The sequence below is a fragment of the Conger conger genome, chromosome 9, assembly GCF_963514075.1.
Source record: "Conger conger chromosome 9, fConCon1.1, whole genome shotgun sequence".
Lineage (NCBI taxonomy): Eukaryota > Metazoa > Chordata > Actinopteri > Anguilliformes > Congridae > Conger > Conger conger.
Genome location: NC_083768.1, coordinates 3,187,864 through 3,259,952, shown reverse-complemented (window position 1 = coordinate 3,259,952; position 72,089 = coordinate 3,187,864). Strand labels below are relative to the sequence as shown.

Genomic DNA, 72,089 nt, shown 5'->3' with positions numbered 1-72,089 from the left:
CATCAAACCTCGAAGTGGATTGGCTACAGCAGCAGGAGATTTAATAAGTCTAAAAGATAGGTCTAAGAAATACATAATAAATTGCTCACTGGTGTAGGCTATACAATAGTAATTATATTGTTGATGACGATACAGTCACTACCAACACCTGGAATTTATGAAATCTACTCAGTTTAACATCAAACTGTCTCCATCCTCTTGGTCTCAGGTGAATGTTTTTGGATTTGGAGCAGCCAAGGACGGAACCTGGCAGCATTACTGGGAGAAAAACAAATTTACACGTAGAAAGCCAACCGGATGGCATGCTGGAGACTATGAGTCCATGACCTTGAAGCTGCTGGCCTGTAAAAAAAGAAAAATCAAGTTGTTTGAAGGGAAATGAGGGGAACCATTGGCTGTGAAATAGGAAAATGTAATGCTTGAATTTGGTGGATGTTTCTAAGTGAAATGAAGCAACTCTGCCTTGACCTCAGGCATCCCCTCAAACCCAAGGGCCTTTTCTGTTCAGTCAATGTGAAAATGTTTGTACTTGGATTCTTGGATTTATCTTGCCCCCACCCCCACCCCCCACCAAGAGGTTTGCCACTGACAATGATACCCCCATTATTGTCAGTGGCAAACCTCTGCTGCCATCAACAATCCCCACGATGAACAAGTGATGAACAACATCCCACTGTACCCCCCATTCCCTGTCAATAATTTAGGACAACAATCACGGAACAACAATCGCCCCCCATTTCAACAATCTCTGAAATTAACAACAGCAGGACACTGGCATATGGCAGTTGCAGTCTACTGAATATCTGACTAACTCTGATTCACATACTGTGAATGGCCTGGCCTTGGATACAAGCATACAGTTGAAAGTCAGACTCAGCTAAAGGGCTGTCTTGTGTAGTCCATGGACATGTCTGCTGCTCTAAGCTATCTGTACTGTATGTACAATGATCCATTTACAAAAGCATTAGTACCATTACAAGACACCTCATTGCTGATTACACAGTATCATAATGATTTTTGTGTTTCATACATCAATTAATAATACATGTGACAACTTGCCCCAAACTGATATGTGTGCAAATTTGGGATATATCTCAAGGACAGCTTAACATAGCTATAGTATCATATTTTATTGTCCCCTACTCAGTACAAAAAAATACTTTTGAACATTTGTACCTAATACATTTTTATCACATAAAATGTGAAGTGCCATTTATTTATGTATTTTTAACTGTTTCAAAGGTGTTCATTTTGAGGAGTTTGACTTATCATGGGGTAATAGTGAGGAGCTTTAGTTATCATGGGGTAATTGTCAGAAGTTTGAGTTATCATGGGGTAATTGTGAGGAGTTTGAGTTATCGTGGGGTAATTGTGAGGAGTTTGAGTTATCATGGGGTAATTGTGAGGAGTTTGAGTTATCATGGGGTAATTGTGAGGAGTTTGAGTTATCATGGGGTAATTGTGAGGAGTTTTAGTTATCATGGGGTAATTGTGAGAAGTTTGAGTTATCATGGGGTAATTGTGAGGAGTTTGAGTTATTGTGGTGTAATGTTGAGGAGTTTGAGTTATCATGGGGTAATTGTGAGGAGTTTGAGTTATCATGGGGTAATTGTGAGGAGTTATTTGATATGAGGAAACAGACGTGAACAGCTAAAGGTCCATACAAAACTTTTTTATATCTCTTGTTCACCGGTGGTGCCATACGGGAATTAATGTGAATTTTCATGAAAGAAAATAGTCAGCCATTTTGTGAGAGGTACCAGAAGCTTTTTTTGTTGGACAGCACATTCCAAACTGTATTTTGTATTATAATTAAATAAAATAAAATTGTTGATGGATAGATGGACTGCAGTAAAATTTCATGTGATTGAGATTGAGATTGTGATTGTGATTTTAAATCCTGTGTTCCTAGCACTATAACGAGTGTTGGATGCAAGAATAAAGGGACAAAAGGCCAAAATCAAAAGTCAGTAGGCAACCAACGCACTTCATGCACTGGCTTGAGTTCTCTGTTCTCTAACCCTGAAATGCCACTGCAAACATGACCCAAACCTCCATTTGAAAAAAATAGTATTTCAATAGAAAATACACTGTAATTATTTCCAGAAATTAATTTGCAGTCGTGCACAATAAGAAGATACTATCAGTGTAATCTGAGTCTGTCTGCATTATTATCAAACATGTCTCTGTTTTTTCTTTCTTCATAATTGATTCAAGGAAATGTAGAAGTGGGTTATGGTTGTCAGGGTGTTTATGATTTATACATTTTCAATCAGTTTACAGTCTTCCCTTTTTGGACAATAATCTGATTAATAATAATCGAGGATGAACAGCAGGGAAGCAGGGAAATGGGGATGTTATGTCTGGATGGGTTTATTTTCAAAGAAAGCCAAAGGAACCATCAATCGTCTGTTGCCACCTGTTAAACATGGAGATGGACCTGGTGTGGATGGTAATCTCATGGATTGTTCCGCATGGTGATGTATCAGCCAAGGATTATAATGTCATTTTAGGGGGTAACCATGTGAGGCCTATATCACAAACACTGTTCCCTCACAATGATGTCCCCATTTTCCAATGGTGGTTTCCAAGGGTGGTTTCATGAACAGAAAAAACCTAATCCAGTGAGCAGCAGTTCTGCAGACAGAAACGGCTTGTTAACGAGAGATGTCAGAGGAGAGTGGCCAGACTGGTCAAAGCTGACAGGAAGGTCACAGTAATGCAAATAACCACACATTACAACAGTGATATACAGAAGAGCATCTATACACACAAAGGCGACTTTTGGAATGTGGATCTCCATCCTACTACTGTACTACAACACAATCTGTTTATGTTTTAACTGACATATTTTTTGTCATATTTTTTTTGAACATCCTTCTTATTTGCCTGAGGAATTCTTGTGTCCTGTGAGACTTTTCACATCCTGTTGCATGAACCAACTCACCTTCTGCAGAATAAAGAACTCTAACCCTGAATTGATAGTTTCTATCAAAAAAACTAAAAGCTAAAAAGCTCTGGGAAAGACCTCACTGGGCAGTTAGGAGCCAATCGTGCCTCCTCACTATCTAACTGACCATCACTGCCTTAGAGACATGCACAATTCTACAAAAGGATCAACAAAAAAGACAAACTGCTTCCTGTATTTTACAAGAGTTTCCCTCAGAAGTCATGGTTCTCCACTCAGGTTGTGAGTGGAATCCTGTGGTTTGTATGTGGGAGCTGTTTAACAATTGAGTTTCTTGGGCAATCCATCACATTATCTGCATGATAATCTGCACTGATGCTCCTAGGATTTCATTATGCATGTTTTAACAGTCAATACAACAGATTTTAAACAACAGAAATGTTGTTCACCTGCAACTTCATCACCAGTCATTTCATGCAGTTTTTAATTGTCCTTGTTAACTTGTATACATAAAAGCTGAATTGAAAATATCCATCCATCCATCCATTATCTTAACCCGCTTATCCTGAACAGGGTCGCTGGAGCCTATCCCAGCATACATTGGGCGAAAGGCAGGAATACACCCTGGACAGGTCGCCAGTCCATCGCAGGGCACACACACCATTCACTCACACACTCATACCTACAGGCAATTTACACTCTCCAATCAGCCTAACCTGCATGTCTTTGGACTGTGGGAGGAAACCGGAGTACCCGGAGGAAACCCACGCAAACACAGGGAGAACATGCAAACTCCGCACAGAGAGGCCCCGGCCGATGGGGATTCGAACCCAGGACCTCCTTGCTGTGAGGCGGCAGTGCTACCCACTGCACCATCCGTGCCGCTTGAATTGAAAATAGATAGAAATGTAGATATTTAGCCAAAAATCTTTTTCTTTATTATCATACGTCTTCTATTCTAAAAGAGCGTCTGCCAAATGCCATTAATGTAAATTAATAGTTACATTTACATACCTTAGATATGGTTTATTTGAGTGCTTTGCACTTTGTTACAGGAGCTATAGACTTCATAGCCCATCATTCATAGCACATCATCATTCAGATGCCTTGAGCCTCATAGCTGGAACAATCTGCAAACATACTGTACTGTGCAAAAGTCTTAGGCACCTGTTTAACATTCTGTACAGATAAGATTCTGACAGTAATATGTTTTTTTTTTACTTAATCTTTTGGATAATGAATATTTGGAAATCTCAAATGCGTTCTTTTATACGAACAAACACACACACACACACATACACACACATACACACACACACACAGAAAATTCAAACAAATATATAATAAAGTCTAGGGTGCCTAAGTCTTCTGCACTGTACTGTATCTTAACTCTTAAAGACCAACATGTCTTGGTCAAACATTATGCAGACGTTAATCAAGGTTCAACATCCGCCCCACATGATATTCCTCACTGGCCCCAATGATGATTCATAAATGTATGTTCATTCTTGCACATTTGTTCTGATATATTTTGTCATGTAATATCCAAACATCCAAAATTATTTATAACTGGATGAATTGAAGGTGGTTTACATGACAACATTTTTACACCGTATGTGATCGTACTTGTAATTATGATTTATAATGATATCATATAATATCATACTTAATGAGAAAGTGATGCTATGTGTGTTGTGGTGTTGTGTAAACTTTGTTTTAATTCTGTGTAAAATTCTATGTTCTGTTCTGCTGCTCAACTTGCTTGGTTCCTCTGGCAGAAGGAATATTAATCTGAACGGGGCTGTTCAGACATCACATTCCAATACATTCAGGGCTGTAGTGGTGAATAAAAAGGTGGGTAAGCCCTTGCTGTTTTCACAACACTCCATGAATTCTAATGACGTCAGTTCAAATACAGTAATATTAACAGACGAGTGAGTAAACCCAGACTTGCATTCATCTGGATGCAATTCCTTTATTGGTCAAACGTGCGTCCTCAAGATCTAAGTGTTCGTGGCACTTATGTAGCTAGCCTATATGCTGAATATTCCTATCTTAAAAACGGAGAGGAAAATTAAATATCCGTCAATTACCGCTTGTAACCACGCACTTGCCTTGTAATTAGTCGTAACCCTGGTCGCTGAATGTAACGCACAATGACTGCTTTTAAAAAGAAAAGTATTGCTCACTTTTTCAAAATACCTGATTCTAAGAATGAAAATCACAATTTAAATATATCATCATACAACTGAAACGGCTCGTGCACTGATGGATACGAGCACGTCCTCGGTGGCTGCTCACAATACGATCTTTGCTCGCAACAATGTCATGGATTTAGAGTAGAGACTTAAAACGGCGCTCAGAGAGCCAAACGAACGGCTCTTTGACGGAAGAGACAAGAGTCACTTCGTTCATTTGAAAGATTGGTTCAAAAATATTCGTTTGTTCGTTCGTGCCCATCACTAGTGCCCAGACGCGCAAAAGGGAATAGAAAGAGTAGCGTACTACATTGCAAGCAAAAATGCGTTAACGTTCCAGGAGAGGTGCGTAAACTCGTTTCTTACATAAAGAGATGGACAAACTGCGTTTGCGTGCGCTTACCTTCTACTACACCCCTGTTTAAATTACTTTTATCAGATTATTTCACCCAGAGCGATTTATAAGTTTGGTTGCTGTAACTTTGCATGGGAGAGTTTGGGGAATGAGGATTTCTGTTTCAATCGCACAAGTGAGTACCAGTCAAGCGTAGGCATCAGCTGTGTTATGATCAGAATAATTATTTGACGTGATGTTTAATACTGCTCTTTACTATGTAATGATTACAGTACGTCAAAAAGCATTGTACACATTGCTGATTATCCTAATGCCCTTGTCCTCTGGTAGAGATATGGCGCCCCCTACTGGGACAGGAGGGGAATGCCTGTGTGTGGAACAGCTGGTTTGAAACCTCATGCTCTTCCATCAAATGGGAAGTTACAGCAATGCAACTGATAGAATTGACCAAACTTTTATGAGTTGGTTTGAATAGGCCTATCCACCCTCAATCAGACCCCCAACTAAAGAATATAATTATTCATCAGCTGGAATAAAAGACCATTGGTTTTTTAGTAAAGCACATACCACACACACACACGCACACACACACACGCACGCACACACACACACACACACACACACACACACACTATTTGACAGATATTTTAAAGAAAATACTTTGGATTTTATTTGGCTCATGAGTTACTTTGGTCAGTGGGACACAGGCTACATTGTTTGCAATACTTTAGAACATTTGTATTAATCAAGTCAGAACCATGGACCAACATGGACGGTCATAGAATCAAATCAACTAGTCAACAAATCAATTAATGATAGTTGGGATGTTTACATAACTAAAGCTTAGGCCTATGCTACTCGTGTGTCAGTATCAGAGGAAAAGCACAACACAATACATTCACTAATTCACTGAATGCATTTTTTTACAATAAAATATGAATTAATGTATGAAAATCAGTTACTTTCTAAGCTTTTGTTTTAGCCTGTCATTATTATTTTAAAAAATAACAGTATATTTTTATTTATTACAGGTACTTATTCTTATTATGGATGTAACTCCTCCTCCAGTTGATGAAACTAAACGGACCTATTTGGTCGCTTCCTCTTTGTTAAGGGATATAATTTATACTTTCTATATCATAAGGTTTTTAAAAACAGCCCCCTGACTTAACATTAGTGGTACGCTGAGTTTACAGCAGAAACCCAGTCCAGTAATTGAATAAAGAAAAATGGCATGTCATTTGGCTGACGCTTTTATCCAAAGTGACTCACAGTTGATTAGACTAAGCAGGAGAAAATCGTCCCCTGGAGCAATGCAGGGTTAAGGGCCTTGCTCAAGGGCCCAGCGGCTGTGCGGATCTTATTGTGGCTGCACCGGGGATCAAACCACCAGACTTGTGGGTCCAATATAGGTACAATATACACAATATAGAAAATATAATGACACTATAAGAGTATACACTACACACACAATGGGCCTCATTTATCAAACGTGAGCTGAGCGAAATTGCCCCCAATTCCTTCAGAAATGCATTTACACAAATCGTACACAAATAATGTGGGATTCATCAAAGTTTTCGGATGTCAGTTCTTTACTAGGCGTGGTCTCAGCTGTTCACATTGTGTGCGGAAATGCAAGTGGAACCGTGAAGCTTGTTTTTTACATTTATTCATATTTCATTTTGACTATAATCATTCATATAACATTTAAAAAAACGCAACCTAAATGTGTTACATTTTTCTGTGTGTTTCTATATATATAGTATATTGTATGTGTTGCTTTGGCTGTAGTGCATACCCTGGTTATGGGTATGCACTTTGCACTTTGTTGTATGTTGCCCTGGATAAGAGTGTCAAATGCCATTAATGTAAAAAAATGCAATGGGACAAAGTGCACTCGTAGCACAGCTGTAGGAAGGCACCAGGAAGCAGAAGCAGAGCAGCCAATCAGGAGCCAGAAGGGGGATGTCTAGCTCCTCCTGGTGGGTCTTTAGCTGATACTTATGCCTTTGATTGACACATCTCCATCAACCCATATGGAGTCATAATATGGGTAATCCAGGCTATTCTTGAATTGCACAAACTCACAACAAGATTCCTGAATTGTGAAATGGTCCTTGTTGAAGGAAATGGCCACCTGGAGGAGAGAAGCAGAGATCATGGGTATTACTGTAGGTGACATTGATAAGGTAGGGAGCTGGGGTGAGAAGGCAGGACAGATAAGTTATCAAAGAATAAAGAGAATAATATTCTGTTCAAACATTCTGTTAAAATTTAAAATAATCAAGACTCAAACTAATTATATCTGATGGAATATGGGGTGCCAAATGTCAAATATAGCCCACATCTGGCATTTCCCTGATGGTTTAGGCTACCTACGAGTCTTTTTTCCTAAGAGTTAACAAACATACTGAATAAACATTTTAGTTCATATTTTCTCATTTAACTGACACAAATATGTGGTTTCAATTATATAACACGTTACTATCATATGTTTATCACAAATCTTGGTTAAAATGAACATTCCAAAATTTCCATGTCTGTTGCTCAGTACACCAGTGGTTTCTAACTTTTTCAGTTGTTGAACAAGCTATCCCCAATTAATTCCCCTCTTTTTTAAGCTTCAATATGGCTTACTTTTCTCCCAAAGACAGTGCTTGGCTTCATGTCGGTTTATTTTTTGTAACACAAATGCAGTCTTCACAGACAAAACCCAAGGCTAAAACCAAGGGTAGACATTCAGAACTATTTATTGTTTAACCAAACAAACTAACACGACACATCTGGACAACAAGAGACACCAGTCAGTCATAGGTTCCAATACTTTTGCTCACCTAAAAATTTGGTCTGAAAAAAAGGTGAGCTCATGGAGGGGTGGGGGGTTGCATTGTTTTGTTATTTAAATATCTTGGTACGTTCTGGTGTTCATGATGACATCGAATTTCATAGATGCTACAGGACCTGCAGAATATTAAAAAATAAAAATAAAAAAAAGACCTAATGCCAATTTAAAAAATGCTGAGGTGGTCGGGTGGTTGGTAGACATAAACTATTTCTTGTTTAACTTGTTTATCAACCTAACAGGGCACCTCTGGGCAACAGGAAACACCTGTCAGTCACATGTTCCAATACTTTTGCTCACCTAGAAATGAATTGTTTAACAAATCTAGATAAAAATACCAGGAAACAAAAGCTGAAATTCGGATCTGTCATCTCAGGTACATGTTTTGACCTCAAACTCGATTGTCTTCATTGTAAAGCAAAAATAAAGGAATTGACCCTGCTATGCCAATACTTTTGGAGGGGACATCATTGTGCATACCACTGAAATCAAAGTAGTTACCTAATAGTTACACACGTAGCAGTGTACTCACCCGGTAAATACTAGGTAATTAACAGGCTGTAATATAAAGCAACCCTCCTAATCATGTATTTGTGATCTTACTAAGGGCTGAATACCCTCATGCCCATTGACTGGCACATTGACTCACTACATGCAGACTATGGACGCCGTGAATACATACAGCAGTTTCGTGTTTCATTTGACGTTTTGCCTCTCGGCAAGAACGCCGCCGGCCGGGAAATAACGCTTGCGAGGCTCCGCCAGTAGGGGGCGGCCGCGTTACATCTCGGCCTGTAACAGGCAGCGACGTCATTTGTAGCAAGAATGCCCGGTGGTTCACGTTTTTGTTTTTCGCGCAACAACCACCCGTGGTGAATGGGCGCACTCCGCTCCACAGCGGTGAGGGGCGATGGACTTCACTTTCCAGGTGCAAGACAGAAAGCAAACGTGGTGGCGAGCGCAGAACCTCTTGGACTGTCCGCATTTCTGCACTGACGCAACGACGGAAATTACACCGGTGGTTTGTTTAAGCCCTGTACCTTAATTACACCGGCAACATTACTTGTTGACTGTGTCACCATCTAGATCTTTGAGTGCACTGGGTCAGTGAGCAATGTCCTCATCACACATGCCTATTATGTTGAAAAGAGCCGAACTGCGGAGGAGATGGAGAGATGAAAGGAGAAATGGCGATGGAAGGGTGGAGGGGAGGGGGAAGTGAGATGAAAGGGTGATGAAGAGGGAGGAAGAGTCTCTTCCACATCGCCGCTGGGCTGCCCGTCCTGCTGTTTTAAACTCATCCTTATTCTCTTTTTTGTTTGTTTGTTCAAATAATTATTTCTGTTCATACTGCATTATGAGAGAGAGGGAGAGAGGGAGAGAGGGAGAGAGGGAGAGAGAGCTAACTCCCCTCTTCTCTCAGCTAAGTAACACGCCACTGTGAGAGTATGTGCGTGAGTGTGAGTGTAAGGGTGTGAGCGTGTGTGTGTGTGTGTGTGAGTGTGTCTGTGAGTGTGTGTGAGTGTGTCTGTGAGTGTGTGTGAGCGTGTGTGTGCATGAGTGTGTGTGTGAGGGTGTGTGTATGTGTGTGTGTGTGTGTGTGTGTGTGAGTGTGTTAGTGTGTGTGCATGTTTGTGAGTGTATGTGTAAGGGTGTGTGTATGTGTGTGTGCGTGTGTGTGAGTGCGTCTGTGAGTGTGTGTGTAAGGGTGTGTGTGTGAGGGTGTGTGTATGAGTGTGTGTGTTAATGTGTGTGCATGTGTGTGAGTGTGTGTAAGGGTGTGTGTATGTGTGTGTTTGTGTATGTGTGTGTGTGTGTAAGGGTGTGTGGTGTGTGTGTGTGTGTGTGTGTGTGTGTGTGTGTGTGTGTGTGTGTGTGTGTGTGTGTGTGTGTGTGTGTGTGATACCCTCGGGGTATCACTGCTGTCTCTATCATTTAAGGACCAGCCGGTCAGTCAAGGCATTTCGCACAAAATAGAGCGGTTTTCCTGCTTTATCCAAGAACTACAAGATCAATACCAGTGTTGCAATCATGACGTACACCAAGTATTCGGCCCCAGGCCAGTCTTTTACTATTGCGTGCACAATACACACGCCCCGTGCAGACCTATAAATATTTTTGTACGGAGCATAAAATATCGTCTCAAATAACCACATACTTCACCCAGAACGAAATGATAACGCGTACAGTAGGCTACGTGTACTCGACAACGTCTTCACTAGTGTATATCGTAGACATTTCAAAATATCCCGGCAAATCATATTTGCTAACATGACAATGTTCGCTTATTCTTACCTGTTATTTCCCTACTTATGTTGACGAAACAGAAGGCGGCGAGTTCTTTTGAAGCCATCGCGGTGTTTCTCTCGTCTCTGTTATCAGGGGAAGCGAGCTCATTCCTGTCGCACTGGCATTCCGGCAGTAGAAACGTCGGCTCCAATGCTCATATACAAATCATATCACAGTGTGTGTGTGTGTGTGTGTGTGTGTGTGTGAGAGAGAGAGAGAGAGAGAGAGAGAGAGAGAGAGAGAGAGAGAGAGAGAGCGAGAGAGAGAGCGAGAGAGAGAGAGAGAGAGAGAGAGAGATGGGGTGGGCGGGGGTGTCGAGGGAGGGAGTGAGATAGAAAGAGAAGTGGCGATGCCAATGCACATCACAGAAAGAAAGAAAAAATCCCAGAGGCGCCACAGATAATAAAGTTAGTGCGCGTGATGCGCTGGCGCTCGAGCGACTGAAGAGCAGGCTCTTTAACGCTCTCGCCGCGCTTCAGCGGGCGTGTTGGTTGATCGAAAAACGGATATTTTCAAACCACGCTTTGCTCCCTAACTAGGACGCAAAGCGTGACGACTGTGACCGAGATATCACGAAGACAATTCGCTCGGTCCCTTCCAAAGCCTTGGGATTCTGATATATAGCCGATATACGTGCAAACTTGTAAGTGCACACACACACACACACACACACATACACACATACACACGCACACACGCACACACGCACGCACGCACGCACGCACGCACACACACACACACACACACACACACACACACACACTGTTACAGTATATTGCTTTGGAAATAGATTATTAGAAATAAAGCTGCTTTGTTTAAAGACTAGAAAAACTAAACACCTGTTTTGTTTTCAAATTATGTTAGAAATAGGGAATTTTACATTTCATGTTTAAGAATAAGTTTTTACTTTTCATGTTTAATTCAGGCCTATACACAAGTTACTGTGTGAATGTAAGAGTGTGGGTCTGATTAATGCTAATCTTCTGTTCCTGTTCTATCCATTCCCAGCTGGTGTTACAACTCACCCCAGTGGTGGGATAGGTTGTAACAGTGACACTCGTTGTAGATTATGTCAAAACCATCTCATGACTTTCAAGACAGTGATTTAAATATAGTATATTTGGAGTCTGTGGCGTATTCCACCAAAAATATTTTTACGTTTTTGCATGTGTGGAGATTACCTTTAGACGGCAAACGCCATCATGAAAAATATGTTGGTCCAATTTGATAACGATCGAATGACAAACTGCGCATTGTTATTTTAAACCGGCAAATGCTCGACGTCACCTTGGGACGCAGTCGGATTTCTTATTTCTTATTTTTCTTTGAGAAAATGTTTAATTATCTAAGGCGGGGCAGTCTCTTGTTCAGGCTAAACCGCTGCGGAAAACCATGCATTTTGTGACAGCTTTTGGATCCGTACCAGAACGTATGGCCTGCATACGGTGTAAACCTTCTCACGAATGTATGTTTCAGCATGGTTATGGACAAAGCCCATTCCTGGCCGGTCCCAACCAGCTCAGGTCCACGTCCTAACCGAAAGTTAAATTACATATACTTTTCTTTATTGTTTTGTTTATGGTTTGCTCGATTTCAATTCCTAAATAGTCCTGTTTTTTAGATCGTCGAGATAGTCTCCAATAATGCGTCCCGTTTTAAAGCGACATTTGGACCATTCTAATGCCACCGACAGTGGTGTCTGCGGTGTCATTTATCAATCCGGCTCATGCGATTCAAAAATCTTACTAACATGATTTTAGCTTATACAGGGCGGCCTGTAGCGTAGTGGTTAAGGTACATCAGCGAGACACGCAAGGTCGGTGGTCAGTGTAGCCGCAATTGAGAAAAGCCCTTTTGAGCAAGGAGGGTTGTCCCCTGCTTAGTCCAATCAATTATATAAATGTAAATGTAATATATCCTGCAAACAGGACAAAAACAGCGCAATTGGGTTAGAGTCGAGCATGACGAGATTATAAATTGAATCTGGAGTGCAAATTATTAGAGTCCTCTTTACCAAAGCCAGGACTCACAAATCCATAATAAAGTGGCGCTTGCTGCCCTCTTGTGGTGACGGTGGAGTCCTACATGTCAGCTGTACTTACCTCCATCAGTAGAACATGCAGAGTTTCACACAGGGCTGGTATTCATTGGTAGTCATGGGGATGGGCTGGTAACAGGATTCACAGATTTGTAATGGCTTCCTTGACTTGGGTTATCTTTTTTTTGACAAACACCCATATCAGACTCCAAAGGCAATCAAAAGCCTAGAATCAAGACAAAATACTGAAAGTTTTATTTAAACCTACAAGATACTGAAATGGCAGATCAGTTCATGGCCACAAGTCCACCCAGGCCAGCAGCCAGCAAAAGGCCCCACCCCATGGACTCCCAGGAGCTGGGATCCCTGGGAAAACTAAACCCACCTCTGGGAAAGACCTCACTGGACAATTAAGAGTCAATCGTGCCTCATCACCATTACACTGACCATCACTACCTTAAAGTCATGCAGAATTCTACAAAAGTATTAACAAAACAGACAAACTGCTTTCTGCATTATACAAGTTTCCCTCAGAAGTTATCCTTCTCCACTCAGGTTGATCAATGTGTTATCTCAGGCCATGGAATGGATTCCTGTGGTTTGTGTGTGGGAGCTGTTTACCAATGGACTTTCTGGCACTCCTTTGGAGAAGACATCTGTGAAATCACCTGCATGAGAATCTGCATTTTCCTACAAACTGGTTGAGCATGTTTCAACTTCAATATCACAGATGTTGTTCTCCTGCAAACTTCATCACCAGCCACTTCATTCTGTTTTGAATTGTCCTTGTGAACTGAATGGTCCATGTTGCCATCCTTTAGGTTTGTCTTATTGGTAGTAATTTGGTTCTACATGACATACCTTAGATATGGTTTACTGGAGTGCTTTGCACTTTGTTACAGGAGCTATATCCTTCTTAGCCCATCATTGTCTCTTATTGGAGGGGTCTGGGTGCATTCAGATGCATTGAAACTTATAGCTGGAAGAGATCTCCTTGGACAATCACATCACATTATCTGCATTGATGCTCCTAGGATTTAATTATGCATGTTTTAACTTGTCAATTCAAATGATTTTATACAAGAGAAACGTTGGAATCCTGTTTAACAATGGAGTGCTTGCCACTGCCTGTTTATTGCGTCATGGTGGCACGATAAAAACTATTCGCTTTGTTTTGAGAGTTGGACAACCGAGATGCCCTTGGGCAATCTGGCATTTCCTCTGCCTGGGAATCTGCACACTCAGGTTGACCAATGAGTTATCTCAGGCCAAAGAGTGGAATCCTGTGGTTTGTGTGTGGGAGCTGTTTAACAATTGACTTTCTGCCACTCCTTTGGAGAAGAGATCTCCTTGGGCAATCCATCACATTATCTGCATGGGAATCTGCATTGATGCTCCTAGGATTTCATTATGCATGTTTTAACCTGTGAATTCAAAGGACTTTATACAAGAGAAGCGTTGTTCACCTGCCAACTTCATCACCAGTCATTTCATGCAGTTTTGAATTGTCCTTGTTAACTTGTATACATAAAAGCTGAATTGAAAATATCAAAAAGTTTAAATAAGTTGCCATCCTTCAGGTTTGTCTTATTGGTAGTAGCCCAACAACATTGATTAAAATGTAGATATTTAGCCAAACATTTATTTATTCATTATCATACGTCTTCTATTCTTAATTAATAGTTCAATTTACATACCTTAGATATGGTTTACTGGAGTGTTTTGCACTTTGTTACAGGAGCTATATTCTTCGTAGCCCATCATTCATAGCACATCATCATTCAGATGCCTTGAGCCTCATAGCTGGAACAATCTGCAAACAGACAGTGCTGTGAAAAGGTCTTAGGCACCTGTATAACATTCTGTACAGATAAGATTCTGTAATAATTCAATGAAAGTTCAATGAAAGTTCCTAAATAAACGTACTATACATTTTACATTACATTTGAGTCATTTGGCAGAATAATTAAAAACTGAATCAAATCAATATTTTCTGTGACCACCCTTCGGCGTTAAAATTGCATCACTTCTCTGAGATAACCAACGCTGTCCTGCAGTTCTATAAGACAAGCAGCAGGGAGGTTGTTCCAAGCATGTTGGAGATCTTGCCACAGTTCTTCTACAGACTTTGGTTGGCTCCTTACTTCTGATCTCAGACAGCCTTGATCAAGTTTTTATGTAAAAAGTAGTCAATTTCTTCCAGTAATATGTTACTTTTTCTAATTAAATACAAAATTGTCCCATTAAATCTTTTGGAAAATGAATATTTGAAATCTCAAATTAGTTATTTTATACGAACACACACAAAAAAATAAGTATATATAAAATAAAGTCTAGGGTCTAGTTAAGATACAGTACTGTATCTTAACTCTGAAACACCAACATGTCTTGGTCAAACATTATGCAGACGTTAATTCAACATCCGCCCCACATTATGTTCCTCACTGGCCCCAATGATGTTCATTCTTGCACATTTGTTCTTATATACTTTGTCATGTAATATCCAAACATCAGAAATGATTTATAACTGGATGAATTTGAGGTGGTTACGTGACTAAATTTTTACACCGTATGTGATTGTACTTGTAATTATGATTTATAATTATATCATATAATATCATACTTAATGAGAAAGTGTGTGTTGTGTAAACTTTGTTTTAATTATGTGTAAAATGTTGTGTTCTGTTCTGCTGCTCAACTTGCTTGGTTCCTCGGGCAGAATGAATGTTAATCTGAACGGGGCTGTTCAGACATCACATTCAGGGCTGTAGTGGTGAATAAAAAGGTGGGCAAGCCCCAGCTCATCTTAGCTGTGGATTGCAGGCCGAGACAGCATGGGAGAAAAATGTAAAAAATGTTTGTTTGTGTTTTCGCAACAACAAATTAATTATTATTGTTATTATTAATAATAACAATAATAACAATAATAATAATATTAATAATAATAATAATAATAATAATACCATACACTGAAATAGCTCTTAAACTGCAATTCCCATCCTATGCACCCAGCGTTGTATCTATCTATGTACGGTGCTTTCCTTACAGAAACAGCACGGATAACATCAAGTCAAACATGACTTTGCCACGATTTTCTATCATGTTTATAATGCATTTGTGTTAAGCTTGAGCGTCTGTGTGAACTTGTGCATTTAGTCAAACACAGTAACTAAACTAACTAAATTAAGTTGTCATAGTATGTGTCACATGAGCTGAATTTGTGCCACTGTTCACTTAGGAGCAAGCAACATTTTTTTCAAATAATGGGTAGGTATGTTGATGTAGATCACCTGTCAAGACATCTGAAGTTGCCTCGTCATGTAGTGCAATTAGGATATGAGCGGGGGGGTAAACCCAGTAAACCCAGACTTGCATTCATCTGGATGCTATTCCTTTACTGGTCAAACGTGTGTCCTCAAGAACTAAGTGTTTGTGGCACTTATGTAGCTAGTGTAACACCTATGCTATGCAAAAGGTTAAGGAACAGCATAACTAGGCTCTAAAGGAGCAGTAAGTAAGATACCCAATAAAGAGACCACAACACGAGGGGTGAATTTGAACTGCCGGCTGGTTTTTATATTGAACTTATTGTCAAGAATTGGCATCAACATACAAACACACACAACACACAAATATTTCCCCAAAATAAAATAAAAAGTGTTCCCTATAAATCTTAAATTAGATTATTTTAATCCCTAGGGTTTCTCTATTTAAGTTCTCTCTATGAGAGTTTTATCTATGATTTTGAAATCCTAGATTAGGTTCAAATCTATTTAGGTTAAACCCTAATTTTGGGTTCAACAATATTTTAGAATTATTTTAATTATCAAGTTTTAGGCCTATTTTCAATCTAGAAGCGTTTGCTTTAATCCTAACGGTTATTTTTTTTCTAGACCACAATCCAGTTGACTATTTAAGAAAAAAAACAAAACACTCTTATCACTGTATTCACAATTCAGTAAGAAAAGAAAATACTTCGCAAGTTCCCATCACAAATCAACCTAAACTAAATCCAGTCTTTGTTTACTGGTATTCAATTGAATGTTCAAATCTGTCTCCATTGCAAACTGCAGAGAGAACATAAACTAAAATGTTCCACCTTTATTCGTCCAGCAGGTGTCTCCATTTCCCCACTATCCGTGGCTTCAGAAAACTAGAGCGAATGTTCCAACCTTAATTCTCCAGTAGCTGTTCCTGTTACCCACAGTTCTAGTTGGGGTGCTGAAGTCTCTATCAATGAAGTTCGATGAAGTCTTGATCCAATGGGTAATCCTATGGGTGGCCCTCATCTTGAATCCGTAGACTGCAGTAGTACAGCCGTCCAAATCGGTGTACAACAAGTGCTCAAATCTTCAAAAGCTTAGTAACTTTACTCTTTCACTAGCTAGCCAGCGCTGATATGAACAACGTAGCTAGCTAGCAAAGTAGCCAAGCTAGCTGCCTTGCTACGAGGTGGCTCAAAACCCCACAGCCGGTAAACCAGCTATACGATTCTAAACCTCCAAGACCGGCTATTTCTTGGCTGTAATATGTGAGATCTTAACTATAGCAACATTTTCAGCGTTAAACAACCACAATTAGCCGCAACACCAAAAACATCAATAACCGCAGGCCCGTCGTGTTCTCGAACCTATTTATAGTCTAGGTACTTATCTCTTTCAATATACTCGAAGTTAACAACTGTTCACCAACTCAAATCTCTTCTCTGCCGATATCTGCTTCTGTTTCAGATTTATTTCAGGTTTTTTTTCCCTGCAGTCACGTGACTTGGTCGGCATGGTAACCTCCCGATCACTGCCAACACGCGTACAGCTATAGACGAGTTTACGCGCCCAAACCTAGGGCGCTGCCATGTTTGTTTTTTGTGTGGGAGGTGGGTATTTAACTTCCGGTTGGATAGAGAATGTGTTGTTCATAGACCGGCCACAAAACGGCAAACGGTGAAGAAACCACCAAAAAGCGTCTTCGTTTGTTCCCATCACTTTGTTGATAAAAAGCCAACCAAAGAAAACCCATTCCCTGAACTGTGGTTGGGATACGACCGCCCTCCCCAGAGAAAGAGACGCAAACTGGAGCGAACCACCGGCTGCCAGATTGAGCTTGAATCAGACGTTAAATTAAATTGAGCTAGCTGGCTAGATTTGTGGTTAAGTCATGTTAGTCATGTTATTTTTGTGTTGAGCTAGCTGGCTAGATTTGTGGTTAAGTCATGTTAGTCATGTTATTTTTGTGTTGAGCTAGCTGGCTTGATTTGTGGCTAAGTCATGTTAGTCATGTTATTTTTGTGTTGAGCTAGCTGGCTAGATTTGTGGTTAAGTCATGTTAGTCATGTTATTTTTGTGTTGAGCTAGCTGGCTTGATTTGTGGCTAAGTCATGTTAGTCATGTTATTTTTGTGTTGAGCTAGCTGGCTTGATTTGTGGTTAAGTCATGTTAGTCATGTTATTTTTGTGTTGAGCTAGCTGGCTTGATTTGTGGCTAAGTCATGTTAGTCATGTTATTTTTGTGTTGAGCTAGCTGGCTAGATTTGTGGTTAAGTCATGTTAGTTTTGTCATGTTAGTTTTGTGTTGAGCTAGCTGGCTAGTTTGGTGGTTAAGTCATGTTAGTCATGTTAGTTTTGTAACGTTGCCTGGTTTAATGCTGGTTACCTAGACAGTAGCTTCAACAGAGATGTTGTCTCTACTATCGTTATCGTTGTGTGTGTGATGTGCGCACAATGTTTTGTACAATATGTGTGCCAATGTGTGTGCAGTGAGAGCATGACAAGACATTTGTGCAGTAGGCCTACAATCGGAGGTCGTTCAAGTAGTTCTATTGGGCTCCAGTAGAGCAGCTTTGCACGATTTATTGTTCAAAAAACTCCTTATTTATCCGATACTATATTATCTGTTTTCCGCCCCTTTGTACTATTTTCAGCAGCCTTGTCACTGCTGTGTAACTTCCTCCTCCCCCTTTGCCCCCCTCCACCGAGCTCACTCTGCTTTACTTGGTCACCTTCCGGCAGCACCCAGCGCAGCTGAGCAGAGGAGACGCTCAACTCCTCCCTAACTGAGCCCGGCTGCGCCGGCCGAAATAAGAGGTGTTTTGTAAGAAACTAACAAATAATAGAGAGATAATACACCATTTTAACCATCACTAAGCTACACATCTAATTGACATGTCACAAGTCTATCCATTTATGGTTTAAAGGGATAGTTATCTTTTCATTAAAGGTTTATATCTATTTATCCATTTCTGAGGCTAGTTAACCTAGGTTTGTTTACTTTGCTCGCAACAATGTCATGGATTTACAGTAGAGACTTAAAACGGCGCTCAGAGAGCCAAACGAACGGCTCTGACGGAAGAGACAAGACTCAGTTCGTTCATTTGAAAGATTAGTTCAAAAAGATTCGTTCGTTCGTTCGTGCCCATCACTAGTGGCCAGACGCGCAAAAGGGAATAGAAAGAGTAGCATACTACATTGCAAGCAAAATGCGTTAACGTTCCAGGAGAGGTGCGTAAACTCGTTTCTTAAATAAAGAGATTGACAAACTGCGTTTGCATGCGTTTACCCTCCACTATACCTCTGCTTACATTACTTTTATTAGATTGTTTCACCCAGAGCAACTTATAAGTTTGGTTGCTGTAACTTTGCATGGGAGAATGAGGATTACTGTGAGACGGGTGCGTGGGGGTTGGACCCAAAATGCACGACAATAGTAATATAAAGACCCCTCAGGGCTTTATTCGGGACGAATCCCAGGAACGTAGTCAACACAAGCAAAGTCCATACACGTAGATCCAGCCAAACAAATAGTAAACAAACAAAAAGCACGGTGCCGAGGGAAGAGGCAAACTCGTAGTCGGTAGACGTGCAGGGAGGTCCGGTAGCAGGAGAGCTGTCAGCGGGGCAGATGAACAGACAGACGGCAGGCAGAGGCGTAGTCGTGGGCGAAGCGGGAGTCGAAACCATGAAACAATCAGCGAAGCAAAAGTACAAAAACGGTAGGCGAGGACTTAGTCAAAAAACAAACGATGGTCACAAAACAGAAATCAATAATCACTGGTCGGTAAACAGGCTTGGATCGTAACGTGTAATCAATAGTGGTAAATGCTCAAGAGTTGCGTGGTAAACAGGCAGACAATTTCGCAGTGAACAGTAGCGCGACTGGGCTATAAATGCGGGTGTAGACAGGTGCAGACAATTAGTTAGAGCGTAGCTAGGAAATGGAAAACAGGTGCGATGGATGACAAGTTTAACAAGGAGATTAGTAATCGTTAGTAATAAACCTATCCTGCCCTAGCATTAGTAAATTAGAAAATGACATGCACGAGAAACGTAAGGTAACATGAACACATGATTAGTTTGTTAGTTTCTACCCAATCCTGATCTAGCGTTAGTAGTTTTAGTAAATAGACAAATGGAAACAATTAGGGAGTGAATGACAGAAAGAGAGAGAGAAAAGGCGGAACGTAAGGTTTGCGGAAAAACATGTAAAAGTGTATGCATAAACAACGACCAGTTAACGTAACAATAAACATGCATCAAAACATAACACAAAGCGAAACTAAGACGATAACCACTCAACATAACCAGGTAATATAATCGTACGAAAACATAACTAGACATGACAAGAAAATAAATCGTAACGAGACATAACTAAACAATATGACGAACCTAGACTAACATGATAATACATGATAAGACAATACAAGACTAAGACAAAATGAATAAACATAAAACATGGCGAGACAGACCTGAAACATGACAGGACCCCCCCCTTAACGACCGACTCCTGGCGGTCCTTGGAATTTATCAGGGTGGTCACGATGGAAGTCTCTGATGAGCGATTTGTCCGGAATGAGACTGGGAGCGACCCAGGAACGCTCCTCAGGGCCATAGCCCTCCCAGTCAACCAAGTATTGAACCCCACGGCCCCTCTTACGAATGTTCAAGAGTTTGTTAACAGTAAATGCAGGGTGGTTGTCAATAATGCGGGGGGGAGGTGGTGGGGGATCCGGGGGACATATAGGGTGTGAGGATACAGGCTTAATACAAGAGACATGGAATGTGGGGTGAATCTTAAGGGAAGCAGGGAGTGACAGTTTAACAGAGGAAGGGTTGATGATACTGTGGATCTTAAAGGGACCAATAAAGCGGGGTTGCAGTTTGTGGGAAGTGGCTTGGAGGGGAATGTCCTTAGTGGACAGCCAGATGGAGTCACCTGGTTTGTAGGCCGGAGCTGGAGTGCGGTGGCGATCAGCAAAACGCCGATTACGGTCTGCCATGCTTAGCAGCGCGGCCTTGGTACCCCTCCACACTTTGGCGCACCGTTTCATGTGGATGGCGAGGGAGGGAACAGCGATCTCGGCTTCTTGGTCAGGGAACAGTGGAGGTTGGTAGCCCAGGGAGACTTTCCGGTGGCGGCGCATGGAAGGGTGTTGTGCGCATACTCAACCCAGGTGAGCATCTTGCTCCATGAAGCCGGATTCTGGGCAGAGACACAACGTAGCGCGGCTCCCAAATCCTGGTTGGCCCTCTCGGTCTGCCCATTGGATTGAGGGTGGTAGCCGGATGAGAGGCTGGCTGTGGCACCGAGGGCCAGGCAGAAAGCTTTCCACACTTGAGAAATGAATTGTGGGCCCCAGTCGGATACAATGTCTGAGGGGATTCCATGGATGCGGAACACTTCCTTGATCAGTACATCCGCAGTCTCTTGGGCACTGGGTAACCCAGGCAGGGGGATGAAGTGGATCTGAATCTGAATCGGTCCACCACAGTGAGGATGGTGGTGTTACCTTCGGAAGGGGGAAGTCCGGTAACGAAGTCCACGCCGATGTGGCTCCAGGGTCGGCTGGGCACAGGCAGAGGTTGGATTAGACCAGCAGGGGCTTGGTGGGAGGCCTTGCTTCTGGCACAGGTGGTACATGCCTTGATGAAGCGCCTGGTGTCAGGGATCATGGAGCTCCACCAGAATCTCCTCTTCAGCACCGCCAAGGTGCGGGTAAAGCCGGGGTGGCAGGAAAGGAGGGATGAATGGGCCCATTGCAGCACCTGTGTCCGAGCGGCTGCGGGAACGTATAGGCGTAATCCGGGGTTGGGCCTAGGATCGGGTTCCTCCCGTAGAGCCCTCTGGATCACCGACTCGATCTTCCAGGTGACGGACCCCACGGTGCAGGAGGCCGGAAGGATGTTCTCAGGAACCTCACGCTCAGGACAGGTGTTAAATTGGCGAGAAAGGGCGTCAGGCTTGACGTTCTTAGAACCCGGGCGGTAGGTGAGTGAGAAGTTGAACCTCCCGAAGAACAGTGCCCATCTGGCCTGTCGGGAGTTCAGCCTCTTGGCCGTCTGGAGGTATGCCAGGTTCTTGTGGTCGGTCCAAACGATGAACGGCTTCTCGGACCCCTCCAGCCAATGTCTCCACTCCTCCAACGCCAGTTTGACTGCCAGCAGTTCGCGATTCCCGACATCATAATTCCTCTCCGCCGGGGACAGCTTCTTGGAGAAGAAAGCGCAGGGGTGTAGTCGGTTGTCTGCGGCCGCCACCTGAGAGAGCACAGCTCCCACCCCCGAGTCGGAAGCATCCGTCTCAACCACAAACTGGCGGGTGGGGTCGGGGTGAACCAGGATGGGAGCGGAAGAGAACAGTCTCTTGACCTTGGTGAAGGCCGTCTCAGCTTCGGGGCTCCACCGGAATGGCACCACAGGGGACGTGAGCTTGGTTAGAGGGGAGACCACTTGGCTATAGGATCGGATGAACCTTCGGTAGAAGTTGGCGAATCCCAAGAAGCGCTGGAGTTGCTTACGTGAGGTGGGTGTGGGCCAGTCGGTGACCGCCAGAATCTTCTTGGGATCCGCCCTGATCCGTCCCCTCTCAAGGATAAATCCAAGGAACTCAACTGTGTCAGAGTGGAAGACGCACTTCTCCGCCTTGATGAACAATCTGTTCTCTAGAAGTCTCTGTAGCACTTGCCTGACGTGGTTCTCATGATCCTCGGCATTATTGGAGTAAATTAAGATGTCATCCAGGTAGACAAACACATAGCGGCCCAACAAGTCCCGAAGAACGTCATTAACCAGGGCCTGGAAGACAGCAGGAGCATTGGTGAGGCCGAATGGCATGATCAGGTATTCAAAGTGTCCGAGAGAGGTGTTGAAGGCAGTCTTCCATTCATCGCCCTCACGGATACGGACCAGGTGGTAAGCGTTGCGGAGATCCAACTTGGTGAAGATGGTGGCCTCGTGAAGTGGGTGGAACGCGGAGTCCATCAGGGGCAGAGGATACTTGTTCCTCACCGTGATGTTGTTCAGCTCCCTGTAGTCGATGCACGGGCGTAGGGAGCCATCTTTCTTCTGAACGAAGAAGAATCCCGCACCGACGGGAGAGGAAGAAGGGCGAATTAGTCCATTAGCCAGGCAGTTACGGATGTATTTCTCCATTGCCTCCCTCTCTGGTCTGGAGACGTTGTATAGGCGACTTGAGGGAAGTGACGAACCAGGAAGGAGCTCGATGGCACAGTCGTAGGGTCGATGAGGCGGCAAAGACTGAGCTTGTGTCTTAGAGAACACTGTGCCTAGGTCATGGTAAGGAGAGGGGACCCTCTCCAGGGAGGGTTTGGGAGTCTGTGGTAGAGCTGGCACTCCCTCTGCTGGTGGTGGGGCGGAACGCAAGCAGGACAGATGGCACTTAGGATCCCATGCTTGCACTTGGTTAGAACTCCAGTTGATCGTGGGGTTGTGTTTCTGGAGCCAGGGTAATCCCAAGATGAGTTGGTCATTAGGGGACTGGATGACGCGGAACTGGATCATCTCCCAATGGTTCCCAGAAATGATCAGTTGTAAGGGAATAGTGATGTGCGTCATGCGGCAGAAAGTCCTTCCATCCAGTGACCGCGCGTTCTCAGGGTGGGGTAGAGGGAGGGTGGGGATGTTCAGTTCAGACACCAACACTTCGTCGATGAGGTTGGCGTCCGCTCCAGAATCCACCAACGCGTTAATCCGGGTTGTTCTGTCGGGCAGAATTAACAGAGCCGTGAGCGTGGGACGATGGTTGTCTCTGTCAGACCCCTCATTTCTGTCGACAGCTCTTACTTCCACAGGTCTCCTGGTCTTGAAGGAGCACCGAGCCTGGGTGTGACCCAGCCTCCCACAGTAGAAGCACAAATCGGTGGTTCTGCGGCGTGCTCGTTCCTCGGTAGAGATCCTCGTACCGGCCCGGGACAGGTCCATGGGTTCGGATCCCTCAGACTGCTGCTCCTCCAGTCGAGGACTTGGCCCCCTGCCTGGGGTAATGGTTGCCAGGAAGGATCGGTCTCTCCGACCGACGTTGTCTGGCACGGTTGTCCAGGCGGATCGTGGTGCGTACGAGCTGGTCAAACTGGGTGATGGGGTCCAGTCGCGTCAACTCGTCCTGGAGCGTCTCACTCAGGCTGGCCAGGAAGAGATTCGCCAACGCCGCATCGTTCCAGCTAGTAGCCGCCGCGAGGGTGCGGAAGTCAATGGAGTGGTCTGCCGCGGTCTTCCGTCCCTGGCGCAGAGCAATCAGTCTCTGGGATGGCTCCTGGTCGCTGGATGCGTGTTGGAAGACCTTCCGAATCTCATCGGCGAAGACTGGGTAAAGAGGAGGGAATGAATCCCCGGACCACACCGCCGTAGCCCAGTCCAACGCCCTCCCCTTGAGTAGCCCCATCACGTAGCCAATCCGACGGTCGTCCCTGTTGTAGGTCTGGGGCTGTTGCTTGAACACGAAGTCACATTGTAGAAGGAAAGCCTTGCACCTCTCAGGTTCTCCACCAAACCTCTCTGGAGGGGGTTGTTGTGGCTCTCGGAAGTGGCAGGTTCCTGTGGGGTTGAGCGCTGGGGATGTGGGTGGGTGGGAAGGCTCCTCCCGTGGTTGTGGCAGGACCGCGACGGCGAGCCTCTTCATCTCCGCACACAGTTCACGAATCTCCAGGTGAAGTTCGGAGATTCCTTGTGAATGCTGCCGGACGATGGCTCCTTGTTCCTGGAGGGCGTAGAACATGGCAGTAGAGTCAGCAGGGTCCATTGTGGCGAAATTGTTCTGAGACGGGTGCGTGGGGGTTGGACCCAAAATGCACGACTCAGAAACAATAGTAATATAAAGACCCCTCAGGGCTTTATTCGGGACGAATCCCAGGAGCGTAGTCAACACAAGCAAAGTCCATACACGTAGATCCAGCCAAACAAAAAGTAAACGAACAAAAAGCACGGTGCCGAGGGAAGAGGCAAACTCGTAGTCGGTAGACGTGCAGGAAGGTCCGGTAGCAGGAGAGCTGTCAGCGAGGCAGATGAACAGACGGACGGCAGGCAGAGGCGTAGCCGTGGGCGAAGCGGGAGTCGAAACTGTTTCAATCGCACAAGTGAGTACCAGTCAAAAGCGTATGCATCAGCTGTGTTATAGTCATAATAATTATTTGACATGATGTTTAATACTGCTCTTCACAATGTAATGATTACAGTACGTCAAAAAGCATTGTACACATTGCTGATTATCCTAATGCCCTTGTCCTCTGGTAGAGATATGGCGCCCCCTACTGAGACAGGAGTGGAATGCCTGTGTTTGAGAGCAGCTGGTTTGGTTTGGTTTGGTTTGGTTGGTCCTGAGTCCTTTATTATTTTTAATCTATATAAACGATATGGCCATGTCATGTACAAATCTCCTTCCAGTTCTGTTCGCGGATGACACAAATCTCATAGCTTCCCACGATGATTTTCACTCCCTGATCAGAATTGTTAATAATGAACTATCTATTGTAGCGCAATGGTTCCAACGAAACAAACAATGTGAAGAAGTGCAACTTCATGATCTTTCGTAACATAAATAAACACTACCCAAAAGGCCAAAATTCTCATAAATAATGCTGAAATCAATCTAGTCCAGCATACTAAATTCTTAGGCATCATTATTGATAGTGATCTCAAGTGGTCTAATCACATTGACCTAGTCACCAAAAGATCTTCAAGGATGCTGGGCATATTGAGGAAAGTTTGTCCCTTAGTTCACTCTTCAGCTCATCTTACTCTATATTATAGCTTCCTGTTCCCTTTCATTAATTACTGTAACATTATCTGGGCAGCGACCTATCCTACATATCTTAATAAACTACGTACAGTACAGAAGAAATACTTAAGGTTTATCTCCCACTCAAATAGATATGCACCATCCGCCCCCCTTTTTAAAAAATATAACATATTGCCGATTGAAAAAGTGAACACATACCAGATATGCATATTCATCCACAAATTCATGTATAGAAAACATGAACTTCCAGACACCCTTCAGAATCTATTTATTTCCACCTCCAATGTCCATTCACATCAAAAGAGACACAGCAACAATAATCTACTCCTATCGCGCTCACAAACATCAAGACACCAGTATAATCTTTCCTTTAGAGGCCCAAAGCTGTGGAGTGAACTAAGCCCTCAACAAAAGGAAACAAAAGCTGAAATTCAGATCTGTCATCTCAGGTACATGACCTCAAACTTGTCTTCATTGTAAAGCAAAAACAAAGGAATTGACCCTGCTATGCCAATTCCTGTCGCACTGGCATTCCGGCAGAAGAACCGTCAGCTCCAATGCTCATATACAAATCATATCACAGTGTGTGTGTGTGTGTGTGTGTGTGTGAGAGATACAAAGAGAAGTGGCGATGCCAATGCACATCACAGAAAGAAAGAAAAAATCCCAGAGGCGCCACAGATAATAAAGTTAGTGCGCGTGATGCGCTGGCGCTCGAGTGACTGAAGAGCAGGCTCTTTAACGCTCTCACCGCGCTTCAGCGGGCGTGATGGTTTATCTATATTTTCCCGTACGAAAAACTTAGATTTTTAAACCACGCTTTGCTCCCTAACTAGGATGCAAAGCGTGACAACTGTGACCGACATATCACTAAGAAAATTTGCTCGGTCCCTTCCAAAGTTTTGGGATTCTGATATCTAGCCTATATACATTCAAACTTGTACATGTACACACGCACACATATACACACACTCACACACACACACAAAAAAGTAATACATGCATGCGCACACACACACACACACACACACACACACACACACAAAAAAAGTAATTCATGCACACACACACACACACACACAGTTACAGTATATTGCTTTGGAAATAGATTATTAGAAATAAAGCAGTTTTAAGTTTAAAGACTAGAAAGACTAAAAACCTATTTTGTTTTCAAATGATGTTAGAAATAGGGCATTCATTTTACATTTCATGTTTAAGAACAAGTTTTTACTTTTCATGTTTAATTCAGGCCTATACACAAGTTACTGTGTGAATGTAAGAGTGTGGGTCTGATTCATGCTAATCTTCTGTTCCTGTTCCATCCATTCCCAGCTGGTGTTACGACTCACCCCAGTGGTGGAGTAGGCTGTAACAGTGGCACTCATTGTAGATTATGTCAAAACCATCTCATTACCTTCAAGACAGTGATTTAAATAAAGTATATTTGGAGTCTGTGGCGTTTTCCACCAAAAATATTTGGTGAAAAAATCATATACTTGTATGGTGCTAAAACGCAAATTTGTTAATTACTCAATGATGTTTTCAAAAGATCCTGCCACTCACGCAAGAAGTGAGCTGCTCAAATACAGCACATAACTGAAAACAAACACATCATTCTTGCACAAATGCAACTACACAAAATCCACATGCCCCGTGTGAGTTTGTGGCACGATCTGCCCTACTTAAGGCATTCGGATTTAAGATTAAAAATAAATAAATAAAAATATTCCATGTGTAACAGAAGTCAATCAGTCAGAGACAGGAGATTCAGGAACTGCCTTTTTGACCGTTTATTTTCTGAAGACAAACAAAACACATAAATGTCTTAAATGGCCACTGCACTGGCAAACCTGCAGCAGAGACTTGAATCTGCTCTCTTTTTGCAACATTTACATAAAATACATATCTCCTATATCAAAAGGACAAAATACATGAAATGAAAACAAAATTAAAACATGACTTAAGTTGTAAATCGGCACCACCTACTGGACACAGCATGAAATGCGACAGTGCTCAGGCAGTCACTAGCTAAAACAATCTTAGCACACATCTGCAAATGATATGGAACCACATACCTGAAGAAGACAAACAAAACACATAAGTGTCTTCTTAAATGGTCACTGCACTGGCAAACCTAGACGTGCAAAATAAAATAATAAATTAATTTTCCTCCGAAAGAAACTAGTCTTCAACAGTTTCGTATGAGTCATGACACGCATGGAATAGAACGCATGGAATGGCAGCTAGCCATTCTAGAACGCCTAACGTGAAATGAAAAAATGAAAATATCCATTGCCATCGGTCAAAACTAACACAAATATCATAGTAAAAATGATGTTAAACATTATGCACTACACATTACAACTTAAATGAGCTATATTCAACAAGGACTGGTAAAATAAAGACAGCTGTGTTTCAGTAACAACTTACCCTCAGCAGAGAGACTTGAATCTGCTGCAGGGATATGGCAACACAAGAGGGACAAAAAGCGTGATATTAATCAAAGTGCAGTGAACCAAAACTCCACAAGAGGGCTCCAAAACAACAAATACTGCTCAATTCAAGTAAAATTCACATACTGCTCAATTCAAGTAAAATTCACATAAAAATAACCTACATTTTAAACTCTGTTACACATGCCATTTACATTACATGTATATGTTTTGCCATTTTACAGAAACAACTGTTTGTGTTGCGGCTCCTGATTTCAGCTTCGCAGAAACAAATGACTGACAGGTGTTGTTGTATGTTGATCAGGTGTTTCCTTTCCCATTAAATGTTCACACATAAAATCGCAGCCAGTGTTTAGTCTTGGTTTTAGCCATTGTTTTTGCATGTGTGGAGATTACCTTTCGACGGCAAACGCCATCATGAAAAATATGTTGGTCCAATTTGATAACGATCGAATGACAAACTGCGCATTGTTATTTTAAACCGGCAAATGCTCGACGTCACCTTGCGACGCAGTCGGATTTCTTATTTCTTATTTTTCTTTTTAAAAATGTTTAATTATCTAAGGCGGGGCAGTTTCTTGTTAAAGGCTAAACCGCTGCGTAAAACCATGCATTTTGTGATAGCTTTTGGATCCGTACCAGAACGTATGCCCTGCATGCAACCTTCTCACGAATGTATGTTTCAGCATGGTTATGGACAAAGCCCATTCCTGGCCGGTCCCAACCAGCTCTGAAAAAATAACATTTTACTCTTCTCTTCCTATACATTTGGAGAGCACCGTCGAAAGTTACATTATATTACATTACATGATATACTTTTCTTAATTGTTTTGTTTATGGTTTGCTCGATTTCAGTTCCTAAATAGTCCTGTTTTTAGATCGTCGAGATAGTCTTTAATAATGCGTCCCGTTTTAAGGCGACATTTGGACCATTTTAATGCCGCCGACAGTGGTGTCTGTGGTGTCATTTATCGATCCGACACATGCGATTAGAAAATCTGACTTACATAATTGTAGCTTATACAGGGCGGCCTGTAGCGTAGTGAGAAATTGAGAAAGGCCATTTTGAGCAAGGAGGGTTGTCCCCTGCTTAGTCCAATCAATTATATAAATGTAAATGTAATATATCCCGCAAACAGGACAAAAACAGCGCAATTGGGTTAGAGTCAAGCATGACGAGATTGTAAATTGAATCTGGAGTGCAAATTATTAGAAAAAGCCTCTTTACCAAAGCCAGGACGCGCAAGTCCATAATAAAGTGGCTTATGCTGCCCTCTTGTGGTCATTTGTAAATCTTACACCCAACGTTAACCTCATTTGCTCCCAGTCTATTGACGGTGCAGTCAGCTGTACTTACCTCCATCAGTAGAACATGCAGAGTTTCTCACAGGGCTGGTATTCATTGGTAGTCATGGGGATGGGCTGGTAACAGGATTCACAGCTTTGTAATGGTTTCCTTGACTTGGGTTATCTTTTTGACAAACGCCCATATCAGACTTATAAAGTGCATCGTAAGTCATTCTGCTTTCTAGCGCAGGAAAAGCACCCAAAAAAGACAAGAACCCGGAATTATTTCGTTCAGTGATCAAAGCAAAATTAAATGTTAATGCAATTGAAAAAAAAACACATTATAAAAACACATATTCATGATGTGGGAGAAAAATATAATGTAACCTAGGATATATGCATCCAGATATGTCCAATGCATATATAGTTAGAAAACTGCTTAAAAGAATAAAATGTGCATGTGACAGATAACCAGGGAGGGGTGAGTGCACACACACACATACACACACACAGGGCTGAGTGCTCTGCCACAGCTTACATCATATAGGCATACGTGCGGAGATAGAGCAGAACACTCTCCCATTGTTGGGTGCGCTCATGTGCTTGATTATGATACAAAAATAAGGCATGATGTGTGTATTTATGTGTTCGTGAGTAACTGATTTAGGCAGGATTTTGCAAGTTCTAACGATTCAAATCGTAATCAAGACTAACTTGCAGGGAAACAAAGCCAAACCAAACAAAACATGTATGCAAACAAGCACAAAGTAGGGGGATTTGATAACTCTATCACAATTCTAAGAACAGTGTTTGACACCGCCTTTATCGGTTATGATTGACTAACATTACTTCAACTGTATAACATAGAAGCACCTCCATTGAATCTCAATTTAAATGACCAAATCATACCAATCCATGGAACAGAGGTACAGAGGTTCTTGGAAATATTCCAGCTGATTCATTCAGTGTGAAGTACATTTGTACATGAGCCTTGGTGGATTATGTACAAAACCACCGTGGGACTATCTTTCTGGATGAGACAGGCTACACTAGAGACTGTCATTCTGGATGAGACAGGCTTCACTAGGGACTGTCTTTCCTGGATGAGACAGGCTTCACTAGAGACTGTCATTCTGGAAGAGACAGGCTTCACTAGAGACTGTCTTTCTGGAAGACAGGCTTCACTAGGGACTGTCTTTCCTGGATGAGACAGGCTTCACTCGGGACTGTCTTTCCTGGATGAGACAGGCTTCACGAGAGACTGTCTTTCTGCATGAGACAGGCTTCACTAGAGACTGTCTTTCCTGGATGAGACAGGCTTCACTAGAGACTGTCTTTCTTCATGAGACAGGCTTCACTAGAGACGTCCAACTCCAGCAGGTTCACCAGGAGGCGTCTGCAGTTACTGTCACTCTGAAACACTCTGGAACACACTGTCACTCTGGAACACACTGGAACACTCTGGAACACACTGTCATTCAGGAACACTCTGGAACACACTGGAACACTCTGGAACACACTGTCATTCAGGAACACACTGGAACACACTGGAACACACTGGAACACTTTGGAACACTCTGTCACTCACTGGACCTCTAGGACACACTGGACTCACTTTGGCAGAGGCTCTTATCCAGAGCAATGTACAGTTGATTAGACTAAGCAGGAGACAATCTTCCCCTGGGGCAATGCAGGGTTAAGGGCCTTGCTCATGAATTTCACTTCCCCTGTCTGTTGTGGTTTAGGCCACAAGGTTTCCCCCCGCTCCGCTCAGAGCACGGCCTGGTGTAGCTGAGCCTTCAGCTGCAGCACACGCTTTTGGTATGGGGTCACTTTCAAAGCAGAGACAGGTTTGGTTAATATGGCCCTTCTTAGACACAGGTTGATGAGAGAGAATATGAGGAGGGCTCCAATCCCCAAGATCCATCCTAAGTGAGGTAGTATTGCCGTTATCCATGACACCACCCATTCCCCTAGGCTTATTGCTGATTCACAGAGGCAGAAGTTCAAAAAGAGGTCTGTCTCTATTTCAAGATCTTTCTCGACAACAGCCTTGACCAACTTCCCCCTTTTTGTCTGCATTAGCTCAGTATTTTGAGAGAGGTCGTACATCGGACAAGGTCAGGATATTACCCAGTTTGACCCTGACATTCTTGTCAACTCCTCCCTGTCTTCTGGCTGTTTTCCAGCATCCTCCAAGAGGGCCCACATCACACCTCTACTAAAAAAGCCTACTCTGGATCCCTCCATCATCCAGAACTACCGCTCGGTATCTCTTCTTCCTTTTCTATCTAAAACCATAGAACGAGCCGCTTCTCGTCAACTTTCTTCTTTCTTTTCTAACAACAACCTGCTAGACCCCCATCAGTCTGGCTTCAAATCGGGCCACTCGACAGAGACCGTGCTCCTCTCTGTCAGTGAGTCACTCCATGCCACACGAGCAGCCTCCCTCTCCTCTGTCCTCATTCTTCTAGATCTCTCTGCCGCCTGGACAACTGCAACTCCCTCTTGGCTGGCCTCCCAGCGTCCGCCATCAGACCCCTCCAACTTATCCAGAATGCAGCAGCTTGTCTGGTCTTCAACCTTCCCAAATACTCACATGTCACCCCCCTACTTACTTCCCTCCACTGGCTGCCTGTCATGGCTCGCATCAAATTTAAAACATTGGTGCTAGCCTTCCAAGCAGTGAAGGGGTCTTCCCCAGCTTACCTCCAAAAAATCATCAGACCCTACACCCCTGCCAGACCTCTTCGTTCAGCCTCCACAGGCCGCTTGGCACCTCCCGCTCTCCGAACTTCCACCTCACGCTCACGACTACTGTCTGTTCTGGCTCCACGGTGGTGGAACGAACTCCCCGTTGAGGTTAGAACTGTAGAATCTCTTCCCACCTTCAAGCACAAACTGAAGATGCACCTCTTCAAGCAGCACCTCTCCCCATCCCTCCCTACCTCCCTGTGAACCTTAATTGTTGTCTTTCTGTGATTTACTTTCTGTGTATCAGGATGTTTTAGTTTGGCTAGCTAAGCAGTGTTTGGCTAGTTAAGGGGTTTGTTCATACATTTGCATGTTGCGGTAAAAATTAAAAAAATGATGATCAAATAGGCCCTGGTCCTTATCTTTGTTGCGCAGGTAGCAGTTGAAATTGTCCTTCCCTCTAGGGTCTTTCATCGCACTAATCCCTGGTTATGGGTATGCACTTTGTTGTACGTCACTCTGGATAAGATTGTCTGCCAAATGCCATTAATGTAATGTAATGACCAAAGCATGCATGCTGCTCGTGCACGGTCTGTCTGGGTACATGGGTATGGGGGTGACATGGCTCAGGCAGTAAGAGCAGTCGTCTGGCAGTCGGAGGGTTGCCGGTTCGATCCCCTGCCTGGGCTGTGTCGAAGTGTCCCTGAGCAAGACACCTAACCCCCAAATGCTCCTGATGAGCTGGTCGGCGCCTTGCATGGCAGCCAATCGCCGTCGGTGTGTGAGTGTGTGTATGAATGGGTGAATGAGAAGCATCAATTGTACAGCGCTTTGGATAAAGGCGCTATATAAATGCCAACCATTTACCATTTACATCATTATTGTGAAACAACATACATCAGTCTTAAATGAAAAGTAATACGTGAGAATTAATGAAACACTTCAATCACACAGATTTCTCTATTGGTTACACATTTTGATTATTCAAATGATTCATGTTGATTACCTCAAAAGATACATATGTTTTAACTGAAGAGATATATATGTTTGGTAAGTGCCCAGGGGGAAGTGCCCATGTCAGTACCAACATAGAAGAGGCCCTTTCATTATTTTTGTGGCTCTGATAATACCTTCTGAGGTTTGGAATGCGATTGATCTGATCACCCTGTGTGGAGAAGGATGACTTCTGAGGGAAACTGTTATTGGAGAAAGCAGTTTGTCTTTTTTGTTGATCCTTTTGTAGAACTCTGCATGTCTTGAAGGCAGTGATGGTCAGTGAGATGGTGATGAGGCACGATTGGCTCCAAACTGCACAGTGAGGTCTTTCCCAGAGGTGGGTTTAGCTTTCCCAGCTCCTGAGAGTCCATGGGGTGGGGCCCTTTGCTGGCTGCTGGCCTGGATGGGCTTGTAGCCATGAACTGATCCGTCATTTCTTGGTCAGGTCTGAGGAACATTTGGAGTTTCATGGTTAGAGAACAGAGAACCACTGCAAAGTAATAATTTCTCAGAAAACTAATGTGTGTCTCATTATTACTCCACTTGTGTTCACGAGGATTGTTTTCTTGGCTATGGAAGCTGTTTATTCTTGTTTGTACACGTGTAACATTCTTTCACGTTGTTTTGTATAAAAACGGTTTTATAGATATTTTCCATTGTCAGATTAATCTGCAAGGCCCAAGTCCTAATTCATAGCACTTGAAATTGTACTTCCCACTCGGGTCTTTCAGCCCACTTGTCCCAGGTTATGGGTATGCACTTTGTACATCACTCTGGATAAGAGCGTCTGCCATATGCCTATTATGTAATGTAACTATTTGATCGGGTTGTTGTGTTATAATACTATTAGATTCCAGTGGCAAAGTAAGAGGCAGGGACTGTGTGTAAATGGTCAGTTTTTTTATTCTGCAGAAGGGGAGTTGGTTTACTAACATGTTAGGGATTCACACAAACACACACATCATTTTGTATTAAACTGAATTGAGATAGAGAGAAAAACCAAAAGTGGTTTAATTGAAGGGTTTAAATCATATTTGAAATGTCAGTTTAAATTAATGTGTGATGTAATGCGTAATGTCTGAAATGTAATTTGTATTAAGCATTCGTGAGAAACACCACTCACTAGCCTAGAAAATCATGGAAATGTTAATCAAGTTGTGACCAAAGAGTGAATTTGTGACCCTTATAGTCACAAGATCTGGAGAAAGAACTGGACCCCTCTCCCCCCAATGAACAGCCACACACAGATTTACTCATGATAGAGATTTATTATTGAAGCTGGATTGATTATCATATGCAGTGGGTTTGGACAGACACCAGAGGGTCTAAATGTCGCAGAGAAGCACAAGATTAAAGGCACTGATCTCTGGGAGATCGTAGCACTCGTAGCAAAGCTGTAGGAAGGCACCAGGAAGCAGAAGCAGAGCAGCCAATCAGGAGCCAGAAAGGGTATATCTAGCACCTCCTGGTGGGTCTTTACTTGAGATATATGCTATGATGTCTGCTGTAAACCAGGTTTTTCTGTACTGGGGCTGTTTCAGGCGGTTGGGGAACTCCAGCATGTGGCCGTCGTGCAGGCTAATGTAAAACTGCTCATTGGCAAAGGTGATGCACACCTGGAAGAGGGAAGGAGAGAAGGTCAGGAGCGCAGAGTTATCTTACAAAAGAAGAAGGTCAACACCGTCAGGTTCACGTTTAACACCCTACGACTGCAGTGAAAAACAATGAAATAACAAGCCAAATGATATAATGATGAAATGTACTTTACACTGAATGAATTGGCAGGAATATTTCCCATGAAGCTTTCCTGGGAGGGTACAGCATCTCAGCCCCTCCCCTCAGCATTTCTGATCCCCCCCCCCCCCCCCCAAAAGGGTCAATTTCTCTTACATACAGGACTATGAAGGAATGGTGGCTAAAGATTCCTAGGTGAACTGTCTCACAAGTGGTGCCAAGTTACAGGCTGATCCATGGAACACAAGTACAGAGGACTGGAAGTCTCCCTGTCTGAGGCCTCACCTCAAACCCCTCGCCCTGCCGGAAAGGAAAGTTTCTTTCATCTGTCACTTGAGCACCTCAGAACCCATCCTTCATGGCGTTCAGGACGATGACACCTGGGCCAGAGCCTTGAAAGCGAGGGTTGACGTGGAGCGCAATGTTGGAATCAGATTCACCCACATTGATTGTGAAACTGGGAGGGAAAGAGAGCCACACACGGGATGGATGATGGATGACCATGGATGAAGACATCAAGAGATTAAGCAGCAGCATCAAGAGGTCTCGTAGAGTCAGAGGCAGCAGTGACTCACCCATGCTTAGGGGATCCAGGGACACCGGTGACTCGCAGTTCCATTTCTTGCTTGAAGGAAAGATTTTGCAACTCCACTCTCTGTTTAAAACAAAGAACCAAAAATAGGACATGTATGGTCAAAACCTAAAACATTCCTTTTGTGATTTTGTGAAGTTGTGCAAATTTATCCGCATTCGGTACACTGACTCTTTCACTTCTCTAAGGCAGTAGACATCAGAAAGTCGGCAATCTCACAATTTGTTCAGAACGAAGACAATTTTCTCAGCAGGCAGGCTGACCTGTCATACCAGTCTGCTGCATGTTCAGAGTTGGGGCGAGCAATACAATGAGACACGGGGACCTTGCTTTGTTAACTATTACACAATTAACTGAATAACTTCTCTCTTAACTGTATCAATTATTCATGCAATTATCTAATCAACCAATTGTGTGGCAGTAGTGTAATGTATACATCATGTAGATACGGGCTAGGGGTTAATGTTCACATCAGCCATCAGAATGGGGAAGTATCCTTTTACTAAATGTCATGTAAAGATCATTTCAATGATAAAACAAACTTGAATTTACTAAAATCAAAGTAATTAGAGGCCTCCTCTGCGTATCATTTGCAGTATTCTCTTGTTTCTATTTTTCTAAGGAATAAAACCAAAACCAAAAACCAAAAGGTGGGGCCAGTTATGGCTCGCCTGTTTGGGGATTTCATAACTTCTCAACTGTTATTTCTTCACTTCACAAGAACTCTGACTGGAAATGTTGCATGGCAGCCAATCGCCGTCGGTGTGTGAGTGTGTGTATGAATGGGTGAATGAGAAGCATCAATTGTACAGCGCTTTGGATAAAGGCGCTATATAAATGCCAACCATTTACCATTTACATCATTATTGTGAAACAACATACATCAGTCTTAAATGAAAAGTAATACGTGAGAATTAATGAAACACTTCAATCACACAGATTTCTCTATTGGTTACACATTTTGATTATTCAAATGATTCATGTTGATTACCTCAAAAGATACATATGTTTTAACTGAAGAGATATATATGTTTGGTAAGTGCCCAGGGGGAAGTGCCCATGTCAGTACCAACATAGAAGAGGCCCTTTCATTATTTTTGTGGCTCTGATAATACCTTCTGAGGTTTGGAATGCGATTGATCTGATCACCCTGTGTGGAGAAGGATGACTTCTGAGGGAAACTGTTATTGGAGAAAGCAGTTTGTCTTTTTTGTTGATCCTTTTGTAGAACTCTGCATGTCTTGAAGGCAGTGATGGTCAGTGAGATGGTGATGAGGCACGATTGGCTCCAAACTGCACAGTGAGGTCTTTCCCAGAGGTGGGTTTAGCTTTCCCAGCTCCTGAGAGTCCATGGGGTGGGGCCCTTTGCTGGCTGCTGGCCTGGATGGGCTTGTAGCCATGAACTGATCCGTCATTTCTTGGTCAGGTCTGAGGAACATTTGGAGTTTCATGGTTAGAGAACAGAGAACCACTGCAAAGTAATAATTTCTCAGAAAACTAATGTGTGTCTCATTATTACTCCACTTGTGTTCACGAGGATTGTTTTCTTGGCTATGGAAGCTGTTTATTCTTGTTTGTACACGTGTAACATTCTTTCACGTTGTTTTGTATAAAAACGGTTTTATAGATATTTTCCATTGTCAGATTAATCTGCAAGGCCCAAGTCCTAATTCATAGCACTTGAAATTGTACTTCCCACTCGGGTCTTTCAGCCCACTTGTCCCAGGTTATGGGTATGCACTTTGTACATCACTCTGGATAAGAGCGTCTGCCATATGCCTATTATGTAATGTAACTATTTGATCGGGTTGTTGTGTTATAATACTATTAGATTCCAGTGGCAAAGTAAGAGGCAGGGACTGTGTGTAAATGGTCAGTTTTTTTATTCTGCAGAAGGGGAGTTGGTTTACTAACATGTTAGGGATTCACACAAACACACACATCATTTTGTATTAAACTGAATTGAGATAGAGAGAAAAACCAAAAGTGGTTTAATTGAAGGGTTTAAATCATATTTGAAATGTCAGTTTAAATTAATGTGTGATGTAATGCGTAATGTCTGAAATGTAATTTGTATTAAGCATTCGTGAGAAACACCACTCACTAGCCTAGAAAATCATGGAAATGTTAATCAAGTTGTGACCAAAGAGTGAATTTGTGACCCTTATAGTCACAAGATCTGGAGAAAGAACTGGACCCCTCTCCCCCCAATGAACAGCCACACACAGATTTACTCATGATAGAGATTTATTATTGAAGCTGGATTGATTATCATATGCAGTGGGTTTGGACAGACACCAGAGGGTCTAAATGTCGCAGAGAAGCACAAGATTAAAGGCACTGATCTCTGGGAGATCGTAGCACTCGTAGCAAAGCTGTAGGAAGGCACCAGGAAGCAGAAGCAGAGCAGCCAATCAGGAGCCAGAAAGGGTATATCTAGCACCTCCTGGTGGGTCTTTACTTGAGATATATGCTATGATGTCTGCTGTAAACCAGGTTTTTCTGTACTGGGGCTGTTTCAGGCGGTTGGGGAACTCCAGCATGTGGCCGTCGTGCAGGCTAATGTAAAACTGCTCATTGGCAAAGGTGATGCACACCTGGAAGAGGGAAGGAGAGAAGGTCAGGAGCGCAGAGTTATCTTACAAAAGAAGAAGGTCAACACCGTCAGGTTCACGTTTAACACCCTACGACTGCAGTGAAAAACAATGAAATAACAAGCCAAATGATATAATGATGAAATGTACTTTACACTGAATGAATTGGCAGGAATATTTCCCATGAAGCTTTCCTGGGAGGGTACAGCATCTCAGCCCCTCCCCTCAGCATTTCTGATCCCCCCCCCCCCCCCCCAAAAGGGTCAATTTCTCTTACATACAGGACTATGAAGGAATGGTGGCTAAAGATTCCTAGGTGAACTGTCTCACAAGTGGTGCCAAGTTACAGGCTGATCCATGGAACACAAGTACAGAGGACTGGAAGTCTCCCTGTCTGAGGCCTCACCTCAAACCCCTCGCCCTGCCGGAAAGGAAAGTTTCTTTCATCTGTCACTTGAGCACCTCAGAACCCATCCTTCATGACGTTCAGGACGATGACACCTGGGCCAGAGCCTTGAAAGCGAGGGTTGACGTGGAGCGCAATGTTGGAATCAGATTCACCCACATTGATTGTGAAACTGGGAGGGAAAGAGAGCCACACACGGGATGGATGATGGATGACCATGGATGAAGACATCAAGAGATTAAGCAGCAGCATCAAGAGGTCTCGTAGAGTCAGAGGCAGCAGTGACTCACCCATGCTTAGGGGATCCAGGGACACCGGTGACTCGCAGTTCCATTTCTTGCTTGAAGGAAAGATTTTGCAACTCCACTCTCTGTTTAAAACAAAGAACCAAAAATAGGACATGTATGGTCAAAACCTAAAACATTCCTTTTGTGATTTTGTGAAGTTGTGCAAATTTATCCGCATTCGGTACACTGACTCTTTCACTTCTCTAAGGCAGTAGACATCAGAAAGTCGGCAATCTCACAATTTGTTCAGAACGAAGACAATTTTCTCAGCAGGCAGGCTGACCTGTCATACCAGTCTGCTGCATGTTCAGAGTTGGGGCGAGCAATACAATGAGACACGGGGACCTTGCTTTGTTAACTATTACACAATTAACTGAATAACTTCTCTCTTAACTGTATCAATTATTCATGCAATTATCTAATCAACCAATTGTGTGGCAGTAGTGTAATGTATACATCATGTAGATACGGGCTAGGGGTTAATGTTCACATCAGCCATCAGAATGGGGAAGTATCCTTTTACTAAATGTCATGTAAAGATCATTTCAATGATAAAACAAACTTGAATTTACTAAAATCAAAGTAATTAGAGGCCTCCTCTGCGTATCATTTGCAGTATTCTCTTGTTTCTATTTTTCTAAGGAATAAAACCAAAACCAAAAACCAAAAGGTGGGGCCAGTTATGGCTCGCCTGTTTGGGGATTTCATAACTTCTCAACTGTTATTTCTTCACTTCACAAGAACTCTGACTGGAAATGTAAATATTTGTAATATTATTGCTTCATATTCTGAATGCATGCCATGCACCCATGAGGCATTGAGGCTGCATTATATATGCAAATGTGGCTTGCTTGGTAAAAATAATGCAACATTAATTTTTAACATATGTTTTTAAACATATTGTAAACTATCACATGGTCAGTACTGGTCAGTACGTACTGTCCGAGGATGAGGTTGAAGAATTAATTAACAATTTGGCCCTTTAAAACTTCTTTTGAAGTGAATGAGATTCACAATATCTAACTTGTCTGACAGTAAATACTACAGTTCATGATGAATGGTGACAGTTGGCTGTGTCACTTATAAAGTGCATCGTAAGTCATTCTGCTTTCTAGCGCCGGAAAAGCACCCAAAAAAGACAAGAACCAGGAATTATTTCGTTCAGTGATCAAAGCAAAATTAAATGTTAATGCAATTGAAAAAAAACGCATAATAAAAACACATATTCATGATGTGGGAGAAAAATATTATGTAACCTAGGATATATGTATCCAGATATGTACAATGCATATACAGTTAGAAAACTGCTTAAAAGAATAAAATGTGCTTGTGACAGATAACCAGCAAAAATGTAAGGGAGGGGTGAGTGCTCTGCCACAGCTTACATCATATAGGCATACGTGCGGAGATAGAGCAGAACACTCTCCCATTGTTGGGTGCGCTCATGTGCTTGTTATGATGAAAAATAATGAGGAGGAATCGCACCCAAGGTCGGCAGAATGCCACAAGGGCATGGGCTCGGGTATAAGGGGGCAAGAACAGGGGGAAGGGAGCAAAAGGGCTGGAAAAAGCAGGACCCGCACAACGCAGCCACGCAAACGTCATGCATTGGGAATGGTATGCGAAGGGGTGTATCTTCCTAGAGAGGTGATGGGGAGATCAGCACCCTGGAGAGAGATTCCTCTACCTGCAGTCCAGGACCCCGGACAGCGCACGTGAGTGAGCACTGTGGAAAACTACTGACTCAGCTGCAGCCTGTTTCCCTAATGAGCAGGGAAGGTATTTAAGGCGCGGTCGAGGCTGCAAACGGTGTCAGTCGGCGCCTATTCTGAGGAAGGAAGAGGCAGAGAGAGGAAGGACTGGCTGCCATACTGACCTGGAGGAGTGATCCTAAGGGAGACCCCACCTTTACCAATGGACACGTGAGGATAATAAAGCGCCTTCAAATCACCCTATCCCTTTGTGCTTCCCCCAGCCCTGACGCGGTCCAGGAGGGAAGGAGGAAGGAGGCCCTGAAGAATACCCCGGACTGGGAAAAACCCAAGTTATTTTTGCCTGAACGGCCCTTTTATTTTCTCCCGTTTTTCCCTACCCTTGCCCTGAGGGGGGGCGCTATCAGCAATACCCTGACGAAAGAAAAAAAAAAAAAGATAGATTTTTTCTGAATATTGCTGATTCCTGTGTCTGGTTTCCAGCTGGGCCCACCCACTGCCTTCAGGATCCACCCCGAGGCACCATAACATATACACACACATCTACATATGCACACACGCACACATGCACACACACATATACACACACACACACGCACATGCGCGCACACACACATATACACACATGCACATATGCGTGTCATGCGTAACAATGTGATCAATATGGGAGGACAGCCCCTGCGAGCCTATTACAGCCAGACCTCCATCGAAGGCAAAGACTTCACTCACAAAGGCTCCTCTGGAGCCGTGGTGGCGCAACAGGCTAAGACGCAGCAGACTTGTGGTTGCAGTTTGCTGCAGTTGCACACCGGGGACCGGGGTTCGATTCTCGGTCCTGCCAAAAGCCAAGTTTGGCCGGCTCACGTGGGGCAGCAATAATTGGCTCGCTGCTCCAGAGGGAGGGACTTGGCAGGGTTATTAGATCGCCGCACAATAAGCACCTCGGAATCACGGCAACAGGCACAAGACAAGACGACTTGAAGAAGGCGTGTCGCTCTCATTCGGGCCGCCGAGGGTACGGGCGGTACATCCAATACGACTACCTCCAATTGAATCAGAGGAGGTACAATTGGCTACCAAATCGGGAGATTTGGAGGTCGGGAGATTTGGAGGTCGAAGCAAATGAAGCAAATGATGGTGTCGAACATGTGCTGATCCCACCCCAAAGCCACAAGTTACTTTGGTGAGTGGGACACAGGCTACATCGTTTGCAAAACTTTAGAACATTTGTATTAATCAAGTCAGAACCATGGACCAACATGGATGGTCATAGAATCAAATCAACAAGTCAACAAATTTACATTTACATTTACATTTTTGTCATTTGGCAGACGCTTTTAATCCAAAGCGACTTACAAGTGCATAGGTTCTTCCACAAGTCAAAGCATCACATCCATAACTCGGAAAATACACATGGAATGTTGTTCTAAACAAATAGTCGTCATCATAAGTGCAATTAAATATTTTTTTTTTGGGTTAGACAAGGAGGGATATCAGAAAGGGGGGAAATCAGGAGGGAGGACTAAGATAGAGTTTGAAAAGGTATGTTTTGAGTCTGCGTCGAAATAGGGGAGGGATTCTGCTGCCACTGACTGAATGCATAATATATCTATCTCTTCATGTTTTGACCATATATTTACCTCTGTTTTAAACAGGATGCTGAGGTGATTAACATACCCTTTTATTCAACAATGAAACTGGTTATCAAGGGTGTCCCCGAAGATAGGTGAGTCACAGCTGCCTCTGACTCTACGAGACCTCTTTATGCTGCTGCTAAATCTCTTGATGTCTTCATCCATGGTAATCCATCATCCATCCCTTGTGTGTCTCTCTTTCTCTCCCAGTTTCACCATCAATGTGGGCAAATCCAAAGACATCATTGCACTTCAATATAACGTGCACTTCAGCCAGGGCGTTGACACTGAGTTGGAGGTGAGTCCTAGGACAGGGAGACACTGAGTTGGAGGTGAGTCCTAGGACAGGGAGACACTGAGTTGGAGGTGAGTCCTAGGACAGGGAGACACTGAGTTGGAGGTGAGTCCTAGGACAGGGAGACACTGAGTTGGAGGTGCTGAAAGGACACTTGGTCCAGTCCTCTGTACCTGTGCTCCATGTGTCAGCCTGCAACTTGGTATCTGTGTCATGAGGGGGCATGGGGGGGTAATGCCTCCACAAGCATAGATTGCAATCATAATTTATCCCACCCAAGGCTGGCGATCTTGATTATTTTTAATTAATTGAATTGTTCTGATTCATGTGATGTCAATAACATTTGTGAAGTCAAGTGATATATTATGCTCTTTATTGTTTGATAACTTATCTCTCCTGCCTTCTCACCCCAGCTCCCTTCAATGAGGCCTTTTTCCAAATTCAGGAATCCTTTTGTGAGTTCGTGCAATTCAAGAATAGCCTGGATTACCCATATTATGACTACATATGGGTTGATGGAAATGTGTCAATCAAAGGCATAAGTATTAACTAAAGACCCACCAGGAGGTGCTAGACGTCCCCCTTCTTGCTCCTGATTGGCTGCTCTGCTTCTGCTTCCTGGTGCCTTCCTACAGCTGTGCTATGAGTGCACTTTGTCCCTCCCAGAGATCAGTGCCTTTAATCTTGTGCTTCTCTGCGGCATTTAGACCCTCAGGTGTCTGTCCAAACCCACTGGGTATGATAATCAATCCAGCTTCAATAATAAATCTCTATCATGAGTAAATCGGTGTGTGGCTGTTCATTGGGGGAGAGGGGGCCAGTTCTTTCTCCAGATCTTATGACTATAAGGGTCACAAATTCACTTGATGAACATTTACATGATTTTCTAGGCTAGTGAGTGGTGTTTCTGAGATGGATGTGTGGGGGGGTTGGACCCAAAATGCACGACTCAGAAACAGTGGTGTAATAAAGTCCCGTCAGGGCTTTATTCGGGGAATATCCAGAGAGCGTAGTCAAAAAACAAGCAATGTTCATACACAAAAAAATCCAGCCAAAAAAAACAAAGCACAGTACCGCGGGAGAAGGCAGTCTCGGAATCGGTACACATGCAAAAAGTCCAGTAGCCAGGAAAGCTGTCAGCGGGGCAGAAGTACAGGCGGGCGGTAGGCAGGCTCAGGGTCGATGACGGCGCAAGAGTCAAGACCGAAGTCTGCTCCGCAGGGCAAAAGCACAAAGACAGCAGGCAAAGACATGGTACATGCAGGCAATGGTCAACAAAACACAACTCAATAATCTTTGCTCAATAAACAGGCTTGGATCATAACCAGGAGACAATTGCTTCACAAACACACTCAAAAGTGCACTGACGAACAGAAGGCAACAATTTCGCAAGGACATGACATGAAACTGAGCTTTATATGCAGGTGTAGACAATTAGCTTGAGAGCAGCAAGAGAATGGAAATCAAATGTGGAGGATTGACAAGTTAACAAGGTAATTAGTAATCGTTAGTAGTAAACCTATCCTGCCCTAGCATTAGTAAATTAGTAAAGGACATTGAAAAGAAACGTAAGGTAACATGAGATTAGTAGATTAGTAAGAAGACAAGGGAAATTGAAACAATTAGGGTGTGAATGACCTAAATGGAGAGAGAGAAAGCAGGAATGCAAGATTTGCAGAAAGACATGAAAAAGGGTATGCTAATCAATGAACAGTACAACATAATGTAGCGCCCCTTTGCTGTCCAGGCAATTAATAGGGGTAGCTAACCTGAGTTCTTTAACTAGTGTTATCTCTAACAATAAGTGTGTGTATATTTTGTCTTTTCACTGTGTATTAATTACTGTATAGCAAGACTGTTATGACAAGGTATTTATTCACTTTTAAATTATTAGCTTTCAACTTCATTTGTATTTTAACTTATAGTGTAGGCTACTAAAAGGCTCACTCTAAAGAAACTATAGCTCTATGTTCCCAAGCTTAACTGCAAATAACCATCCACAGGCACTGATGTTTGTAAAGTAACTATTTACTTATGTACACAATATAATTACTTTAGTACAGTATTCATTCGATTCAGTTTTCAATTCACGCTTAACAAACAAGCTTGCAATGCACATTCAAGTATCAAAAACAAACCGATACCGGGCGCTAAGCCTCAATGAAATGAAATACCTCAATGACATGAAATACCCTATAGCCGGCAGTATAACTAAAATACCCCAATTCAAAGTGGTTGTTGCAGGCCTGGCGCGTAGCTTATTTGCGGTGTAGCACAGCAAATGGCGGCTCCTTCACACTAAATTAGCTAGCGGACAACGACAACTCACAGTTCCTGGAACAGGCAGCGCGCGAAGCTCCTCTCCGGAAAGTATGTTTATTTGGTTGGATTCACAGAAATCGCTTGTGTTACCATCTCCTCTGGTTTACGCAGACTTGTCGAGCTCTCCGGGTTGGCGAACACACAGTCCGTGAGCAATCCAGAACAGCTAGTTATCTCACTGTAGAGCTGAGCTAAGCTAGGCAAAATGGCGGACCGCCCGAACGTTGAACTCCTCTTCGGAATAAATTGTTCTAAACAGTTCGTCCATCGAATATAACAACTCGTAGAGTTCACGGGTTGTGTACTCACGTTATTACACTCAAACGCTTTGGAAATAGTTGGACTACGTTTTTCCACTGTCAACTTTTCAAAACAACAGCTTAGCAACACATTCCTCGTGATCTTTTTTTAATCTTCCCTCCTCTACTCTCCAACGTCTCTCTCTCGTTTTTTCCACTTCCCCCTCACCCCTGACCTTCAACTCACTTTTCATTGGCTAATGACAATAAACAAAAAGCAAAACTTTACAGTTGAATCTTTTCAAAATAAAACATATTTACAATATGTCCAGCATTGTGAACATAGTATTTTGGAAAACAAAATACATTTGTAATACATCATGTAATTAACACAATACATGAACTTAATCATGAAATCATATGACAATTGCACAATATGCAATATTAAACCTCTGCAAAGTTTTTAACCTTTTAAATCCTAATTATTCTACTTATTCTATTTATTAATTCCTATTCATGAATCAATGAACTTGTAATATCTAGGCCTAATTTTCCATAGGGCTACAATAACATGAAACATAAATTGTGACATAACAAGTTTGCAAAACTATGACAATAAACTATATTACGTGACCTGACCAGACGAACATAATACGTTACATGACAATAACATAAGCAAGACAAAAACTAAACATAAAACATGACATGACAAGCATGAAACGTGACAGTTTCTCGCAAATGCTTAATACCAATTACATTTCAGACATTATGCATTACATCACACATTAATTTAAACGGACATTTTAAATATTTCAACCCTTCAATTAAACCACTTGTAAGGCACCAGAACAATGAACATAATAGTGAGACCACAGAAGTTAAAGGTAAAGTCTTTACTAACTTTGAGGAATGGTGTAGATTAGGCAGTTAGTAAACGGTATTCCGAGCAAAATCCGGTCAGCAAGCAAACAGAAACTGTGGTGGCCGGATCCGGGATCGTTTCCCCACTGGAGCGGAGAGGCCAGTGCGCCAGCGTCAGGAGCTGGGAAAGGTGATTGAAGGCGAGTATTTTCCAGTCTCTGTGATAAAAGGTACAGCGCCCTGGAGAGAGGATTCAGCACCACAGACAGTGCCGCCCAGGTGAGCCTTGTGAGGAATGTGAACACGCCCACAGCTAACGGTTTAATTCACTCCCCCAGCTGAGCTGCATCAGAGGGGGCTGGTCCCACTGCTAACAGTTTAATTCACTCCCCCAGCTGAGCTACATCAGAGGGGGCTGGTCCCACTGCTAAGGGTTTAATTCACTCCCCCAGCTGAGCTGCATCAGAGGGGGCTGGTCCCACAGCTAAGGGTTTAATTCACTCCCCCAGCTGAGCTGCATCAAAGGGGGCTGGTCCCACTGCTAAGGGTTTAATTCACTCCCCCAGCTGAGCTGCATCAGAGGGGGCTGGTCCCACTGCTAAGGGTTTAATTCACTCCCCCAGCTGAGCTGCATCAGAGGGGGCTGGTCCCACTGCTAAGGGTTTAATTCACTCCCCCAGCTGAGCTGCATCAGAGGGGGCTGGTCCCACTGCTAACGGTTTAATTCACTCTCCCAGCTGAGCTGCATCAGAGGGAGCTGGGCTCTTGCTGCCACACCACAGAACAAGAGCAGAAATTCATTCAGCACAGATGCAACTTTTGTGCCACAGCTGCACAGTGATACAGGGAGGTAGAGTGGATGTCCGGCTGGATTGCATTTCCGGTATACTAAATGCTATGCTTGCGCATTTCATCATAGATGGCAGCAACAACAACTTCATATTAGCAAATGAAGCATTAAACCATTGTGCAACCACAAAATGACAAGGCTCTGTAAATGATCAACATATGAAAACACATGAAATGTAAAGTGCCCTATTTCCAACATCATTTGAAAACAAATAAAAGGTTTTACAAATATACATGCTTTTTACATTACATTACATTTGCTTTCACATTACATGCTTTCTAGTCTTTAGAGTTTTTGATGATTGCTTACACACTTGTTGCAGAATTCACTGTGTCTAAACTCTACACACAAGCCAGATAAGACACAACACTTGGAGATAAACAACTCACTTCTATTGCAAAATGGTACAAGAAACAGTGCCATATTTGGTGTTTCTAATATAGGAACACCAAAGATCTAAAAATGCGGCTTCTGCCGCCTCAGTCCATTCTAAGGGGTCATGTGACCCTAACTCTTTACCATGTATTATATCCTGCAAAGGTTGCGTTCTTTGCATATAATCCATGACGCAGGATCTGCAGTATCCTGTCATGCCTAGAAAAGACATCATCTAAGTTTTAGTCTGGGGTTTGGGTATTTTGAGAATAAGCCCAACGAACGGCCGTCTTTGGAAATGTCATGACCTAGATATGGCACTGTTTCTTGTACCAATTGTAATTTTGCCTTTTTCACTTTATTCCCACTTTCTGCCAGGAATGTGAGAAGCGCCACAGTGTCTGCAGTGCAATCTTGTTCTGTTTCTGAACAGACCAATAAATCATCAACATATTGCACCAATGTGCTTCCTTGGGGAAAAGTGAATCCTTCCAAACATTCACCTAGTGCGGCAGAGTAAACAGCAGGGCTTTCAACATAGCCCTGTGGCATTCGAGTCCACGTATATTGTTTCCCTTGAAACGTAAATGCAAACCACGGTTGCGATTCCTGAGCTACAGGAATACTGAAAAATGCATTTGCTAGATTGATCACAGTAAACCAGGGATTTCGGACAGAATAGTAGCGGGGTTAGGCACCACAGGGGCTCTAGGAATGATTGCCGAATTTACTGCCCTCAAATCTTGTACGAATCGCCAAGTTCCATCGGGCTTTCGTACTGGCAGTATAGGCGTGTTACATGGGGAACCTGTACACGGCACAATAATTCATTCTTTTAATAGTTCTTCAAACACTGGCGTAATAAACCTCCTCAGCCTCTGGACGAAGAGGATATTGCCGTTTGCATGGCCTGTAAGATGATTTTGGGGAGACTTCCAGCGGTTTGGCACCTGCCAATAATCCCGCTGATGCTGTATTTGTGGTCCAGAGTTGTTCTGGGGCCTGTGCCAGGAGTGTTTCCTTTTCTGAGGCATTGAGAAACAGGGAGGTGCCCGTTGTAGGGCCTTTCCCTCTTTTAACAACTGCGGAAAAACAGGTATGTATTCTCTTACTGAGACTCGACGTACCTGAAGGGAGGGTGAATATTGGCCCTGCATTGACGGTATTTAGGCCTCTTCCAGACATTGCTGGCTGCTCCTCTTTCCATGCATTCTTACTTATTACCGACACTCCGGCCCCAGAATTGACCATAAAGGTCATGTCTTTCCCATTTACATTTAATTTCCAATTTGGTAAATCTCCTGGTTTGCATTTTATCGACATTAATGTGGACTCACCCGTCTGCTGCATGCTCCATCCTCCTTTCCGCCCCGCACCTTCAATCTTGTTCGTCGAACTGATCAGGATAATCCACTGTGCCGTGGAGCGTGTTGCCATTCTTGCTCACCTCTTTCGCCCAGACTTTGGTCTCCTCCGCCCTGTCCTTTGTATTTCTTGGGACAGTCTCGTGCCCAATGTCCTTCTTCTCCGCAGACATAACAAGGGCCGTTTCTGTCGCCGCTTCTTCCAGCCCCTCTTCCTCTCCCCCTTCCACGTCCTCTGCCTCTTCCTCTCCCCCTTCCACGTCCTCTGCCTCTTCCTCTCCCCCTTCCACGTCCTCTGCCTCTTCCTCTCCCCCTTCCACGTCCTCTGCCTCTTGCTCTCCCCCTTCCACGTCCTCTGCTTCTTCCTCTCCCCCTTCCACGTCCTCTGCTTCTTCCTCTCCCCCTTCCACGTCCTCTGCCTTTTCCTCTAGCTGCAGCTGTTTGAGTCGGAGGTCAGTTTGCATTCTGATGTTTTTTGTTGTCTTTTTCTTTCTTTTCTCTTTCATTATTTTCCGCATGATGTGCATGATGCCTTCCAGATCGTTACTGCTTGGTTTAGCACACTGTATTATTTCCATCAGTTTGTCATAGAAAGTTTCTCCCCCGGTTTGACTTTGGTTCGGTAGTTCCGAGCAGATTGCCCTCAGTTCGTCCCTAGTATAGGGTCGGTACACCAATTGTACCTGCCCTGGTTGATGGGGGTCCGGACATTCTACCATCGGAAACTGTCCCATTGTCAGCTGGGGGTGGGGAGGACCATCAGGTTTAGGTCCGTACCACCCTTCGGGATCACCCTGATATAGTTCTTTATTCCATTCCCCTTCTGAAATGTCTTTTAATCCATACTGGCGTTCCCATGCCTCTGCGGTGTGTGAGGCACAGACAGGGGCTCCGTCTTTGACCGTGGGTGCGATTGGGTGCGATTCCTCCTCATTATTTTTTATCATAACAAGCACATGAGCGCCCCCAACAATGGAAGCGTGTTCTGGTTTATCTCCTGCACGTATGCCTATATGACGTAAGCTGTGGCAGAGCACTCACCCCTCCCTTACATTTTTGCTGGTTATCTGTCACAAGCACATTTCATTAAACTTTTAAGAAGTTTTCTAACTCTATGCATTGTACATATCTGGATACATATATCGTAGGTTACATTATATTTTTCTCCCACATCATGAATATGTGTTTTTATTATGCGTTTTTTTTTCAATTGCATTAACATTTCATTTTTCTTGTTAATGAATTCTTTAACAGTACGTACTGACCAGTACTGACCATGTAATAGTTTACAATATGTTTAAAAACGTATGTTAAAAATTAATGTTGCATTATTTTTATCAAGCAAGCCACATTTGCATATATTATGCAGCTCCAATGCCTAATGGGTGCATGGCAAGCATTCAAAATATGAAGCAATAATATTACAAATATTTACATTTCCAGTGAGAGTTCTTGTGAAATGAAGGAACAATAGTTGAGAAGTTATGAAATCCCCAAACAGGCGAGTTATAACTGACCCCACCTTTACCTCCAGAGCGAATATAAGGCCAGGAACCCAGAGAGAGGCACTGAGAACACCTCTGATCTTCAGCTCTCCAGCAACCTGTGACCTTCACCTGTGACCACACCCAGCCGCCTACCTGAACAGGTGAGATCCAGGACAGAGGAGCCTGCCTTACGATACAACGTCTTGATAAAAAGTATTCATCAACTGGTAGACAAATATTGCTTTTTTATGATATTCCTTTTTTGTAATGAGTTATACACGGTTGATATTTCACAAAAATTGTATTTACAAAATATATAGGGTTTCCATAACTGCCACAGTTAAAAGGAAGGAAATGCCTGGCTTGTTTGTGTTGCTAGTTTACATCAGCTAAAATGTGCCCTGGTTAGTTTAGCAAAGCGCATGTGATGTCTTCTTTTAGCTGCAGTTTCTGCACAAAAAGAGAGTGAATTTAAAAAATAAAAAATCCATCTCACCAAGAACCTTGATGAAGTTTGCTGAGCAGACTTTTGCTCCCTGAGGTGATTTTGGCTCTTCTGACCTTCCTCGCTTTCTTGGGAGTGGCAACAGCACCGCCATATCCTCCAAACTGCAAAACAGTTCATTATTTGTTAGATCGCTGTTTGTCTGAGCAGAGAAAACGCACACAAGCACATATGCACACACAAACATGCACACACACACACACACACACACACATATGCACATGCACATACCCAGACATTCATTCCCTTTCTGTTTGGTTATGCTTTTACAATATGTCTTGCTTCGTCTCTCTCCCCTCGATTTCACTCTCTCCAACAGCAGCTGAGATGGGGGGAGGTAGCAGCACAGATAACATGAACAGCGGCAACACCAACAGCGGCAACACCATCGGTGGCAACGGCAACATTGGCAACACCGTAATTGGAGCACCGCCCCGGAAAGCCTTCCGCTCTGTGGCCCTGAAGACCCAAGGCAAAAACTGAAAGATTTCTCACTGTTTCTACACACACTTACACACACACACACACACACACACTCACACACACTCACACACACTCACACACACACACACACACACACACACACACACACACACACTCACACACACACACACACACACTCACACACACTCACACACACTCACACACACACACACACACACACACACACACTCACACACACTTACACACACTCACACACACACACACATTCACACACACACACACACACACACACACACACACACACACTCACACACACTTACACACACACTCACACAGACACACACACACACACGCACACATACACACGCACTCACTCTGACACTCACACTCACACACACACACATGCACACAAACACACACACACACTCACACACACACATACACACATACACATATGCACACAAACAAGCACATATGCACATATACACACATGCAAACACACACACATATGCACACACATCTACATATGCACACACACGCACACACATGCACATACACATACACACACATGCACATACACATACACACACATACACATATGCACACACACATGCAAATATGCACATATACACACATGCAAACACACACATGCGCACACACGCACATATACATACATCTATATATGCACACACACACGCACACATGCATATACACACACGCAAACACACACTCACACACATGCACATATGCACACACACACACACACACACACACACGTACATATGCACATACAAGCATCACATGCACACACCCAGACATTCATGTGTTTGGTTGTGTTTTTCTCTCTCTCCAACTGCAGCTGAGATGGGGGGAGTTCCCAGCAGCAATGAGGCGACCAAGTATGTGATCAATATGGGAGGACAGCCCCTGCGAGCCTATTACAGCCAGACCTCCATCGAAGGCAAAGACTTCACTCACAAAAGCTCCTCTGGAGCTTTGGAGTTCGACGCAAATGATGGTGTCGAACATGTGCTGATCCCACCCAAAAGCCACGTCAACTACCGCACAGATCAGCAAACGCATGTCAAAGTGTATAACGAGCACACTAAAGAGTTTGTGCACAGTGGCTGGTTTGACGGTGATGACTGTGTGGTCTTCAATGATGACGGGGTGCACAGGCTTACAAACACCACTCTGAACTAGCCAGAAAGACACATCCAGTGTCACTATGCTGTACCCCAGTGCACAAAAGCTGAAGATCTTTCAGTGATTGAGAGACGTCGGCATATATGAAAGCAGAATTGATTGGTATTTGGTGAATGGTGTTCAAATATCTGTAAGCGTTTCATCTTTTTCTGTTCTTCTGCTTAATAAACTGAAGAAATCACAAATCACATCTTGTCCATCCTGTTTTCATTGCAGTAAATGTCACATTTTGTATCTTTAATTGTTTCTTAACCTAGCATGATGTTAATTAATTTGAGTGAACAATTTCTTCCTCCAATCTCTTATTCTTCCCGTGACCGGAGGATTTGAGATTGGTTGGGATATCTCTCTGCCAGAATGCCAGTGACATGGAAATTTTACATGTGACCCAATCAGAAGTGTGTCCTTTTACAGTACTCACAAGTGAGTACCAGTCAAATGCATATGCATCAGCTGTGTTATAGTCATAATAATTATTTGACGTGATGTTTAATACTGCATCAAAAAGCATTGTACACATTGCTGATTATCCTAATGCCCTTGTCCTCTTGTAGAGATATGGCGCCCCCTACTGAGACAGGAGTGGAATGCCTGTGTTTGAGAGCAGAAAATATGAAAGAATACACTTGAATCTTCCATTCAAGTGTATCAAATAGGAAGTTCTATTCTATCAGCAATGCAACTGATAGAATTGACCAAACTTTTATGAGTTGGTTTGAATAGGTCTATCCACTCTCAATCAGACCCCCAACTACAGAATATAATTATTCATCAGCTGGAATAAAAGACCATTGTTTTTTTAGTAAAGCACATCCTTGTCATTTGGACAGATTTAAAACCTCAACCTGGTCAGGCTCATTGTGTAGTAGGCTATGAGATTATACTAACTGTTTTGACACTGTGGAATTCAAAAGTATTTGCCCCCTTCCTATGATTGTATATTTGTCACACTGGGTTCAGATCTTTAGACACACACTTATATCACATTTATGCATTCATCCATACATGCAGTGAGCCAGTGGCAGCATGCATTCATCCATACATGCAGTGAGCCAGTGGCAGCATGCATTCATCCATACATGCAGTGAGCCAGTGGCAGCATGCATTCATCCATACATGCAGTGAGCCAGTGGCAGCATGCATTCATCCATACATGCAGTGAGCCAGTGGCAGCATGCATTCATCCATACATGCAGTGAGCCAGTGGCAGCAGCTAGTTAGGATGGGCCCCGGTGCAAGACTTTTTCATGGGCCCTTCCTCGGACAAAAAATACTATGGCTTTTATTTGTCTCATGAGTTACTTTGGTTAGTGGGACACAGGCTACATCGTTTGTGATATTTTAGAACATTTATATTAATCAAGTCAGAACCATGGACCAACATGGACGGTCATAGAATCAACAAGTCAACAAATCAACTAATGATAGTTGGGATGTTTACATAACTAGAGCTTAGGCCTATGCTACTCGTGTCAGTATCAGAGGAAAAGCACAACACAATAAATTCACTGTATGTATTGTTCACTGTGTTCTTATGCCTAATTCACCGGATGCATTTTTTACAATAAAATATGAATTAATGTATGAAAATCAGTTACTTTCTTAGCTTTTGTTTTAGCCTTCAACTTGTCGTCATTATTATTGTAGAAAAATAACAGGATATTTTTATTTATTGCAGGTACTTATTGTTATTATGGACGTAACTCCTCCTCAAGTTGATAAAACTAAACGGACCAATTTGGTCGCTTCCTCTTTGTTAAGGGATACAATTTATACTTTCTCTATCATAAGGTTTTTAAAAACAGCCCCCTGACTTCACATTGGTGTAATGTCGGGGCAGGGCAGAGAGCCAGAAGCGACCAAGGGTAAAACCCTTCTAAGCGAACATGCGAACGTGTTCGCCACTAAATTCTGGGAGGAAGGGGAATAGGGATACACAGCCACGAAAGGAACTTCTCCCGGAACAGGGGGAGGAAAAGAAAATAACTTTTGAATAGAAACAGAAATGAAGCCCAAAAACGGCTATTAGAAATTAAATCAAACTGAGCGAAATTGACCCCAAATCCTTCAGAAATGCATTTACACAAATCGTACACAAATAATGTGGGATTCATCAAAGTTTTCGGATGTCAGTTTTTTACTAGGCATGGTCTCAGCTGTTCACATTGTGCAGAAATGCAAGTGGAACCGTGAAGCTTGTTTTATTGTTACATGTATTCATATTTCATTTTGACTATAATCATTCATATAACATTAAATGAATGGATGCTCTGGATAAGAGTGTCAAATGCCATTAATGTAAAAAAATGCAATGGGACAAAGTGCACTCGTTGCACAGCTGTAGGAAGGCACCAGGAAGCAGAAGCAGAGCAGCCAATCAGGAGCCAGAAGGGGGATGTCTAGCACCTCCTGGTGGGTCTTTAGCTGATACTTATGCCTTTGATTTCCATCAACCCATATGGAGTCATAATATGGGTAATCCAGGCTATTCTGGAATTGCACAAACTCACAACAAGATTCCTGAATTGTGAAATTGTCCTTGTTGAAGGAAATGGCCACCGAGGAGAGAAGCAGAGATCATGGGTATTACTGCAGGTGACATTGATAAGGTAGGGAGCTGGGGTGAGAAGGCAGGACAGATAAGTTATCAAAGAATAAAGAGAATAATATTCTGTTCAAACATTCTGTTAAAATTTAAAATAATCAAGACTCAAACTAATTATATCTGATGGAATATGGGGTGCCAAGTGTCAAATATAGCCCACATCTGGCATTTCCCTGATGGTTTAGGCTACCTACGAGTCTTTTTTCCTAAGAGTTAACAAACATACTGAATAAACATTTTAGTTCATATTTTCTCATTTAACTGACACAAATATGTAGGTTAAATTATATAACACGTTACTATCATATGTTTATCACAAATTTTGGTTAAAATGAACATTCCAAAATTTCCATGTCTGTTGCTCAGTATACCAGTGGTTTCTAACTTTTTCAGTTGTTGAACAAGCTATCCCCAATTAATTCCCCTCTTTTTTAAGCTTCAATATGGCTTACTTTTCTCCCAAAGACAGTGCTTGGCTTCATGTCGGTTTATTTTTTGTAACACAAATGCAGTCTTCACAGACAAAACCCAAGGCTAAAACCAAGGGTAGACATTCAGAACTATTTATTGTTTAACCAAACAAACTAACACGACACATCTGGACAACAAGAGACACCAGTCAGTCATAGGTTCCAATACTTTTGCTCACCGAAAAATTTGGTCTGAAAAAAAGGTGAGCTCATGGAGGGGTGGGGGGTTGCATTGTTTTGTTATTTAAATATCTTGGTACGTTCTGGTGTTCATGATGACATCGAATTTCATAGATGCTACAGGACCTGCAGAATATTAAAAAATAAAAATAAAAAAAAGACCTAATGCCAATTTAAAAAATGCTGAGGTGGTCGGGTGGTTGGTAGACATAAACTATTTCTTGTTTAACTTGTTTATCAATCTAACAGGGCACATCTGGGCAACAGGAAACACCTGTCAGTCACATGTTCCAATACTTTTGCTCACCTAGAAATGAATTGTTTAACAAATCTAGATAAAAATACCAGGAAACAAAAGCTGAAATTCGGATCTGTCATCTCAGGTACATGTTTTGACCTCAAACTCGATTGTCTTCATTGTAAAGCAAAAATAAAGGAATTGACCCTGCTATGCCAATACTTTTGGAGGGGACATCATTGTGCATACCACTGAAATCAAAGTAGTTACCTAATAGTTCCACACGTAGCAGTGTACTCACCCGGTAAATACTAGGTAATTAACAGGCTGTAATACAAAGCAACCCTCCTAATCATGTATTTGTGATCTTACTAAGGGCTGAATACCCTCATGCCCATTGACTGGCACATTGACTCACTACATGCAGACTATGGACGCCGTGAATACATACAGCGGTTTCGTGTTTCATTTGACGTTTTGCCTCTCGGCAAGAACGCCGCCGGCCGGGAAATAACGCTTGCGAGGCTCCGCCAGTAGGGGGCAGCCGCGGTACATCTCGGCCTGTAACAGGCAGCGACGTCATTTGTAGCAAGAATGCCCGGTGGTTCACGTTTTTGTTTTTCGCGCAACAACCACCCGTGGTGAATGGGCGCACTCCGCTCCACAGCGGTGAGGGGCGATGGACTTCACTTTCCAGGTGCAAGACAGAAAGCAAACGTGGTGGCGAGCACAGAACCTCTTGGACTGTCCGCATTTCTGCACTGACGCAACGACGGAAATTACACCGGTGGTTTGTTTAAGCCATGTACCTTAATTACACCGGCAACATTACTTGTTGACTGTGTCACCATCTAGATGGTGTGTGTGTGTGTGTGTGTGTGTCTGTGTGAGGGTGTGTGTGAGTGTGTGTGTGTGTGTGTGTGTGTGTGTGTGTGTGTGTGTGTGTGTGTGTGTGTGTGAGTGTGTGTGTGTGTGTGTGAGTGTGTGTGTGTGTGTGTGTGTGTGTGTGTGTGTGTCTGTGTGAGGGTGTGTGTGTGTTGCGATCATGACGTACACACAGTATTCGACCCCAGGCCAGTCTTTTACATGCTCGCGGTGCGAGGCGTCGAGTTCTTTTGAAGCCATCGCGGTGTTTCTCTCGTCTCTGTTATCAGGGGAAGCGAGCTAATTCCTGTCGCACTGGCATTCCGGCAGTAGAACCGACGGCTCCAATGCTCATATACAAATCATATCACAGTGTGTGTGTGTGTGTGTGTGAGAGAGAGAGAGAGTGGCGATGCCAATGCACATCACAGAAAGAAAGAAAAAATCCCAGAGGCGCCACAGATAATAAAGTTAGTGCGCGTGATGCGCTGGCGCTCGAGTGACTGAAGAGCAGGCTCTTTAACGCTCTCACCGCGCTTCAGCGGGCGTGATGGTTTATCTATATTTTCCCGTACGAAAAACTTAGATTTTTAAACCACGCTTTGCTCCCTAACTAGGATGCAAAGCGTGACAACTGTGACCGACATATCACTCAGAAAATTTGCTCGGTCCCTTCCAAAGTCTTGGGATTCTGATATATAGCCTATATACATTCAAACTTGTACATGTACACACTCACACGCACACTCACACTCACACACACACACACACACACACACACACACACACACTCACACACACACACACACTCACACACACCCTCACACAGACACACACACACACACACACACACACACACCCTCACACACCCTCACACAGACACACACACACATACCCACACACACACCCTCACACAGACACACACACACACATACACATACCCACACACACATACACGCTCACACACAGACACACACACTCACACGCACACTCACACTCACACACACACACACACACACACACACACACACAAAAGTAATACATGCACACACACACACACACACACACACACCGTTACAGTATATTGCTTTGGAAATAGATTATTAGAAATAAAGCAGTTTTAAGTTTAAAGACTAGAAAGACTAAAAACCTATTTTGTTTTCAAATGATGTTCGAAATAGGGCATTTTACATTTCATGTTTAAGAACAAGTTTTTATTTTAATGTTTAATTCAGGCCTATACACAAGTTACTGTGTGAATGTAAGAGTGTGGGTCTGATTCATGCTAATCTTCTGTTCCTGTTCCATCCATTCCCAGCTGGTGTTACAACTCACCCCAGTGGTGGGATAGGTTGTAACAGTGACACTCGTTGTAGATTATGTCAAAACCATCTCATGACTTTCAAGACAATGATTTAAATATAGTATATTTGGAGTCTGTGGCGTTTTCCACCAAAAATATTTTTACGTTTTTGCATGTGTGGAGATTACCTTTAGACGGCAAACGCCATCATGAAAAATATGTTGGTCCAATTTGATAACGATCGAATGACAAACTGCGCATTGTTATTTTAAACCGGCAAATGCTCGACGTCACCTTGCGACGCAGTCGGATTTCTTATTTTTCTTTTAGAAAATGTTTAATTATCTAAGGCGGGGCAGTTTCTTGTTAAGGCTAAACCGCTGCGGAAAACCATGCATTTTGTGATAGCTTTTGGATCCGTACCAGAACGTATGGCCTGTATACGGTGTAAACCTTCTCACGAATGTATGTTTCAACAAGGTTATGGACAAAGCCCAACCAGCTCAGGTCCAGGTCCTAACCGAAAGTTAAATTACCTATACTTTTCTTTATTGTTTTGTTCATGGTTTGCTCGATTTCAATTCCTAAATAGTCCTGTTTTTTAGATCGTCGAGATAGTCTCCAATAATGCGTCCCGTTTTAAAGCGACATTTGGACCATTCTAATGCCACCGACAGTGGTGTCTGTGGTGTCATTTATCGATCCGACTCATGCGATTCGAAAATCTGACTTACATAATTGTAGCTTATACAGGGCGGCCTGTAGCGTAGTGGTTAAGGTACATGAGCGGGACACGCAAGGTCGGTGGTCAGTGTAGCCGCAATTGAGAAAGGCCCTTTTGAGCAAGGAGGGTTGTCCCCTGCTTAGTCCAATCAATTATATAAATGTAAATGTAATATATCCTGCAAACAGGACAAAAACAACGCGATTGGGTTTGAGTCAAGCATGACGAGATTGTAAATTGAATCTGGAGTGCAAATTATTAGAAAAAGCCTCTTTACCAAAGCCAGGACTAACAAGTCCATAATAAAGTGGCTTATGCTGCCCTCTTGTGGTCATTTGTAAATATTACACCCAACGTTAAGGGAGAGGGAAGTGCACAGGGCGCATGCGCACGATGCGACCAGCAGAGAGATTTTGGCGTTTTCCGTGTGGTGTTTTACACTTGTTTTATGTGTTTAAAAACTTTATAAGTGACCCTGTGAAGTGCTCATAGTTCTAAGCCGAAAATGGTGGATTTGTTTTATTCAGCCGCTTTGTGGATTTTGTTCCACTTGCTACGGTTCGCCTGCGATGTTAACGCAGCTGTATACAGCGGTGAGAGGACACAATACACCAGGGATATGTTGCTCCAATTGAACTGCGCGAGTTTAGCTCGCGTGACAGACAACACGCTGCGGCTACCGGACTTTATTTTGAGAAAACCCGCAAGGTATGGTACTGGTCTTGGAGCAACAAAGAGGAGGAAGCGAAGCGGGGAAAGCGAGGAGGCGTCAGACTACGCCTGAGGAAACAGAGGCTCGCCCGGATTCCCCTGCCCTCGGTGATCCTGGGAAATGTCCAGTCCCTGAGGAACAAAGTGGACGAACTACAGGGAAATGTCCGTTTCCAGAAGGACTATAAAAACTGCTGCATCATGGCATTCAGTGAGACATGGCTCACTGAGCTCGACCTGGACGCCGACTTGTCCATTGACGGTTTTGGAGCGCCGTGTCGTCTGGACCGACAGGCAGAGGTGACGAGGAAGACTCAAGGAGGCGGAGTATGTGTATATATATCAACAAACGATACTGTAACGCTTGTTCTGTGACTGTCAGAGAGCGTATCTGTACGCCAGACGTCGAACTTTTATCAGTATCATTGCGTCCTTTCTATCTGCCCCGCGAGTTTCCACAGCTTTTCATCACAATTGTGTACATCCATCCTAAAGCAAATGTCACCTCTGCCTCTAGCACTATCTTTGACATAGTGCAAAAGTAGCAGTCAATTTCACCCGAGGCACCAAACTTCATAATGGGCGATTTTAATCATGTCTCCCTTAAAAAGACACTAAGGAACTTTTATCAATATGTCTCCTGTCCAACCAGGCGGGATAAGACATTAGATCTCTGTTATGGGTCAGTAAAAGATGCCTACAAATCATTCCCACTTCCTCAACTGGGATCGTCTGACCACAACTGCATGCATCTACTGCCCACATATACAACTGTTTTAAAAAGGGAGAAAGCGCAAACAAAGGAGATAAAGGTTTGGACTGATGAAGCTGTCCTCCTGCAGGAATGCTACGAGTGCACTGACGAGGACTTGTTTAAGGAGTCATGTGATGACTTAGATGAATTTGTGGATGTAACATGCTCATATGCTGCCTTCTGTAGGGATATGATTATTCCCTGTAAACGAGTCAAGATTTACCCCAATAACAAACCTTGGGTGACCAAATCTGTTAAGTCCAATTTACAGAAAAAGAGACTTGCTTTTAAACAGGGAGTAGCCGCTGACCTGCACATAGCTACCAAGGAACTGAAATTGGACATTTTAAGAGCGAAACAAAATTATAAATCTGAACTAGAAAATAAGATGGCCGCAAATAACCTTGGTTCAGCTTGGTCAAGCATGAAAAGCAGGCCTTAGAGATTCAAAGAGCGGCCGTCAGGCCACACTAGACGGTTTCAATTCTGATATTGAATTTGCTAATGCTCTTAACTGTTTTTATAATCGTTTTGATACTTTTGATTTTAGCAGGGAAATTCAAGAACTGAGTCACAAACTGGAGGAGAACCAGCACTTTGCCATAGACCTAAATGATGTACAACAGGCCTTCCTCTCTGTAAGAATAAACGAGCCATGGACCTGACAATATCTGTGGTCGTCTAGTTAAATCTTGTGCGAGACAAATGAGCCCTGTATTCCATTATATTTTTAACAAGTCATTACAGGAGCAGCATGTCCCTAAGATTTGGAAGGATGCGGTGGTAGTTAATGATTTTAGACCAGTCGCCCTCACATCCATCGTAATGAAAGTCTTTGAAAAACTGGTCAAGTCAGAAGTTTTAAAGGAAACTGAGCACGCACTTGACTCCATGCAGTTTGCATATAGGCCACACAGAGGAGTAGAGGATGCCACAGTGACCTTGCGTAACTTGCTGGTTAAACACTTGGAAGGGAATGGGTCTCATGCTAGACTTTTATTTGTGGATTTTTCTTGTGCTTTTAATACCATTCAACCTCACATTTTAATCAGTAGACTTTTAGAACAGTTCAACTTAAGCAACAATCTGGTGGGCTGGATCCTTGATTTTTTAACTAACAGGACACAGAGAGTGAGGGTAAATGAAACCCTATCAGACCAAGTCTGCTTATCCACTGGCTCCCCACAAGGGTGCGTGCTTTCACCACTTTTATTCATTCTCTACACAAATATGTGTCAGAGCACATATGACAACAGGACCATTTTAAAGTACGCAGACGATACGGTCATAGTCAGCCTGCTACAGGATTCTGAAATTGGCCACGGTCCAGTCATCGATGACTTCGCCAAATGGTGTGAGGAATCTTATCTTCATTTAAACATATCTAAGACTAAAGATATGCAAATTGATTTTAGAAAAAAGGCCCACACACATGAAGTTGCATCCATTAAGAGCCAAACTGTCGAGTGTGTACAATCGTACAAATATCTTGGGACAATTATTGACTCACAATTGAAGTTTGAAATGAATTGTGAAGCTGTGTGCAAAAAGGGGCACCAGCGTTTATATTGTTTGAGAAAACTGTCCCGGTTCCATATTGACAGAACCATGATGACTCTATTTTATCGTGCTTTTATTGAGTCCGTCATGTCTTTTTCTATGGCGGCACGGATGGTGCAGTGGGTAGCACTGCCGCCTCACAGCAAGGAGGTCCTGGGTTCGAATCCCCGTCGGCCGGGGCCTCTCTGTGCGGAGTTTGCATGTTCTCCCCGTGTCTGCGTGGGTTTCCTCCGGGTACTCCGGTTTCCTCCCACAGTCCAAAGACATGCACGTTAGGCTGATTGGAGAGTCTAAATTGCCCGTAGGTATGAGTGTGTGAGTGAATGGTGTGTGTGCCCTGAGATAGACTAGCGACCTGTCCAGGGTGTATTCCTGCCTTTCGCCCAATGTATGCTGGGATAGGCTCCAGCCCGCCTGCGACCCTGATCAGGATAAGCGGGTTCAGATAATGGATGGATGGATGGATGTCTTTTTCTTTGGTGTCATGGTTTGGTAATCTTTCTTTGAAGAACAGAAACTCTTTGAAGCAGATTGTGAAATGGTCTAGTAAATTGATCGGGGGGGAGCAACAGCTTAATCCTGAGTTTCTATACATCAGGCAGCTACGGCGAATATCCAGCTCAATCGTAAATGATGAGTTCCACCCTCTGCACAGTGAATTCCGGCTTCTCCCTTCTGGGTGTAGACTTGCCGTCCCAAAGTGCAGAACTAAGCGCTATAGAAATAGCTTTGTTCCAGCAGCCAATATTGAGTGGAACAAGTCAGAGCGCTATGTGTTTTTAAGTATTGTGTGACTCTCTGCAAACAAATTTAACAAATTTACCAACGGGTACAAATGAAGTAACTTGAACTTGATTTGCTCCCAGTCTATTGACGATGCAGTCCTACATCACAAGTCCATAATAAAGTGGCTTTTGCGGTCATTTGTAAATCTTACACCCAACGTTAAGCTCATTTGCTCCCAGTCTATTGACGGTGCAGTCAGCTGTATTTACCTCCATCAGTAGAACATGCAGAGTTTCTCACAGGGCTGGTATTTATTGGTAGTCATGGGGATGGGCTGGTAACAGGATTCACAGCTTTGTAATGGCTTCCTTGACTTGGGTTATCTTTTTGACAAACGCCCATATCACACTCGAAAGGCAATCAGAAGCCTAGAATCAAGACAAGATACTGAAAGTTTTACTGAAAGCTACAAGATACTTACTGAAAGGGCAAGATCAGTTCAGGGCCACAAGCCCACCCAGGCCAGCAGCCAGCAAAGGCCCCACCCCATGGACTCCCAGGAGCTGGGATCCCTGGGAAAGCTAAGCCCACCTCTGGGAAAGACCTCACTGGGCAGTTTGGAGCCTCATCACCATCTTACTAATCATCACTACCTTAAAGACATGTAGAGTTCTACAAAAGGATCAACAAAAAAGACTAACTGCTTTCTGTATTTGACAAGAGTTTCCCTCAGAAGTCATCCTTCTCCACTCAGGTAAATGTATGGGTTTATACAGCTCCTTTATTCAACACACTGTACAGTTGATGCTTCTCATTCACCCATTCTACACACACCGACAACGATTAGCTGCCATGCAGGGCACCAACCAGCTCATTGTTAGGTGTCTTGTGTGTCTTCGACACACCCAGGGTGGGATTGAACCGGCAAATCTGGCAGACGACTTCTCTTACCGCCTGAGCCAATGAGATGACCGCTCTTACCGCCTGAGCCAATGAGATGACTGTCCTTAGCGCTTGAGCCAATGAGACAACAGCTCTTACTGCCTGAGCCAATGAGAGGACTGCTCTTACCGCCTGAGCCAATGAGACGACTGCTCTTACCGCCTGAGCCAATGAGACGTCTGCTCTTACCGCCTGAGCCAATGTCGCCCTGATCAATGTGTTATCTCAGGCCAAAGAGAGGACTCCTGTGGCTTGTGTCTGGGAGCTGTTTGGCAATGGAGTGTATCGCACTGTTTTATTGTGTCATGGTGGCACTATGAAAACTATTTGCTTTGTTTTTTGGGTTGGACAAGAGAGGTCTTTGGGCAATTTGTCAAATCCTCTGCATGTGAATCTGCACTGATGTTCCTAGGAATTAATTATGCATGTTTTAATAGTCAAAGCACACATTTTATCACAACAGAAATGTTGTTCACCTGCCAACTTCATCACCAGCCATTTCATGCTGTTTTGAATTGTTCTTGTTAACTTGTATACATGCAGTCTCAACTGAGCATTTAAATATGCTTAAATAAGTTGCCATCCTTTAGGTTTGTCCCATTGGTAGTAGCCCAACATTGTTGATTAAAACGTATATAATATTTAGCCAAAATAAATATAATTTATTATCTTAAATCTTCAGTTTCAAATTAATATTTCTACTTTACATACCTTAGATATGGTTCACTGTGACTTGCACTTTCAAACAGGAAGTTACTGCAGAATGACATTCTGTGCCATTTGTTGAGTTGGTTTGAATAGGCCTATCCACCCTCAATCAGACCCACAACTACAGAATACAATTATTCATCAGCTGAAATAAATGACCATTGTTTTTTTTGTGAAACAAATCCCTGTAATTTGGACAGATATGAAACCTGAACCTGGTCAGGCTCATTGTCAAGTAGGATATGAGATTATACTAACTGTTTTAAGTTTGTAGTTTCTAAATATAATATATTGTATTATATGTGTTACTTTGGCAATATGACTGTAGTTGTGATTGCAGAAACACAACACAGACAAAAGCACACACATTTTGCCCAAACTAACATGTTAGGGATTCACACAAACACACACATCATTCCGTATTAAACTGAATTGAGAGAGATAGAGAGAACAACCAAAAGTGGTTTCATTGAAGGGTTTAAATCATATTTAAAATGTCAGTTTAAATTAATGTGTGATGTAATGCGTAATGTCTGAAATGTAATTGGTATTAAGCATTCGTGAGAAACACCACTCACTAGCCTAGAAAATCATGTAAATGTTAATCAAGTTGTGACCGAATAGTGAATTTGTGACCCTTATAGTCATAAGATCTGGAGAAAGAACTGGACCCCTCTCCCCCCAATGAACAGCCACACACAGATTTACTCATGATAGAGATTTATAATTGAAGCTGGATTGATTATCATACGCAGTGGGTTTGGACAGACACCAGAAGGTCTAAATGTTGCAGAGAAGCACAAGATTAAAGGTACTGATCTCTGGGAGATCATAGCACTTGTAGCACAGCTGTAGGAAGGCACCAGGAAGCAGAAGAGAGCAGCCAATCAGGAGCCAGAAAGGGTATATCTAGCACCTCCTGGTGGGTCTTGACTTGAGATATATGCCGGTGATCCTGACGTCTGCTATAAACCAGATTTTACTGTACTGGGGCTGTTCCAGGCGGTTGGGGAACTCCAGCATCTGGCCGTTGTGCAGGCTAATGTAAAACTGCTCATTGGCAAAGGTGATGGACACCTGGAAGAGGGAAGGAGAGAAGGTCAGGAGCGCAGAGTTATCTTACCAAAGAAGAAGGTCAACACCGTCAGGTTCACGTTTAACACCCTACGACTGCAGTGAAAAACAATGAAATAACAAGCCAAATGAGCTAATGATGAAATGTACTTCACACTGAATGAATTGGCTGGAATATTTCCCATGAAGCTTTCCTGGGAGGGTACAGAATCTCAGCCCCTCCTCTCAGCATTTCTGATCCCCCCCCCCAAAAAAAAGGGTCAATTTCTCTTACGTACAGGATTATGAAGGAATGGTGGCTAAAGATTCCTAGGTGAACTGTCTCACAAGTGGTGCCAAGTTACAGGCTGATCCATGGAACACAAGTACAGAGGACTGGAAGTCTCCCTGTCTGAGGCCTCACCTCAAACTCCTCGCCCTGCCGGAAAGGAAAGTTTCTTTCATCTGTCACTTGAGCACGCCAGAACCCATCCTTCATGGCATTCAAGACGATGACACCTGGGCCAGAGCCTTGAAAACGAGGGTTGACGTGTAGTGCAATTTTGGAATCAGATTCACCCACATTGATTGTGAAACTGGGAGGGAAAGAGAGACACACAAGGGATGGATGATGGATGACCATGGATGAAGACATCAAGAGATCAAGCAGCAGCATCAAGAGGTCTCGTAGAGTCAGAGGTGGCAGTGACTCACCCAACCGGATTGGGTTTAGGGACACCGGTGACTCGCAGTTCCATTCCTTGCTTGAAGGTTTTGCAACTCCACTCTCTGTTTAAAACAAAGAACCAAAAATAGGACATGTATGGTCAAAACCTAAAACATTCCTTTTGTGATTTTGTGAAGTTGTGCAAATGTATCTGCATTCGGTACACTGACTCTTTCAATTCTCTAAGGCAGTAGACATCAGAAAGTCGGCAATCTCACAATTTGTTCAGAACGAAGACAATTTTCTCAGCAGGCAGGCTGATCGGTCATACCAGTCTGCTGCATGTTCAGACTTGGGGCGAGCAATACAATGAGACACGGGGACCTTGCTTTGTTAACTATTACACAATTAACTGAGTAACGTCTCTCTTAACTGTATCAATTATTCATGCAATTATCTAATCAGCCAATTGTGTGGCAGTAGTGTAATGTATACATCATGTAGATACGGGCTAGGAGCTTCAGTTAATGTTCATATCAGCCATCAGAATGGGGAAGTATCCTTTTACTAAATGTCATGTAAGTAATAATACCAAAACCAAAAACCAAAAGGTGGGGCCAGTTATGACTTGCCTGTTTGGGGATTTCATAACTTCTCAACTGTTATTTCTTCACTTCACAAGAACTCTTCATATTCTGAATGCATGTCATGCACCCATGAGGCATTGAGGCTGCATAATATATGCAAATGTGGCTTGCTTGATAAAAAATAATGCAACATACATTTTTAACATATGTTTTTAAACATATTGTAAACTATTACATGGTCAGTACTGGTCAGTACGTACTGTCCGAGGATGAGGTTGAAGAATTCATTAACAATTTGGCCTTTTAAAACTATCTGGATATATGTATCCAGATATGTACAATGCATATAGTTAGAAAACTGCTTAAAAGAATAAAATATGCTTGTGACAGATAACCAGCAAAAATGTAAGGGAGGGGTGAGTGCTCTGCCACAGCTTACATCATATAGGCATACGTGCAGGAGATAAAGCAGAACACTCTCCCATTTTTGGTGCGCTCATGTGCTTGATTATGGTAAAAAATAATGAGGAGGAATCGCACCCAAGGTCGGTAGAATGCCACAAGGGCAAGGGCTTGGGTATAAGGGGGCTAGAACAGGGGGAAGGGAGCAAAAGGGCTGGAAAAAGCAGCATATGAAGAACGAGCCCGGTGCGACTGAAAAGGACAGGTGTAAATACACAGGGGAATGAGACAAACTAGGCGGGGCATGGGAGTGAGGGCGGTCTAACAAATAAACATCAGGTGAGACACATGAAAGGGTAATAGCACAATAACGAGGGGGAAATGAAAACCCGGACTGGATTCACAAAGACACACGGCTCCGGACTAGGGAGTAGACAATTGCACCGAATCGGGAGATGTAGTGATAACGAGAGACAGGTGCGAACACTTCACGGAAACTAAGCAAGTAATCAGTGATAGAATAGGGAGGCTGAGTTACAGAACAGAATTGAAACTCACTCACACACACACACATACACACACACACACTCACACACGCATACACACACTCACTCATACACACACACATACACACACTCACACACACACACGCATACACACATACACACACACACACTCACACACACACACACACTCACATGCACACAAACACACTCGCACACACACACACACACACACACACACACATATGCACACACACACACACATGCACACACACACGCACATATGCACATTGTGGTGCCCCTGCTCCTGCATGTTGCACCACGTGGGTGGAGAACCCCAGAAGGACCCGCACAACGCAACCACACAAACGTCATGCATTGGGAATGGTATGCGAAGGAGTGTATCTTCCTAGAGAGGTGATGGGGAGATCAGCACCCTGGAGAGAGATTCCTCTACCGGCAGTCCAGGACCCCGGACAGCGCACGTGAGTGAGCACTGTGGAAAACTACTGACTCAGCTGCAGCCTGTTTCCCTAATGAGCAGGGAAGGTATTTAAGGCGCGGTCGAGGCTGCAAACGGTGTCAGTCGGCGCCTATTCTGAGGAAGGAAGAGGCAGAGAGAGGAAGGACTGTCTGCGCCCTGCCGTACTGACCCTGAGGATTGCTCTTAAAGGAGACCCAACCTTTACCGACGGACACGTGAGGATAATAAAGCGCCTTCAAATCACCCTATCCCTTTGTGCTTCCCCCAGCCCTGACGTGGTCCAGGAGGGAAGGAGGAAGGAGGCCCTGAAGAATACCCCGGTCTGGGAAGAACGCAAGTTATTTTTGCCTGAACGGCCCTTTTATTTTCTCCCATTTTTCCCTACCCTTGCCCTGAGGGGGGGCACTATCAGCAATCCCCCGACGAAAAAAAACAAAACAAGAGAAATATTGCTGATTCCTGTGTCTGGTTTCCAGCTGGGCCTACCCACTGCCCTCAGGATCCACCCCAAGGCACCACAACATCTACATATGCACACACACATATACACATATGCACACACACACATATACACACATGCACATACACACACACACACACACACACACACACACACACGCACATATGCATATACACACGCAAACACACACTCACACACACGCAAACACACACACACACACACACGCATGCACACATCTACATATGCACACACGCACACATGCACACACACACGCACATGCGCACACACACACACACACACACACACATACACATGCACATATGTGTGTCATGCGTAACAATGTGATCAATATGGGAGGACAGCCCCTGCAAGCCTATTACAGCCAGACCTCCATCAAAGGCAAAGACTTCACTCACAAAAGCTCCTCTGGAGCTTTGGAGGTCGAAGCAAATGAAGCAAATGATGGTGTCGAACATGTGCTGATCCCACCCCAAAGCCACAAGTTACTTTGGTGAGTGGGACACAGGCTACATCGTTTGCAAAACTTTAGAACATTTGTATTAATCAAGTCAGAACCATGGACCAACATGGATGGTCATAGAATCAAATCAACAAGTCAACAAATTTACATTTACATTTACATTTTTGTCATTTGGCAGATGCTTTTAATCCAAAGCGACTTACAAGTGCCTAGGTTCTTCCACAAGTCAAAGCATCACATCCATAACTTGGAAAATACACAAGGAATGTTGTTCTAAACATATAGTCGTTATCATAAGTGCAATTTTTTTTTTTTTTGGGTTAGACAAGGAGGGATATCAGAAAGGGGGGAAATCAGGAGGGAGGACAGAGGTAGAGTTCGAAAAGGTGTGTTTTGAGTCTGCGTCGAAATAGGGGAGGGATTCTGCTGTCCTGACAGTGGTAGCAAGTCATTCCACCACTGAGGAACCAGACGAGTTTGCTTTTTAAAAATAAATCGAGTACCTCCGATTTTTAATGACGTCTTACTCACTCACCGGAAAATAATACAACACTATTTGCTTTAAGACTGGTGGTGTGGTTATATATCCTTAAATAAGCAAAACTCGTCTCAGTCATGGGTATTACGCTTTCCATCTTCAATATGTGATCATGCAAAATTCATACCGTGCGTCTGATTTACAAAAAAGGGCTATAATGTATCAACTATTCAATGAAATGGCGGGAGGCAAGCTAATTCTTTTGGTGTTGGTGTTCTTTTCTCATATGCCAAGAGTGCTGCTGGGAAATATGTTTGTTGTTTTCCAATGTGAACTGTCTTGATCCTGTGTTGATATTACAGTTTTTTACAATCGTTTTCACACTTGTCTCAATACCATGTCCACTTTTTCAAAACCCTTAACACATTCACCATATCAATAGACTATGTGAACTAAACTGTGGATATTTTTGCATTGCTTTGATACTAAAGGCATTCAATCACCACTTCTTCCAAAATTCATGAATACCTCTCTCAGTCAGTGTTCACTACCAGCAAATGTTTGTACAAATACAGCAAATTTTGCAGACATTTAGATACTCTGTTCAAAACAGTTAACTTTCAGTTCAAAACCCAATAAAATTCTGATCATTGTGGAAGGAAATATGCTACATTTTGGCAGAAAAATGAAACTATATTCTGATTTGAGCAGAAAGTTTATTCAGTTTATTCATTTTATTTTTTGTTTGCAGCCTTGTTACCATCTATACAAAAGTGATCATACTTGCATTGAAATGTGCATGTATATAGGGTAAATATAGATGTAGTTGTCACTGAAGAGAGTTTTCCACTATTACTGCTGTATATGTACTGTTGAAACACCTGGCTGTCATTTCAGTGAACAACCTACCCAGGTGTGTGTTGTTTGTGCCCCGTTTCCACAGGTACAAAAGGGGCCACCTTTGGATTGGCATTTGCATTCTTTAGCCTTGGTGGGGAAAATGGATGCAGCCAGAGCCAGAGGCAGAGGAAGAAGACGTCATGGAAGAGCAAGAACAGTTGAAATCAGAGCCACAGTCATTGATCATGTGGTAAATCATGGTCTGTCCCTGAGGGAAGCAGGTTGAGGGTTCAACCAAACTTGTCTAGATCCACAGTGGCTTCAGTAGTGAGGATGTTCAGGCAAACCAACAGGAACTATACAGTATTTACAGCATTCTAACTGAAGGAGTTCAATTGATGTGTATATTACAGCAGTACTGTGATTTGAGAAGTCTCCAGAAAACGTATCAGTGCATATTTGTCTTTGACTCACTACAGGACCCAGCGGTTACCTCACACAGTCACACACAAAGGGAAGAATGTTTACGCCTCAACAGGAGGATACAATAGTTGGGATGGTCATTGTCAACAACAGCATCAGGCTAAGAGAAATATGCAACAACATAATCGCAGACAACAACATATTTCTGAACACTGGCAGTGTAAGCACTACAACCATTTCAAGAGTGCTACAGAAACATCAGATCATGATGAAACAGTTGTACACTGTCCCCTTTGACAGGAACTCTGAGGGTGTCAAGGAACTCAGGTACCAATATGAAGTTTATGAAGGTATATGTGAAGGTTCATGACCACCACCCACATGAACAGATGTCACTTCTAGATGCAATGGCAGCTGGGTGTATGGACATAACAGTGGAACACATCCAGGGCTGGAAAAGGCACGCATAGAGATGTTTTCCTCGGTGTATAGCAAGAGATAACATTCGGAGTGATGTTGATGAAAATCTATGGCCAAATGCAGAGGACAGGATGGATGGGCCAGGCCAACAGTAGACTTCTGATACTGATAGGCAGACAATATACGTGCAAATTACTGTATATAGTGGAAAATACTGCTTTTTGGTATGTATTTGTTATTGATTGTAATGTATTTTGAGAAACTGATTGTATTGTCTTTTTCTTTTCTGAATTACAGTATATTGCATTGTGACAACAAATGTCAAAATACTGTAAACCCTCTGAAGAATACTGTTGCTTTTGTGATTTGTTTCTTTATCATATATTGTTTTACATTACACAGTAAAAATAGTTATTCTGGGTTTCCAATATAGTAAAACATTCATTCATTTACAGTTTACTGTAAATTTACTGTCTATTGTGAGAGGCAAACCAACAGATCAAAAGTTTCTTTAGCTACTTGGTTTGAAATATTTGCGGATGCAAAAATAGAGGAAAGGGAAACACATAATATATGTATTTAGCAATGCTCCAAGTTGTTTGTGTTTTGTAGTTCATTGAACATTGAGTGACAAAGTAGTCTTATGGGAGAAAGCATGTGCTATAGTTATGGCAGCAAGAGTCACTTTTGGGTGAAATATTAAGTGTTTTGGTGGTTGAAGTGCATTTTGCACCAAATGTTAACTGATTTGCTCAGGTGTGTGTTTCAAAAGCACACTGTGTGAAGAGTTTTGAAAAAGTGGACATGGTATTGAGACAAGTGTGAAAACGATTGTAAAAAACTGTAACTACTCTAATGTGTAAAATATTGAGCGCCATTTAGCTGCCTGTTGTGAAAATGCCCTAAAAAGCACAAAAGTGGGTTGCAGAAAAGAAAGGATAAAAGGGACCAAGAGGAGAAGGTAGCAAAACTACGTAAACTGGACGGCTTTTTGGAAAAATAATCGCTCAAATGCAACCCTGTTTTCAGTGACAGTTGCCCATCGCAATCACTGTGAGAACGTTAAGGACGTTAATGTGAGAACTGCTCAATCTTGTAATCATTAATTAACATTCGTCATACGTCCGTAAATGTACTTCACTTGTATTGCATTCAAATTAGCCTTGGAAGCTGCTAATTCTCCTGAAGTTACCGTGAATTAGATTTGTTTTTTCAATTGTTGGACTGGTTTTCTGCTGTGAACCTAGCGTTCCACCAATGTTAAGTCATGGGGCTGTTCTGTATCCCTTAACAAAGAGGAAGCGACCAAATATGTCCGTTTAGTTTTATCAACTGGAGGACATCCATAATTAAGAATAAGTACCTGCAATACATAGAAATATACTGTTATTTTTTTACAATAATAATGACAAGTTGAAGGCGAAAACAAAAGCTAAGAAAGTAACTGATTGTCATACATTAATTCATATTTTATTGCAAAAATGCATCCAGTGAATTAGGCATAAGAACACAGTGAA

General features: G+C 43.0%; 2 protein-coding genes and 1 long non-coding RNA gene across 5 annotated transcripts in view; 1 reads left to right on the top strand and 2 right to left on the bottom strand.

Moving 5' to 3' along the window:
* Nucleotides 1–443, top strand: part of LOC133136692 (CMP-N-acetylneuraminate-beta-galactosamide-alpha-2,3-sialyltransferase 2-like) — a 17,950-nt gene extending 17,507 nt beyond the window's left edge. The window contains exon 7 of the mRNA XM_061254340.1: nt 209–443. Coding sequence (XP_061110324.1) covers nt 209–382 — 174 coding nt within the window. The 3' untranslated portion in view covers nt 383–443. The remainder of the gene's footprint in view (nt 1–208) is intronic.
* A 37,229-nt stretch (nt 444–37,672) lies between these two features.
* Nucleotides 37,673–45,084, bottom strand: LOC133136931 (uncharacterized). 3 transcript variants are annotated; one of them, XR_009709567.1, is made up of 5 exons: nt 44,666–45,084; nt 42,085–42,346; nt 38,699–38,778; nt 38,409–38,580; nt 37,673–38,005 (listed from the first exon to the last, which is right to left on the bottom strand). It is a non-coding gene; the product is annotated as an uncharacterized LOC133136931 (long non-coding RNA). The 3 variants fall into 3 exon arrangements; XR_009709565.1 differs by lacking the exon at nt 42,085–42,346; XR_009709566.1 differs by lacking the exon at nt 44,666–45,084 and having other exon boundaries at nt 42,085–42,797.
* A 19,599-nt stretch (nt 45,085–64,683) lies between these two features.
* On the bottom strand, nt 64,684–65,585 carry LOC133136689 (congerin-2-like). Its single transcript, XM_061254338.1, has 3 exons — nt 65,542–65,585; nt 65,252–65,423; nt 64,684–64,851 (listed from the first exon to the last, which is right to left on the bottom strand). The coding sequence occupies exons 1-3, from the start codon at nt 65,583–65,585 to the stop codon at nt 64,684–64,686; spliced, it is 384 nt and encodes a 127-aa protein (XP_061110322.1).
* Nucleotides 65,586–72,089: the final 6,504 nt, after the last annotated feature.

Excerpts from the sequence above, each read along its gene's own strand:
- LOC133136689 (XM_061254338.1), bottom strand. The coding sequence starts at position 65,585 with ATGGAACTGCGAGTCACCGGTGTCCCTAAACCCAATCCGGTTGG. Across the intron at positions 65,424-65,541 it reads CCTAAACCCAATCCGGTTGG|TTTCACAATCAATGTGGGTG; the intron begins GTGAGTCACTGC and ends TTTCCCTCCCAG. Across the intron at positions 64,852-65,251 it reads GGCAGGGCGAGGAGTTTGAG|GTGTCCATCACCTTTGCCAA; the intron begins GTGAGGCCTCAG and ends TCCCTCTTCCAG.